Source organism: Rosa chinensis, chromosome 7 (assembly GCF_002994745.2).
Source record: "Rosa chinensis cultivar Old Blush chromosome 7, RchiOBHm-V2, whole genome shotgun sequence".
NCBI classification, from domain to species: domain Eukaryota; kingdom Viridiplantae; phylum Streptophyta; class Magnoliopsida; order Rosales; family Rosaceae; genus Rosa; species Rosa chinensis.
The window spans coordinates 51,474,684-51,537,282 of NC_037094.1; the positions used below are offsets into that span (position 1 = coordinate 51,474,684).

A 62,599-nucleotide genomic window follows, 5' to 3' on the forward strand; every position below is an offset into this window, starting at 1 on the left:
GGTGACATGAGAACTAGCGCCTATGGGCCTAGACGGAAACTAAGCGGTTTTTAATTTTTAAAATTATTTTAATGACATATAATTATATAAATAAAAATATTTAAAATTAGTCGGGTGGTGACATGAGAACTAGCGCCTATGGGCCTAGATGGAAACTAAGCGGTTTTTAATTTTTAATTTTTTAACTTATTTTAATGACATATAATTATATAAATAAAAATATTTAAAATCCAATAATTAATTGAAAATGGTCAAAATAATCCAAATAGAGAAAAACATGTTTAAGAATTTAAAAATCATACTTATTATTTTTCCAAAGCAAATTTCTCAAAATTTTCAACAGCTCGAATGAGGAAATCTCTTCATTTTCTATTGGTTTAAAAAAAAAAAAAGTAAAATTTTATCAGAACAATTGAGCCTTATGTTTTAATAAAAAAAAATTAATAATAATTGAGCCTTATCCTAATAGTTCATGTGCAATTAAAGACTTCAAATCAAGTTTCTCTCTCTCTAATGATCAATGTGTTTCTGGGCTTCGAGAGGAACAGATATAGATGCGGTCAATATATGCTTCTAGATATGAAATTTTCAGTTTTTGATGGAAAAGAAAAAAAAAAAACCAGCAGTGCTGTGCCCAGACTGCCAGACCGCCTAGCCCATCTAAGCACTCGCTGAAGCTTGGAACGATTTTTTGAGTCACCTAGCTCATAATCGGGGCAGTAAAAGTGCGCCTAGGCGCAACCCAGGGCGCCTTTTAGAACACTTCTTTGGGGTCATTCTCATCCAAAGGGGCGCCTTTTAGAACATTGCTTTGGGGTCATTCTCATCCAAAGGCCCAAGCAGATGTGAGAAAATCTTAAAAACATTGACTACATCATCAATTTCATCATCAAATATGAAGTTACCATTTATGTTCAGCGACTTGAACCTAGGTTTGTTCACAACAGCCTCTGCTAAAACGTCTTGCACTAGGCCTTCCAATTGAATTAGAGCTCAAATCAACCTCAATTAACTGACCATGACCCTTTGTCAATGCTTTGCTGACCAGAATTGCACCTTCATCCTTCAGTTCAATTCTCTGACAAGATTAATTTGGTGAGGAGTTGTTTTGCTGCTGGAAAATGCTTAAGATCTCAAAATGTTATACAAAAAACCTATACCAAATGAGGTGGCATGTGCCGCATCATCATCTTAATCCTAATAATTTCCCGCATGTCTTCCTATTTTATTCTTTTTCATTGAAAATAAAAATCGACAATTAAAGTTTTTATTTTACTAGAACACCTCAAGAGTCCTCCACAGTGAAGATGATCCGCCATAGCCATAGCCATGAAATCATGAATACAAGCAAAGACAAGGACAAAATTATAGACAAGAATCCTATAAAACTGTCAAAGAAGGGCAAATCATGCAAAAGCACTTGACTATTCATCCGGCCTCCAATCCAAAGCCAAGAATCCTTGCTACATCGGTATCTTCCGCACCCTTCCTCAAGTACCTTAATCAATAGTTGAAGAATCGAAGGTCGATGCTTCTAATATCTAAAGATGAGCGACATCTTAGTTAGATTACATGACTTGTTTCAGTTATGTTTAATTTTTTTTTTCTCTTCTAAAAAAAATGTTTAATTTTTAGGGCTAGGTATCTATAATCATCCACCTCTTTCTTGACATCTGTGAACTGTTAAATTTGCAGGGTTATATATTGCTTTGTTTGATCATCACGTCTTCAGTCTTCTTTTTAGATAAGGAAGTTACTTTAATGTTCTTTTACATTTTTAATTAGGTTAATTGAAAATGAATATTATTAGATAGATAATATGCTGCAAATTATTTAATTGAAGGTGATGACTGGACATATGCCACATAGGATGCCACATCCTTTGGTATTATTTTTTTGTATAATTTTTTTGTATATGTAGCGCTACTCTTTGCTGCTATACAGGAAACTATACACTAGTAGGATAATGTTCATAGACATCAGTCCCTAACTGATGTTAAAAAAAAAAATCCGATGTCTTAGTGGGCAATGTTAAAGATGGTGAAAACTCAGACATCGGTTGATAAATGATGTCTAGTCTAACACAAGACATCGGTTTAACGTTCAGAACCGATGTAAAAAATGTTATTATGGTCAATATTTTGGTGTGTTTAACTATTGTCAAACCTTCATATTTTTACATTAAATGCTTAATGAAATATAAGTCTAACAACACAATTATCCATTTTAGCATCGGTACTAATTTTAGAAACAATGTCTGATGATGTTTTACACATCGGTTCCCTTTAACTTTTGCTTATGGTTTATGAGATTTTTGCGTGTTTGCAACATAATATTCCACTATAAATTCAATCTGCATTCTTTAGTATAGTTTGAACTGATGTAATTACTCATTTTAACATCAGTTCCTAAATAAAAACGATGTCCAATACTATGTGGGACATCGGTTCCTTGGTTGATATCGATATCCATAGTAATACTAGACATCAGTTTTTGTTTAGTAACTGATGTATTTTCTCTTTCTTGACATCGATTCATGTTTTCGAACTGATGTATTTTCTCTCTGTTGACATCAGTTTTGGTTTTCAAACTGATGTACATTCTCTTTTCTGACATCAGTTTTTGTTTAATTACTGATGTACATTCTATTTCTTAACATCAGTTTTTGTTTAATTATTGATGTACATTCTCTTTTCTGACATCAGTTTCTGTTCAATCTTTCATCTTCCTTCCAAGCTATAATTGATAACAAAGTAAACACTGGCTAGTTCCCTAGTCAAAGTTGAGAAGATTCCCTGATAACAAAGTAACACGGGTAATCACATTAGCAACAAGCTCTCAGGCCAACTCAATACATTGCTAGGCTGATCAAATATGGAAAATCCTGTCCGCCTCTAGTATTTGATCGATCAAATCAAGGTCCCAATTTTTTTTAACAGTTAGTAACAACCTTCACTAATTTGTCTAAAAGGAATAGCCTTTCAGACTTTGTAATCATGTACTACTTCATGACCATGATTTCAACCTACTATAGGTCTAAGCAATTAAAATTTCACACCTTAGCCAACAAAGCAAATCACAACTTAAAATTTGAATCTGCAAGTAAAAAATAGGAGCCCATAACAGAAAAAGTAAAAAGAGATTGGGAACAGACCCAAGACACGGACTTTGAAGAATCAGAAATCGAACCCAGAAAGTTTTCTACTTTGTTGCTTGAGGAAGAGAGCAACCAAGAGTTTGAGGTTGTTCGATTGAAAACCCAGAAAATCATGGAGATGTTCATGAGAGATAGATCGATTGAAAACCCAGAAAGTTAAAGGGAAAATTTCGCAAACAGTACACCAAGTAAAGGCCACTAATAATTCTTATACATAAAGTTCCAAACCAAGCATTTCGGTACACGAAATCTGAAATTCGACCCACTATCAGTACACGACGTCAATGACGCCGTTAATTTGACACCAAAATGTCTATTATGCCCTCAGTTCTTTTTTTTTTAATAATTTTTTTTTCTGTTCTTTTTTTTTTCCTTCGTTTTTATCTCTTTCTTCTTCCTTCTTCCGGCTCCACGAAACCCACCTCTGTTCTTCAGTTTTCCTTTCTTTCTTTCTGATTTTTCTTCATCTATTCGATTCCTTCTTCCTCAGATCCCTCTCTCTCTCTCTCTTCTTGGTTCTCAGAAAAGGGAAAAGCAGCTTCCCTTCTCCATCTTCCAACCCAACACGACTAAGAAATCTCAATCACCAATCTCCAAATTTCCCTCAAAATTAAGCCAAAGCGGCGAAAGCCCAATTCATTTTAGGGATGAGGCTGAATTGGGGTGAGTCGATTTGGTGGAGTTGGGTGACTCAAAGCCTCAAACAATCAAACTCATCTCTCGATTCAAAACCCAGAAACTCACCTCAAATCCCCGAGGGTGGGTCGGTGATTGGAGGGTGGTTTGGTGACAATTGTGGCGACGGAGGGACAGGATTTGATCTTGTTTTTGGGGAGCTGGGTTTTGCGCGGACTGGTCAGTGCCGATGTAGGCGCACTTTTTGACTCCCACAGCATCGAGAATGTTGAGCAAGTCGTCGACGAAGGCATCCAGGTTGGTGTTGAGGTTGAAATCGAAGTAATCGGGGTTGACGCTTCCGGCGCAAACGAGGTCGTATAGAACGATGCGATAGTAAGGTTTGAAAAAAGGAAGAATGCGACCCTAGGCGGACTGGTCAGTGCCAAAGCCACGGGCCAGGACCAGGTACTGCTCGCCCGACCCGGTTACCCGGACATTTAGAGCTTCCAAGATTCTGGTGTTGCTGGGCATGTTTGGAGAGGGAGGTGAGGCTAATAGACTTAGTCATTTGTGTATGTGGGAAATGGGAATTATGGATTGGTTAATGGCTACTGCATGTGGTTGTAAGTTGTGAGAAAATTAATGGGGAATAGGTTATAGGTAGGCGAGTGATGAGTAGGTGTGTGCGTTTAGTTTGGTTTCTGGTGCTTGGAGAGTTTAGTATTTATAATTTTATATTGTTGAGGAAGTATCTGGGGAGAAGTAGATATTGCAGGACAAGATTTGATCTTGTTTTTGGGCGTGGTGGTGTTGCTGCCGCCGCCGTTGGAGGAGGAGGAGAGAGTGGATGCTGAAGTGGGTGAGCTCGGGCTTCTTCTCACATGAAAACAGAGGTGGGTTTCGTGGAGCCGGAAGAAGGAAGAAGAAAGAGAAAAAAACGAAGGGAAAAAAAAAAGAACATAAAAAAAATTATTAAAAAAAAAAAGAACTGAGGGCATAATGGACATTTTGGTGTCAAATTAACGGCGTCATTGACGTCGTGTACTGATAGTGGGTCGAGTTTCAGATTTCGTGTACCGAAATGCTTGGTTTGGAACTTTATGTATAAGAATTATTAGTGGCTTTTACTTGGTGTACTGTTTGCGAAATTTTCCCAAAGTAAAAACCTAGAAAACTTCTTACTGAGTTATAGTCGAGGAGAGCGAGGACCGTTGACGCTTCGACAGTCGAAGAGAGGGGCTGAGAGGGGGAGGCCCATGGAGAGAGAAAGGAGAGACGGCGACTGCAGCTACGGCTTCGGCTTCTTGACTCTCAGCAATTGGCAGATTCAGTGGATTTCAGAAGAGAGATGAGAAGGAGACGGAGAAGGATAAGGAGAGAGGTCGGAGGCGAAGAAGGAGGAAGAGGAGGTCGATTGCTGGACGGGTGTCGCAGTGGTTAGGGTTTGGGAATGAAAATTGACGAAGTGTGGGAAAACAGTCGATGTGAGTCGTGGGAAATCTGACCAAGTGTTGGGGGGGGGGGGTGGGAATGAAAATTTTGTTCCCCGCTTACAAAATTTTAGACTTAATAGTTTTCGCGTTTTTTAAAAATTTTGAATGAAAAGTATAGACATCAGTCAAATATAAGAAAGGATGTTAATTCTATGAATAGAAATCAGATTTTTAAGAACCGATGTTAGAAAAACAATTTACATCGGGTGAAATCTCAACTGATTTAAAAGACATGATGTCTATGAATATTATTCTAGTAGTGATAGCAGCAATTGATTTGACTATAATATCATTTTCAGCCAATCCCATAAAGAAATAGAGGGAGAGAAGGGGGGATAATGTTTAGAGAAAAAAAAAATTAATGGATAAATATACGAATGGACAAAAACACCTTTCAAAATTTCCCAATTGGCAGACGCCGTAACGGAACTAACGGCTCCAGGTATTATTGTTGGGTCGAAGTCAGGACCTCAGGTACCATTCTAGTATTTTTAAAACTTGAGGTGCCAAACTTTAGGGAGTCATTTTAATGAGGACTAGTTGAGGACTTTCAAATCAACGGTTTGGGAGACCCACTTTTCAATTACATTACGGTAAATCAACCATCAGATGTTTATGTATGCATCAGTGGATCTCTTCTAAAAATTTTCTTCCAAATTGCTAATCGTTAAGGTACCAAACTAGATCAAATTAATAGACGAACCAAAGTTATAAAATATGAACCGTTCATGTTCATAACTGATAGATCATGATTATAAATGTTTTGATGATTTTCAACTTGGGTTGAAAAATTACATAAATGATCTACACATTTCAAGGAAAACCTTCTTACAGAGAGAGAGCTTTCTCGACTGGGAATCAGACGAGATTAGGAGTTCCATCCAACGTACTCCCCATTTTCAAGTTTAAATTGAAGGCATTTAAAACTTCAAATCTCTGTTGACAATAAAAATTAATGAGTCTAAAAAAAGTCCTCCAAAAATAAAGAAGGGGAACGCGCTCCACGCGCCTAAACCCTAGAAAACTTTGTCTCTCCTTTTGCTGGTTCTTGTCCGGTTGTGATGCGGAGTGGGCGCAAGCTTCTGGCCTCACCGACGTGCGTCGAGTACGGTCGGACGGGATGTTGGTGTAGGTGGTTGGTTTGGCAATCGGAGTCTGGGGTTGAGAGGTTTGCGCTTGCCTGGGTTCCAGTTGAAAATGACGGAGGCACAGAAGGAGGGTTCGTGGCTGAAGGAGGTGACCGGTTGCGTGGCCAGCATTCACATCCGATCTGGAGTGTGGGTCAGTGGGTGGATCTAATCTGATCGTGTGGCAGTTGGCGTCGGTGAGAGGCGTGGTGCTGGGTTTCTGCAGGAGATGGTAGTTCCTAGTATCAGAATCTCGTGGTTTGGGGTTGTGGTCGTGGAAGGAACGATCTGCTGGATCTTTGCCGGAGATGGTGGGTCGACTGCAGGCAAGGTCTAAAAGAAGAGGCGGCGCGCCGGTCTGGGAGACGCGACGGCGATGGATGATCTGACTGTGCCCAAGTCGTATTGGGTTGGGATCAAGGTTTGGGCCTTCTGGGCAGTAGTTCGATGGTGGGCCTGTTCTGGGCCTAGTGTGGCTTGGGCCTGGGGTTTTACTCTAGGTCCAAGTTTGTCACTTTTGGCTGTTTTTTTTAATTTCTGTTTTACTTTTACTTGTTTTAGTTGGTTAGTGTTGTCTCGCCTATGGTGTGAATAAGTCCCTGCATGTATTTTGTAGGGCTAGTCGGGCTAAATGCCTGTGTGTGCACTCTAAGTGTCTTGTCTGGCTTAGCGAGGCGATGATCCATAATTAAATTGTCGCAGCCTCCTAGTGGGAGGATGAAACTCAGTATCGTCGGATTTTGTTTTCCGGCGGCAACATAGTGGGAAAACTGTGTTTTTGGTAATTATGCTTCGTTGTAGTCGAGTTATCTTTCCGGTTTGTCACCGCTCTGTTAAAGCAAATAGAGTAGCCAGTTGTGCACTCTTTGCTAATTGGTACTTATTAGAATACATTTATTATTTCGGGATGTTCTCTAGATGCTTATTGTAATTAGGGGTTTAGGCTTTATGTCCCCCTTTATATTCAACAGTTTTATTAATCAAGACTTAAGGACAGCTGCACCAGCTATTCTTAAAAAAAAAAAAAAAAAAATCGTCCAAAACTTTATAGTGGGATAATTTGCACAAAAATAAATATAAAGTCTCGTTTTCGACAACATTGCGCGCGAAGTGGCGACCTTTGGGCTTTGGTGATCATTGACCCACTCTGATCCGCAAACCCTAAAACCCGTAAAACCCAGAAACCTCTGAGCTCAAATCCACGCGCACTCACCTTCTCTCCTTCTGCAATCCTCAAATTCTTCGATATTTCGCTTCAAGTTCCTCTCTTTTTTTCAATTTTTGCGGCAACGAAACAGGCGAATCTCTGATCGAGCAATTGGTGGTTGAGAATGGTGTTCTGTAACAATTGTGGGAAAACCGTCCCTGGAACAGAAGATAGTGGTAGAATGTGAGTAATCTTCACTGATTTTTCCATAATCGTTATTGTTCTTATTGCTTCAACTGTTTTTGTGATTGTTGCTATTTGATTTTTGTAGATGGTGTGACTTATGCGGCAAGGTTTTAGTGTATGACATTTACTCTGAAGAACCCACTTTTTTCAAAGATGCCGCCGGCCAGGTATTGGGGTTTTCTTTGTAACCTCTCCTTATAATTGTTGTGTTTGTGTTTGATAATGAGTACTGATTACTGTTTTTGCAGAGCAAACTGGCTGGAAATTTCGTGAGGGGTTTCCAAAGTGAGGTCTCGGCTTCTCGTGAGAGGCTGATTGATAATGGTAATGCTGCCTTCGGCTTTTGCCTATGCAAAGTTTGACTTTTTCACTGCTTGTTTATGTGCTGTTAGCATAGGCTTACTTATTGGATGAGAGTGAGTTCGGGTTTTGCATTTACTTGTTTGAATCCGTTGTGGTTATGAATAAATGGTCATGATTTCTTTCTTTCCGCTAGCTTAAGGAAATCAGATTGGGATTGGGGGGTTTCATTGTGAACAATTTCTTGTCAAATCAACTTTATCACTGCTTTGTGGTTTCTTGTTATTTAGTACTCTTTATTGTGAATGCTTATTTACTTGCTGCTGTTGAGGAGTTAGTCAACTTCCACAAATAAGATGATTGATTAGCTTCCACTTTCGGTTTGAGAATTTCATAAATTTTATGAAGGCTGTCTAAAAACTAATGATCAAGGGTTACCGAAAATGAATATGTGCTGACTTATTAGTTTAACCATTACTTATTGTATTTGTTTGCAGCCAGATATGAATTAAGATGCCTGAGAAACGGTTTAGATATGGGGGATAATGAAGAAATTACCGACATAGCTTTGCGCTTCTACACGGTTTGTACACTTGTAATGAAGCTTCGTTGTTGTCAGTTATCAGTTATGCATATATGAACTACTGAATCTGTGAATTTGCTTTGCTTTGTAAAGATGGCGCTTGAGAGGAATTTCACAAGGGGCCGTAACACAGAGCGAGTACTGGCTGCATGTTTATACATTGCATGTCGGTAAGTAATGCCCCAAATACTATGTGTGATATGATAAGTTAAAAGAAAGGAGCGGCTAGTTGTGATAAAGTTGAAAATTGTTTATATGCCTATTGATTAGAGGAATTTCTAATGTTTTTTAAATATATGATGTATTATCTGTCCACTTTTCTTCAGTTATCGGCAGCAACCCTCTTTTCTTTACAATTGTATTATTAGTTTGTGTTATGATCAGCTGTAAACTATTCGTATAAATTATTTCTTAATCAATAACAGAACTTCAATCATGAAGATATCTAATATTGAACTTTAACTTGTCGTCTTGTAGATCAAAGAGGAAGCCATATCTTCTTATTGAGTTCTCAAACTTGTTGAAGATAGATGTGTGAGAAAGCTTTTTCTATGTTCTTTCCCTATCTTTTCCTTCTCAACTTACTCTGTTCTCCCCTGCTTCTCAGCAATGAATTCTGGATGATTTGGTTTTGATTATACCCATACCAATTTTATTTAATCTTGCTTTGTTATACTTTGAATTGCAGTTATACACTAGGTGCGGTATATATGCAACTGTGCAAAATTCTTTATCTTGATCAGTATCCATTCGCAAACAGACTTGTTGATCCTTCCATCTTTATTGCTAAATTTTCAGGGAGTAAGTGTCGTCTTTAGCACAGAATCTCTCTTTGTTAATGTATTATCCAAACTTACATGAAGTTGAATGCCAACTATATAATCTGGAGATAAACTTATCTTAAACAGGGGGACATAACAATTACAAATATGCTTCGCAGGTTTACCAGGAGGAAGGGATAAAGGAGTTATTCAAACTGCAGTGCGAATTATGACTAGCATGAAACGGAATTGGATGCAGGTGTTTTGTCCCTTCTCAGTTTTCTTTTGTGATGCTTTTATGAGTCATCTATAGTTGTCAAGTGTTAAGGAGGTTATATGTATCAGATGACAGGTTTTCAAATTCCCTTTTTTTTTTCCAGACAGGCAGAAAACCCAGTGGGTTATGTGGTGCTGCATTATATATATCTGCAATTTCACACGGTCTCAAGTGTTCCAAGTCAGATTTTGTAAGTCAGACTCGGTTCCTACTCTGCTGCTATTATGAAAATTTTGAATAAGGTGGTTTATTTGTCAGGAGAGGGTTACTATTTTAAGGTCTTACAATACCAGTTAGAATTCTTAGAATGGTTTTTTATTTTTGGATTTAGAGGCTTCTTTTCTTCTTGGTCCTATTAGAATATGTACGTGGGCTCTATTTCTTTTGTCAAATTGTTCTTGGAATGAGAATTAAGAATTTAGATGTTTTATGTTCATTTAGTTATTAGTATTCTGCTGTGATAATGAAATTTTTTATGAGTTGGTTTCTTTGTCATGAAACAGTTATTATATGCTCTGTTACCTGTTAGAAGTGGTAACATGCTGTTTATTACAGGCTTCTTATTTTGGTTTGATTTTCATTCTGTTATAATGTCTTTGGGTAATTTACAAAGTGGGAATGAATTGTTGGTGGCTTTGTAGTTTGTATATTGTGAACATCCGTTTGTCTTCTTAGTCTGAATCATTCCCTGCATCAAATTTTCTTTGGCATGATATTTAATTTTTTGAGCGGTTTATAATGATTCCCTTTTTCCAATTCTAAATGGTGTATGTTGTGTGTTATAATTTATCAGCTCAGGATTGCACTTGTCTGTGATTGTGATGCACCATTGATACTATTCTCTTTCCTGCCAAATTTTCTTTTGAATGGTATCTAGTCTTTCCAGCATTTTGTAATCATTCCCTTTTTCCATTGTAAATGGTGTATGTTGTATATTGTAATTTATCAGCTCAGGATTGCACATGTTTGTGATGCACCATTGATAACTGTTCGCTTTCCTGCCAGTATTCTTCGGAATGATATTTAATTATTCCAGCATTTTATAATCATTCCCTTTTTCTAAATGGTGCCTTTGGTATATGTAATTTATCAGGTCAGGATTGCACATGTTTGCGATGCAACGTTGACCAAGCGGCTGAGTGAATTTGAGAATACAGATTCTGGGAGCTTGACGGTATGTATAGTTATCTGAGGGTGTGTGTGTGTGTGTGTCTATATTGGGGAAAAGATGTGGCATTTTAATCCCAACAGTTCCATTTTGGCAATGTGACTGCAGTATACGAGTACGATATGCACATAAAGATTTGATATTGAAATTTATTCTGTCATTGTTATTTGAAACTTCCTCTCTTGTCTTGGCTTCCCTACTTTACATGTCCATCTGTCCATCTCTACATATCTTAAGACAAACAAACTATTGAATACTAATATGAACTTGACGTGTGTGGGAGGTTTGTCATTCTACTGGTTAAGAGCATGTATCCCTAAACACTCAAGGTCCCGAGTTCAAATCCCCTCCTCCAATACGATTGAATAATAAACATCCATTTAGACATGTCAACTCCTTTTTCCCCAATGAACTGAGGAGTTATTGTATGCCATTTTAAATAAGAAAAATTGTTGAATCTTATTTAGGTCTGAGATGCGGAGATTCTCTGTTGTATTAATTGTTTCTCTAAAGGATAAAGAATAGGTGGTTTAAATAATATGTATAGGCACGTTTAGTGAACTCTGATGTTAAATCCCCTGGTGAGTTGACTCTTTTTTTTTTTTGAAGATTCTCCTAGGCTAAAAGATTTGGATGATCCCTAAAATTTGACTCGTCTTATCTTTCTTTTGGGTTCTGATTTATAGCTCTGTTTTTTCTATTTTTTACAAAAAGGACTAATTTTTGGTGTTTGGTATGATATATAAAATTAACCAAATAAGGCTTCTAAAAAAATTAAGAACTTTAAATATACAGTAATGAGACAAAGTGGAATTTATATCTTCTCAAACTTTTATCAACTTTTCCACGTTATCTTACATTTAACAGGAAATTGAGGATCATGATTGCTGTATTATAGTGTTGGAACTTGGAGGCTTATGTGGATCTAACTGTCATACTATGTCTAACATTTTCTCATCATTTGTTTATGTTATGAGTATTGAACTCTTCTGTTTTTTTCCTTCATGAATCTGCTTGCTCTTTAGATTGAAGAGTTCCATCTGAAGGAAAGTGAGCTGGATGAATTATATGAGCAACCAAATAGGACAGTTAAAACGGATAGCAGAGATGACATTCTTTGTGAACACAAGGATAATGGAAAACCTTTTGCTCTTGGACTTTGTAAATTTTGTTATGATGATGTGAGTCCTCTTTGCATTTTTATAACGTTTTATACTTTTATATATGTACCATTTATAACATAGAACATGGAGTCTCTGATGAGTTGTGCAGTTCGTGACAATTTCAGGTGGACTTCATGGAGAATCTAATCCTCCAGCTTTCCAGCGTGCTGAGATAGAAAGAAGGAAAAAAGAGTCTGCTCAGGAGAATGCTAGTGACTCTGATGTTGATATTTTACCCTGCCAAAGCCTAGACAACAGTCAACAATCAAATGTAAATGTTAAATTTAATCCTTTTTTTTGCTGCTATCTGTGGTAATTTCAAGTAAGATTGCAATAAGATTAATTCTAGAGAAATGACCTTATACAATTCTTTATACAGTATATACAACTCTTTAGAGAATTTGGTAATCATAATTAAATACCTGACTGGCATAACCACAGATGGCTGATTGGAATACAATGGTTCTGTTTTCCTTTCTCTATTATATTAATAGACATGACTAATGAAGAGTGTTTGTTGCTCAAGTTTTTTTTTTATTTGTTCTGTTTTTGTGCTTGGTAATTTTAGTGTTTGTCTTCATATAGAAAATTAGAAAGTATGAATTAGCTGAAGTGGAATATGTAACAGAATAAACTAAATGTTTTCCTTTGGATAAAACCACTTCAATGAACTGTGTTTATGCAATTTTTAATGGAATACAAAGGCTTAGATGGGATAAGCTCGGCAACTGGTTCACTGGGTTTATGGCTGAGACATTTTTTCTCTGCTGGTGGTCTTCAGACCATTTTAACATTTGAACTTTGAAAGGCGAGGGACCTTTTTCTTAATTCCTGTCATTTTTGGGATAGGTGATATGAGGTGCTAGTCTACTCTGACTAGTGTTCCTACATGTATTCTGAAATCTGACTTTTGATAGAGATGCACCCCTCTTAGATTAAGGGTTAGCTGATTTCTCTTTGGAGGTTAGATGATTCAGATTTGGGATAGTTTTCGATTTCTGTTAATTCCTGTGGGACGCAAACAAAATTTTGTGAGTGTGATGTACTGCAGAGAAATCTTGAGATCTGGTTGGATTATAAGTAGCATAGCGTTTCTAATAGTTGGAAGTATTGTGTGTGATTTTTTCTAAAGTGCTTTCCTTTGCATGGGCTGCTCACTTGAAAGGAGGTTGGTGTTTTTTATTTATTGATGCTGTGTGTAAGCAGTCAGTGTAATTAATTGATGACCATTGATATATTGCTTTTTGCTTTTGAAATTGAAGGGTCTTGACTTGTCCCTGTTTGGTGTTTAGGTTATGCCGCTTTCTTGAGATGTTATTGTTGTGTAGGGCTTTTGCATGGTTTTGGAAAGATTCTATTTGACTGACTGCAGCATGTTTATTATAGGTCTCTGGAATTGTTGTGTAGGGCTTTTGCATGGGTTTTGGAAAGATTCTATTTGACTGACTGCATCATGTTTACTATAGATCTCTGGAAGTGTTGGACATCTCTATGAGGCCTTTTATTTTATATCACAGTAGATTTTAAGATGTTTTGTTTTCCAGAACTTCTCTTGCTTGTTGGTTCATAATGATTATTAGTCTACCTCTTACATTACGATTACTAAATTTGACTTACCAACAAAAAAAAAAATTTCTAATTCTTTCTCGCATTCCATTATGTTAGTTTGAAAGAGAACTGAACGGCTCAAGAGCTAGTGAAAATGGGCGATTACACTCTATGGAGAGTGTCGGTACGTTCTCTCTTTCTCTCTCTCTCTTGTAATATTCCAATAAATGGTTATATATATATATATATATATTTCTCTTCTTGCTGAAATACTTTGCTAATAAGTATGACATTTTAGGGGCTCCTACTGTGGATACAGCCGTTCATGTGGGCAATGAATCTTGTGATGAGTCTGACAACCTTTCAGATATTGATGATGTAGAGGTGCCCATTCATCAATCTAAACTGCAATTATAATGATTGTTGAAAATATCATGGTATATTTTGGCATTATAACAGCAATACATGACAGTGTAGAGCAAGTGGTAAAATATAAGCGGAGTGCCAAAATGACATCGTATATTTTTCTCTAGTATGTAGGATTTTCTTTGATTTTTTTGTTATTATTTGATCCCTATAGCAACTTTTAATAGAGGAAACTTTTAACTTTTAGGCTTGGTTGTTTCTTCTATTTTACTGATGGCAACTTTAACCGAGCTGATCTGGCATATTGAATAGTGGGACTGTATGGAAAATGTTATGAAAATATGTGCCTAAAATTAGAGAAAATATATGCTGAGAATCTTCTGGATGAGTTCTAAAAGGGCTGCTGATGCTTAGCATATATGGAGTTCAAAGAATGAATCGAGTGTTTTGGCTTTGCCTCATACCTCCGAGTTGGTTATACCTCTGACCTTCCCATGTACTGAATCATGATGCAGAGCAAAGCAAGGGTGGGCTAGGATATGTAAAAGCTTAATTTAGAAGAAAGAGAAGGTCTTTAGCTGCTGTAAATTTTAGAGAAATTAGGGAATAGAGTGCAAAGGGAGGAAAAAACAGAGACTAGGGTAGGAGAAGAGAAATCTACGGACCATGCCTTCAATAAAATTCAATTTTATTTCATTCCAATTTGCCTTTGCTGACTATAGGTAGACATTTTTATAGGCTTTAGAATCATTGAAGACCGAAAAACTCATTAAAGTCTTCATTAAGTAACATGAGACCCTTGGAGTACTTGAAGACTAGTTACTTATCTTAAGACTAATTGAACTCTTAAATACTCTTAATAACACTAACTCTTAGAACGACTCTTGATTTACTTATTTAATATCTATTATGATTTAGACTCTTAGACTACCATGGACACCTCACTTTGGAGTAAAACAGGGCTGGCTTAGTCTCAGGCATCCAAAGAGGGTCTGCTCTAACAAAGCTGTAGCTATTCCTTCAAGTAATCAATCCCTGGGAACTGCTAAGGTGATAATTAATTCTCATTAACCACCATATCCAATATCATACGTTGGGGGTGGTCGTGGAGTCATGGACTCATGGAACTGTGGTTTTGGTTGGGCTTTTTGGCTGCACAATGGACCTCTTGGCCTTATGACTGCTGGTCATGCCCAGGGCAGGCATCTTATTTGGCAATCCCCATATGGCTCATGGCTATATATGGTGCATCCACGTATAGCAGCTTTTTGACATGCTTAGGGTTGGTCAGTGATCTGTATGATTTAATAATGGTTGATTACTGATCGTTACGCTTAAATAATGGTTTGATTGGTAATTAAATATGAATAGTTTCCTTAACATCATCGTTTCCTTTTAGCTTATTCCCTTATTTTGTTACTTTTCTTACCTACCCTGATCCATCTCTAACGTCAACAAGTCTGCATTTCTGTGTTATTGAGATATCACAAATAACTTTTGTGATTACCACTTATTTGTTACTATTGTAGCTACCTTTATGATCACTCTGTTTTGGTGTATTTCATTGTTGTTTATTTGTATTTGTTAAACCACATTAATATTGCCAATTTCTATGTATTTGTAAATTGTACTTTAGTTGACTAATCTATATACATGAAATCTGCAGTCATATAAAATGTAAGCTAAGGTATTAAAGCCTGCATCAATTGCATTTGTGCTTCATTTGTCTTGTAGTTTTACTAAGATTTTTAAGCTCTTTGCAGGTTGATGAGTACCTCCTTGATGAAGAGGGGAAACATAACAAAACGATAATTTGGGAAGCACTGAACCGTGAATACATTGAGGTAATCAACTCATTTAGCATTTAGATATCATTTCCCTGACTTTCTCCAAGTAGCATGAATCCTATATATGATGTAAACAGATGTTGTGTATATTAGATATATCAACGTAGCGTCAAAAAAGTCATATACTTGTGGTGGTTATATTCATTTGCTAACTGGATGAACTAAACTGATCTAGCATTCAGGTGCCTAAAATGAACTTTCATCTGATATGTAGGAAAAAAAAAAAAAGATCTCTAGAAAGCTTATGAAGTAATTTTCATTTTATACTACTCCTTGCTGATATCAATTGATATGTAATGTATATGGTCAAGAGACGAGATACAAAGGTGATGGACAAGTAATCCGCGGTATCCACTTAAGGAAAGGCAACTAAAAGAAACAGAAAACAGGCCAGGAAACTATTCCTTATGTTTAGAACTTCTTTTATTCTTTCAACCTGCATACGCAAATAGATGCTAGTTTTGCACGCACCTAATTGTCTCTCCTCTTAGCTCTACATGAAGAAAATCTTAGGGAGTAATTGTTTCTGTGTTGACCACTCCAAACCTAAAGAAAGAAAAATATACCCCAACTCTCTGAAGTGAAGGAGCAATGTGCAACCATGAACTCCTTGGACTCATCCATTGCTTTATGTGAAACACATCCATGAGAAGATAATGAAGTATATAGCCCTTTTTTATGAAGCATCTCACTAGTGTTGCAACTTGCAAGAAATTTGAAGGCATGCTGAGATGCTTACAAACAGAACATATGCCTATATATGTACAATGTATTTCTAGAGACAATTATCTACCGACTTTATGTGGAGTAAAGCTTAGCTGTTTCATGCATGCTTTGCACACTGTACCTTTATTGGTTTTAGGGCGTCATCCCTTGTACTTATCCTACAATTACTAAATGGATTTTGAATTAGAACTAAGTCATCCAATAATGTTTACAGGAGCAAGCAGCTAAGGCTGCTAGGGGAACCGAATGTCCAGAATCTCAAGCTGCTGCAGCCAAAAAAAGAAAGGTCTTTTTTTTTAAAATTATTTTTTATGAATCTTTTAATATATGGATTGATTATGAAGTTTCAATGTAGAATAATGCTAGGTGAACCACCTTTTTGGATCACACCTGCATCCCACTTATGTAGCAGATGATGTGGCATTTGCCACATCATTTAATGAAATGTTCTGATAGATTGGGCCTTGTGCTATACATAAGCTGCCACATAAAGTGTGGTTCACCTAGAATTACTTTTCAATATATATGTTTATGGTTTACATTATATTATAATGAAATTTTATTTAAACAGTGGGCAAGAAAACTCACAACAACAAATTTGTTCTTCATAAATTTTCTAGGAAAGGCAACTAGCTCGAGCAGAGGAAGAGAAAAATTTTACTCCAGCTCAAACTGCTGCAGAAGCTGCTTACAGAACGCTAACTAAGAAGGTAATGATAATTGATAACGCTCATAATATTGATAAAGAGAGCTATAGTAATCATTTTAGTTTATATCTTTTTTCTACACTCAGGAATAAAACAATTGAAGTGGAATATCTAAATCCTGACCTTGAGAGTGTTTGATTTGTGAACTTACTATCTATTATTAGCTATTTATGTTAGTTCCTGATTTTAATTCCTTATTGTAGCCTGTTGTAGGTACTAGGGTAAGAATTGATTTCTATATTCTACCATATATTATAAGCTAGAAATTCTCTTGAGAATCAGGCATTGCGGGTAGAATCCCAAGAACAGTTATTGTACCGCTACCTGCTTTTAATGGATCTAAACATGCTTTTGGTGCAGAGACTAAGCTCAAAAATCAACTTCGATGTCCTGGAGGATATGTTTGAAACATCTGTATGTTTATCTCTCTGGCTTCTTTTTTTTTTTTTTTTTTCACTCATTCTGGATCAATTTTTTTCTTATCATCAAAAGTTCCATAATACCTATTTTCAGTTATATGGATGTGGTTTAACCTGTTTTCAGTTATATAATTTGGGTATAATCTGCATAGAGTTTATGCAAATAGGAATTACATTCACAAGGGATTGTCTTTGAATATCCTAGATTGCTGATACCTTGGGACAAAAAGTTACAAATTAAAGGATCCCAAATTAAATTACAATCATAAGGGATGATCCATGACACATTCCCTAACATCACTCCACAAATGTAATTGAATCCCCAAAGGAATGGGAGAATTTAGCTAAAATGTGGGATCCACTTGCATTCTGATTCACTTTCTTAGTAAACACAGGGAAGTCGTGTATTCTATAATTTAGAACTCCCTTATTTCCATACTCATTCCAGGTTAGTAGAAGTGGCCATCAGAGTGTAGGAAATTCCTACAGTCAATACAGATGGGTACTCAAGACCTAGTTCTGTGGAAGGGATTGTATAAGGAAAAAGAAAAATTTTAGGAGGCAATAAATATTCTACCAACCTAATCTCGGTGTATTTTTTGGAGAAAAGAGAGGAAAGGGGGGGGGGGGGGGGGGGGTGGTTTGGGCAGGCTATCTAAACTACATTTTTGAGATAGTTAAAGAAAGTCTATTTTATTAAGAAAAGAGAATGAAATATAGTGGCAAGCCAATTTAGGCAGGCAAAACCCGAGGGTTTCAATAGGCAAAAAGACGTCAATCATTTAGCTTTCAGATGTGATTTCTCAATGTGGATAACTATCCAGTATAGTTGGTTATTTCATTCTACCTTTTCAGATGTGTCTGTAATGCTCTGGTTGGTTAAATAAAGATTCTATATTAAATGTTCAAAGGTTTAGGCTCTAGGAATTGTGTTGATTAATGACGATGATAACCTAGTTCTCCTGCATATATAATTAGAGTGGTGCAAAGTTTAAAGAGTGGGTTTAGCGTGTCATTTTGCACAGTTTTTTGTTAGGCAGAACTATCTAGGGTTCATTACAAAGCAGTTTTCGGTGTCTCTGTGCATTGACAATATTAACGTTCGCACTTATGGTTATCCTGTTTTGGGGGAACTTACTGGGAGTGTTTGGGCGCTAGCAGGTCTGATTGTTTTGGATACCATCTCTTTTAGATGTCTCTAGTCCCTCTTGGGCACTGGTGCGAAAGTTACAGTTTGTTAATTTAAACAGAAATGGAAACTTCATTTTTGTTTATTTCTTGTTTTGTGAAACTTTCTTAATCTTATATAGGTTTGGTTCATACACATCTCAGTGTCTTCATATTTCTTTTAAGATTGACATCTGAATGTGTGTGCAATCTATCTACTGAAGTATGGTTTTGTTTGTCTCTTAACAGGAGACTGCAGGTGTCTCGAAGAAGACACGAATTGATTCACAATCTGATAATGATGAAGAGATGCCATACATGGAGAACCAAGAGTTTGAAAATAATGACGATTTTGGTCCAGAAACTGAATATGAGGAAAGAATTGAAGGCTCATATAACAACAGTTTCGATTTTGATAATGTTCATGAAGGATATGACAACGGTGAAGATTTTGGTTATGAGGATTACTAATGTAGCTTACAGACAAGGTAGTTGGCCATCTATGGGGAGCTAGTAGGAACAATTGTACAAACACAATTTTGTAGCCTCCCTTGGATAGTGGACAGCGTGGCTGTAGATTGGAACTCAACTAATACCTAATATCAGAAGATTTTCACCTCTTGGGTTAGAGGTAGGATAGTGTTCAGAATAGAGCATTTTTTAAATAATAATCTTCTAATATATTTGCTTGCTCCCTAGTGATGCTGTAAAGTCATACCATTGTGTGGAAAGTTGTAGTTGATTAACCCATATGAAGCAAGCGATTTCATTTCAGAATATCTAAATCTATGAGATGCACTGAATCTGAATGGTACATTGCATTGTATTCCTTCTAACTCTATAATTCTCCTGGGACTTTTTGATTCATTCTGCAGTTCATAAAGTTCTTAATACGATGTTGTAGTCCAGTCACTCTGATTCTTTAGTCATTTTTCTTGTATCAAACTGATTTAAGTTATCATAAAGATCCACGATCCATCACGACTATGTTCATAATATAATCCCACAAAGAAACTGAAATTGCAAAGACAATGCTGTTATTCAAGGATTGTACATATATAACATTCTAAAATGTATTACAAATAAATATGTAATTAAGGTTTAAATATACAACATGGTTTTCATAGCTTTCACCAAGTTTGGTTGGGCATGGATGTCCAAGCACAGTAAGCACAGACAAGCTTTTGAGAGATATACACATAAACAGCAAACGATAAGCTCATCAACATCAAATCCTTCCAGTCACCCTTTTGTTTTGGGCTCAAGTTCTCCTTCAAGTTCTTCCCCAGATTCACAAAATCAGCCAACAACCGCAACAATGACGGTTTTTCTTGCTTCTCATCTTTCTTCTTTTGTAGGTTTGATGATGTATCTATAGGCTCACGGCCATGGCAACTAGACAGAAGAATATGAGTTCTTGGGCAGCTGGTTCTGTTTCTGGGTTCAATTTGATTGGAACTGTTTTTGACTTGGAATGAAGGGCTTACAGAAACAGCAGAAAGCCATGGAAGGCAAATCAAGTTTTGATGAGTGGTTAAGTAGGGAGGTTGGAGGAGGGAATTGAACAAGATAGGTTTCTCCATGGAAGGGGAGATCTGGTGTTTAAACATTCACAGCTAAGAAAATATCTTCTCTCACTTTTGTTTGGCTTAGTTGTAACAAAGTGGAAGACATGTGTGCCTAACTTTGAACTATTGGAAATGGATAAAAGACTACGGCTCCACGCCTCCACGGCACACCAAATATGACGCATCTGAAAATAACTTTCAAGATATTTTTAGTTTGCCTTCCACCCTTATTGTGACGGGGAAACCTTCTAACCTGAGGGTTTAAGAGCGAGCTTAATGTGACTACACTAAAGTGAACAAACCAAGTCAACCACACCCATCTGGCAAATATTCACCAACTCATCAATTACTTTAACGTCTTACTTAGTTTCAGTTTTCGCTACAAGGCTCGGCTAGATAATTCCTTTTTGATAACAAATGTTGTAAACTGGAGTTACAACGGGTCAGGACACATGGGTCCAAAAACCGGGTCTGATCCATTTAACGGGGCTTAGCAACTTGCATAGTTTGAAGGCAGTAGCTTTCAAAGACCTAAAGATGATGTAATGCTACTGAACAATGTAGTTTGTTAGGATTGCTGATTGAGTTTTCAGTATATTTATGAAACGTTATCTGCCATCTAATCTACTGTGTGCTTCTAATGGATTTGCGGAAACATATTTATTATTCGAATGGCCTATATTCGTTTTGTAAGGATTATCCACTCCATGAGTGACCCCAAATTGTGGTGTGAATGTGATGTGATATTCTGTATAGTTCACTCATTCCTTTTCATCAAAACCTTCGGAGAATAAACAGCTATCCACATAGCTAGCTCCAAATCATAACTACTATCGGTCTGATCGATAAAAAAAAATGCTGATGACCAAACTCTCCATGTACTCTCACAAAGGTTTGACAACTCCTCCTCATCCTTCACCGGCAGTGCCGATTATTCCTTGGCCTATTCCGACATTAGTCAGAACAACCACAGAACAGAGCCGGATTCGAAGAGCAGCTGCAGTTTTTGCTGCGAAATCTGGTGGAGGATTTTCACTCAACTCGGTATAAGCATATGCTGTTTTTCATTTTATATTGTTATGTATAGTTCAATCATTTATATAATGGAATTATTTTTGTGCTCATTTTTTGGCATGTAGATCTTAAAAAGGTGTGAAACCTGCGAAGGCAAAGGTGCAATTGACTGTCAGGGTTGCAAGGTATGCTTTCACGACTTCATTTCACTTTCACCCTTTACGTGTACATTGTAAATAAGGAAGACAAAAAATGTAGAAAACAGGTGAGTAGTGACATGTTGAATGAGAGTAAATTAATTGGCCAAAAAAAAAACTGAAAGTGCTCAATTCTAAAAGTAATTGTTAGATACATTGATATCCCAGATGATAAGATGTGAGTTTGAAAATGCTAGATTATTATTTTTTGTTTTTCAAGGGGAATGAATAAAATTTAAAGATTTAGAAATCACTACAATCAAAATTTATAAGATTATTCTCTAATAGATCGACGGTTTTATTAAGTAAACAAGGTTGTAATTCAACATAATAGTTGAGCTAATAAATGAGCGACTTGAACATAATGCTACACGTACTATAGTGAAAAAGCCCTTTATAGGGTTACATTACGTAGTTACTCGAAATCATTTATTGTATTAAATTAAACGTTACTTTGATCATTCACCAAAAAAAGAAAAGGTTATTTTGACGTTGTTTCATGCAGGTCAACAGCTTAGGGTTTAGCTTGCCAACTTCTTCTCTCTTCGCGCTTTACGTATTCATCAAGAATCATATGGATGATTGTTGTTTGTTTCTCTTTTCAGGGTACAGGAAGGAATAAGAAAAATGGAAATATTTTTGAGCGCTGGAAGTAAGTCGACTTATGTTCTTACCTCACTAATACGAAAATTCAATTTTCTTTTCTTTAGAAGAGTATATATGTCATACAATTCATGAACATTTTACTAATGAGCTTTTGGTCATGGCGTGAATTTAGGTGTTTCGATTGCCAAGGATTTGGGATGAAGGGTTGCCCCAGCTGTGGGAAAGGAGGACTAACACCAGAACAAAGAGGAGAAAGATAAAAGAGTTCGATTGAGGAAAGAAAGTCACAAGCTAGTTTGAACTTTGTCCCAATGCCATATATATATGAACTTCAATTATAAGATGACCAATGGATCGATCCGTTGGAGAAAATCACCACCACTCAAAAGATTTTCCACCGCAACTTCGTAAATTTGGTTGCTTATAATAAGTTTTCAAAATAGAGAAAAAATTAATGACCACCCAAATGTTAGAGAAAGCCAGTGATCGATGATCAAGATTATGGGCTTACATTGATAGATGTTTCAAGGTTTGCACGTTTACTGATTTAGAATACAAAACGTGATAACCCATTGTCCAATTTTCAGCACGAAAGTTGATAATACAAAATGAATACTCTCAAAATAGGGATTTGTCCCTTCACCAAATGAACTAGACGATTGAAATCTATCGAGACAAAATTTTGCAAGAATTTATGATAAGTGGATATCACAAACACTAAGAACCTCAACTTAGATTGATTTTCTAACTCGAATCCCATATTCAGGGTCAAATTTGGCCCCGAACCGGATCAATCTCAAATCCGGATATGAAGAAAATGAGACACATCCTAATCATACATAGTGGCATCACAGTGATGGAGCCAGAACTTGTAATAAGAGGGGTCACAAATATAGTTTCAACTTTCAAGTTAGAGTTTCTATTTAACTGAAAAATTTATGCTCAATAAAGAATGAAAGAAAGAAAAGGGAGAAGAATATGAATTTCTTTACAAGTGTGACTTAAATCTATAACACATAGAGGTTTTACTGAAAAACTAGATAATCATAAAAAGCAAAAGCAACATGAAGAGTGTACATACATGTGCATTTGCAAGCATAATTAGCTATAATGAGCCACGCTCATTGTACCGCCAGGGGTACCAACGCCCACCATATGAGTGACTGGCGTAAAGACAGCTAGCCGGGTTACCGCCTGAGCCCCGGATCAACCCCAAAGCACCGCCGACGCGCCGCCACGCGCCGTGTCAAATTAGCATCAGAAGCTACTGAAACTGGGAACTGAAGCACATCAGTCCCACATCGAAAACAAGGAGAAGATCATCCTCTTCCTCACCTATAAAAGGTCCTCTCCTCTCTCCTCATTTATGACGCATTCAATACTTACCTACTGTTACTTTGTCAACATAAATACATTGACTAACTTAGGCATCGGAGAGTTGAAGACCGCCCAGCGCGGTCTCCCTCTGACGCCCATTGTATTTTACTTGACAGGTAACGGGAACCACTAACAACAGAAGTATCGATCCGCCCGCCGGATCAGCGTTAACTAAAGTCCAGCTACCGCTAGACTTTTAGACATTAACATTGGCGCCGTCTGTGGGAAACCTTGAACAAAAAGTCATCCCATCACAATTACCATGACTAACGCTAGCGGGGGAAATGTCGAGGAGCAGGCAGACCAGTCCGCCGTTCCCCAACCCGCCCACCCAGCGGTAAGCATCAACCGCGCACTATTTAGCACCCCGGTCAACCTGGCGGTGAAACAAATCCAAGCAGCAGCCGCCCCCCAGGTCAGGACCTCACCGCCTTGTATGAGCTGGCTCTGGCGGACCTCCACAAAGCAAACAGAGAGCGCGAGCAGGAACACAAGGAAAAGGCTGAGGCCCAAGAGCAGGTGGCCACGCTGATGACACGTTTCGACGAGCTAAAGCGGGCGCTGGACACAAACGCCAACCCAGCACGAAGTGAGCAGTCACGCAGCACCAGACACAGCCGGCCTACCGCTGGCATGGGACCCATTGTGCAAATGCAAGTACCGCTAAACCCACCTGAGCTGGCAGGAATGGGACCAACCCCTGTCCCCCAACTGTTGGAGCAGGAGGCGGAGTCATCGCTGCGCACCCACCCCTCGAGGACTAGAGCAGGGACTGAGGACAATCTACCCATTCCCGGGCGAGGGTCAGTTCCGCGGAGCGCCCGAGCAGGCCCCGCTGGCAACACAACCGCCCAAATTTTGGAAAGGATACAGCAGTTAGAACAGAGGCTAATCCTGGCGGAGGCAGGCACCCCGGCGCCAGCCCCAAACCCACTCTTCGCGTCCAGGCCAGGACCATTCACCGCTACAATTTTGCAAGCCGTCAGACCAGCGTTTGCAAAGACCCCAAAAATGTCACATTATAGCGGTAAGACCGATCCCTTCGTCCACATGGACACGTTCAAGAAGGTCACCAACAACAAGGGATTTGATGACGCCACCCTGTGCCACTTGTTCAGCGAAACGCTGGATAGTGAGGCAATGAGTTGGTTTTTCGAGTGTCCGCCAGGGTCCATCGGCTCATTCCAGGCGTTATCTCATGCTTTCCTCTCTCGATTCATCTTGTTGTCTGCCGGTCATCACAACACGAGCCAGTTGTTTGGCGTCCGGCAGGGAGAGGACGAATCATTGAAGGCATTCGTCACAAGATGGCGGGAGGCAGCATCTCAGTGCCGCGATCTCGACAAAACAATGGCTTCGGCGGCTTTCAGGCAGGGACTCCTCAAGGGACCATTCCTCTATCACCTCAACTACAATCATCCAAACGCGGCGTATGATCACCTTATGAGTGAGGCGGTCATTCATGCCCAGGCAGAGTTTATCACATATGGAGAAACCCCACCGCCACCAGCAACACCAACAAAATCATCTCAACCCTCCTCCAGCCATCAGGAGACAGCCAGCAAGGCCCCCACTGCACAGCCAGCTGACAAGAAGAGGGAGTGGCAACAGGGCAGTTATCAAAGCAAGAGGCAGAAAGACAACCACTACAAGGGCAACCGCCCATCCCATGGGGACAATCGCAACAAGCAGACGGAGTCCTCTCAGCGGTATGCGGTATTTACGGTCCTCACAGCCTCGTACGAGGAAATTTACAATCAGTGCAAGGATCAGATACCACCGCCACCCTCACCAAAATTCCCCAAAAAGGGCAAGCCAAGAAACACGGGCATGTGGTGCAAATACCACGAGGACAGCGGTCACAATACCAACAGTTGCAACGCTCTCAAAACGGCCATTGAGACCTTGTACCGTGACGGCAAGATGGATCAATTCAAGGTGCGCCAACCGCCACCTGTAATTGCCAACATTGAGCCACTGGGCCGCATCAACACCATCGATGGCGGGGCTCTAATCACCAACATGTCTCACAGGGCAAGAAAGCGTTACGCACGCGCCAATCACCCAAAGGAAGTCTGTAACATCCGCTACGAGAGATCCGCCAAACTCCCAAAGTCTGGTTGGGAGCCCATCACCTTCTCAGAGGAGGAGGAGCGCGGAGCACATCTACCCCATGACGACCCATTTCTGATCGATGCCATTCTCGACAGATGGTCAGTGGGAAGAATCCTGGTGGATAGCGGATCTGCTGTCAATGTCATATTCAGCGGTTGTTACAACAACCTTAAGCGGAACAAGAAACTACTACAAGACCATGAGCCATTGCTTAGCTTCTCCGGCGATATCACTCAACCGCTAGGTTCTGACTACATGCGGTTAACCATCGGCTCCAGTCCATGTATGGCGGAGGTACATACTGAATTTATAATTGTGGATTGTTTCAGTTCGTATAACGCCATCATAGGACGGCCGGCACTCAACAAGCTCAAATGCATCATCGCCGGATACATGCTTCTCATGAAGTTCCCCACACCCAACGGCACGGGCTGTGTCAAGGGAAGTCAGCAATTGGCAAGAGAGTGCTACTCAACCACCATTGCGCGGTCAACCCGCCGCCACGAAATCCTAACGGTAAGAAATCAGGCACCGCCACCAGATATCTTCGAGGATCCTAAGGATGAGGAGAAGAAATATGTGAAGAAGGAACCGGTCAATCCAGAAACATCGTTGAAGTCATCAGCATATCCGACGAGCATCCAGAGCGGACAGTCCGCATAGGAGCTCAGCTAGACCCAGAGGTGGCGGCAGAACTCACTCAATTCCTACGGGACAACGCCGCCGTCTTCGCATGGTCATATGCAGATATGCCAGGTATCTCTCCTGAAATCATCACACACAAGCTAACCATCAAGCCATCCTTCTATCCTATCAAGCAGAAGCGAAGGGCCTTTGACGAGGAGAAATACCGCGCCATAGAGGAGGAGGTCGCCAAGCTCCGGGGCATGGGATTCATCCGCCAGGTAGTCTATCCCCAGTGGATCTCCAACCTGGTCATGGTCAAGAAACCTAGCGGCAAGTGGCGGATGTGTGTCGACTTCAAAAATCTCAACAAGGCGTGCCCAAAGGACAGTTTCCCTCTACCACGCATTGATCAGCTGGTTGACGCAACGGCCGGGCATGAACTCCTCAGCATGATGGACGCTTTCTCCAGCTACAATCAGATCAAGATGCATCCCAGCGATCAGGAGTGTACCACCTTCACCACCGACAAAGGCCTGTACTGCTACAACGTTATGCCTTTCGGTCTGAAGAACGCCGGTGCAACTTATCAGCGGTTGATGAATGCTATGTTCGCTGAACATTTGGGCAAGATAATCGAAGTCTACGTGGACGACATGTTGGTCAAGAGTATAAAGGCCAGCGGACATGTGGCAAACCTCAAGATCATAGTTACCATCCTCCTGGCCTATGGCATGCGTCTCAACCCAGAAAAATGCTTCTTTGGCGTCACCGCCAGCAAATTTCTGGGTTATATCGTCAGTGAACGAGGAATCGAGGCTAACCCGGACAAGGTACAGGCCATACTCGACCTGGCGGACCCTGAGTATAAGGTACATGTCCAGTGCCTCCAAGGCAAGTTAACCGCCCTTTCTCGATTCATCTCCAGGCTCACTGACAGGTGTGCCCCATTTTTCAAACTCCTTAAAACAACTCACAAGAAAGTCATCAACTGGAACCCAGAATGTCAGACGGCATTTCAGGGCTTGAAGGATTACCTAGCGGCAGTCCCACTACTCTCTATCCCTGTGCAAGGAGAGACACTGTTCATATACCTAGCGGTATCGATATCAGCGGTGAGCTGCGCCATTGTCCGGCGGGAGGGACAGGACGAGCTCCCAGTTTTCTACGCCGGCAGAGGCATGAACGGGGCAGAAACAAGATATCCACCCTTGGAGCAGCTAGCTCTCGCACTCATCGTTGCCGCCAGGCGCCTCCGCCAATATTTTCAAGCGCACACAATCCATGTGCTAACTAATCAACCGCTGAGACAGGTGATGCAGAACCCTGAACATTCAGGGCGCCTCAGCAAGTGGGCCATCGAGCTCAGTGAATTTGACATAGATTACAAGCCAAGAGCCGCCATGAAGGGCCAGGCAGTAGCGGATTTCATCGCTGAACTTACCGAGCGTCAGCCGGAACCCAGTACTCAAACAAAGTCCACAACAGAAATGGTAGCCAGTGCAGAGGCAACTCCCCCACAGTCCGATTGGAACCTCCACGTGGACGGATCCTCCTGTGCCAAGGCCAGCGGTGCCGGAGTCATCTTAACCGGACCCGGGGGACTGAACGCAGAGTACGCGTTGAAATTCAACTTCAAAGCTTCAAACAATATGGCGGAGTACGAAGCGCTCATAGCCGGTCTACTCCTCGCCATTGACTCCGGAGCTGACAACGTCAACATATTCAGCGACTCCCAACTAGTCGTCAATCAGGTCAACGACAGCTTCCAAGCCAAGGACCAGCAGCTAGCGGCATATTTGGGGTACGTAAAGACGTTGCTAAAGAAGTTCAAATTTCACACAATCACACAAATCCCCAGGGAAAAGAACGCCAAGGCTGATTCACTGGCGAGACTGGCAACCGCCCAACCACATCAGAGTCCAGGGGACACAAGGGTGGAGTATCTTGACAAGCCAAGTATCACAAAGACCCTGGCGGAAATCTTCAACGTTCAGGTCAACCCCAGCTGGATGGACGAGATCATTACATATAAACGCAACGGAACGTTGCCAGAAGACAAGGTACAGGCAAGACAGCTCCAGCGAAGAGCAACCCGCTACAACATCCAGCACGGCAAGCTCTACCGCCAGGGGTTCACCCATCCTAACCTCCGCTGTCTAACCCCAGAGGAAGGAAGGGTTGTCCTAGCAGAAATCCATGGCGGGGAATGCGGAAACCACTCGGGCGCCAGATCCCTGGCCAACCGCACAATGCGACAAGGGTACTTCTGGCCCACACTTGGTGATGACGCCCGGCGGATTTCGAGGTCTTGCCTCAAATGCCAACAGTTTGCAGATCTCCCACACGCACCGGCGGAACCACTGTCAATCATCGTGGGCCCATGGATTCATTCCACGTGGGGCCTTGATCTGATGGGAAAATTCCAAACTGCCAAGGGTCAGTTCAAATACATCATTGTTGCCATCGATTACAACAGCAAGTGGATAGAGGCAGAGCCACTGACGGCAATAACTACCGCCAAGGTAATTCGCTTCCTTTGGAAGAATATCTACTGCCGCTACGGTGTCCCACACACAATCATTACAAACAACGGCACACAGTTCAACAATGACGAGCTCATCTCCTTCACCACCAACTTAGGCACCAAGTTGAGGTTTGCATCTATCGCCCACCCCCAGACCAACGGCCAGGTCGAAGCGGCAAATAAGATAATCAAAAAGTTGTTAAAAAAGAAGCTCGACAACGCCAAGGGTTTATGGGCGGAAAAGCTCCCAGAGGTTCTGTGGGCCATACGAACAACTCCAACCTCCGCCACCGGAGAAACTCCTTTTTGTATGATGTTCGGCACAGAGGCTGTCTTACCCATTGAAGTCACTCAACCTACCGCTAGAGTCGAAGGCTACTGCCCAGAGAACAACAGCGCCGGCGTCAACTTGGACAAGGACCTCCTAGAAGAGAAAAGACGCAGGGCCCACTTACACAATCTACAAAACAAACAACGGGTATCACGTTTCTACAACGCCAGAGTCAAGGCCCGAAACCTCCAGCTGGGGGACTCGGTAATGAAGGAAGTCATTCCGCCGCCGACAAAACTCCGCCCAACTTGGGAAGGCCCATACAAAATTGTGGAAGTCGTTAGCCCAGGCACCTTCTACTTAATGGACAAGGACGGCGTCACATCGGCCCGCCCTTGGAATACTGAACACCTTCGGTATTACTACAAATAGTCAGAACGCTACCCAGGAGCATCTTGACTTAGCTAAATTTTTTGTTCAAATATTTAGCTAAGGGAAGCTACCCAACGGGTACTACCCCGCTTTTGTACACTGATCAGTCAGCTATCAATGAAACGAGGAATTATTCAAACCATTGTTACCAAGTCTAGCACAGAGGCCAACTGGCAACGCCAACAATCGTCGGCGGACCTCGTCCGCCACGAAGTGCACTTGGACCAATTTTAATTCCTTTAATGTTTCATTGATCGACAAAAGAAAAATATAACTTAAAAACACTACATGGCAAACCAAGTCAGAAATTTATGTTACGCCCAAAAATTCTTTACAAACACATATGCCTCAGCGGCTACAAAAAAGCGGAAAGCGAAAAAAAAAAAAAAAAACTATGGAAGTCTCAGCTAGCTTCAGCGGTTGGCTTCGACCTCTGCGGCTTCAACAGGCGGCGGCGCGACCGATCGGCTCGCTTGATCGGACCCTCGAGCTGTCGGACTGGGGGTCTCTATGGTACCATCCACCCGGGTGTGTGCCTCCAGAAATCCGGCACGTGACACCTCCGACGGGGTCTGCTGGGGAGTCTGCTGGGACCCTTCCGGCGGATGTGGGCCACTTTCCCCGCTGCCCGAATGAGTACCCGCAGCTGGGGCAGGCACGACGTCTGTCTCCGGCGGGACACTCTCGGCTGCCGGCACGTCAGGCTGTGACGCCTTTGCAAAGTCAATGGCACCCTTCCGCTTCAACATGTCTATATTGGCCCGGGCCCCGGACTTCGCCGCTTTGGTCAGTGTCTTCTTAAATTCTGCCGACTGCTTGAACGCTTCGACAGCGGCGGCCGCAGCGGTACTCCCTTCAGCTCTCAGGCGGGTAACCTCACCCCCCAGCCGCTTCATTTCGGCCATCCTATCGGCAGACTCCCGCTGCACTATAATGAGTTTTTTGTCTTTAGCGGCTATCCGCTCCTGCAGCAATGCGATCTCCTGCTCCAACTGGGAGACGCGTTCATTCCTCTCCAAGTCCCGCCTGATGGCCGCATTAAGCTTGCCGCGGGCGTCCGGATAATCACACTCCACCTTGACCAGCCCCCGCTCAACCTCCGCCAGTCTCTCCTTTGCCTCCGCCAACTCCCTCTGGAGACCTCCGATTTCTTCCCGGAGCTCTCCCTCAATCCGGGGCTGCTTCGACGCCGCCACGAACATATCATGTAACCCCGCCGATATTTGGCCAAAGGCCGAGCTGAAGGGCGATTGGTCAATTGCCGTCGGGCGCGATATGCCCGCCAGACCGCCGAACCCCAGCCGCTCGCACAGATGGAACAGGAACTCCCGCTCCCCTTCTGTCATAAATGGTGCATACTCGGCGAACGAGTCTAGCTCACCGACGGCGGGCGCCTCTCCCTCCACCGCCACAGTCTTTGAGGGAGCCTGTCGGGCCTTCGTCTGACGACGGGACCCGATCACCACCTTGTCTCCCTCTTCCTCGTCAGGAGACTCAGCCGTCCGGCGCTTTCTCTCCAGCGCCCTCTGACTCCCAGCGACGGCCCTCGTCACCCTCACTGGCGGCTCCTCCCTTGGCACAGTGACATCTTCCGCCGGTTGCACAACCTTTTGAGGACCCCGCCTGTGAGCAGGCATCCGCTCCTTCTCTGGCCCGGCCGCAGCACTTCCCCTCTGATCCACGCCGACTGTCTGAGTCCCCGCCTGCACCGTAGGCAGACCATCCTCACCAAGGTGAGACTGGTGCGGCATCGGCATCACCACCGGAACATCGGACTGGCTCAGCGCCAATGTCTCCGGGTTCACCACGGTCTGCTGGGCCGCCAGCCCCTCGGCATACATGGCCTCCAAAAAATTGTCTATCTCCGCCCGATCCATTGCCTTCTCAAATGCGTCGCGACTCGATTTGTTGCCCGGCGGAGTTTCTAAAAAAAAAAAAAAAGCGACAGCCATCAGTCAAACAATTCAAAAGTATAGTACGATATGACAGGGTAGACTCCTCACCAATGGAGCGTGTTAGTCGCAGGTCGACCAGCAACTCCCAACCAGTCAGCAGGCGGAAATCAAGCAAGTTTCGGTTCCGCCAGCAACCCCTGATCCTCGCCACGCGACACTCTTTTTCGCGCGTTAGCGTGTACCGAAGTCCCGCTGCACAAAAAAAAAAAAAAAAAAAAAACACGTCGTTAGTAGGAGTACAAGTGCAAGCACGTCAACACGCCAAATACTTTCAGCGGAAACCGGACACCAACCTCGAATAGGTTGGAACTCAGACTTGATCCTAAATGTCGGCCCTTCCTCATTCGATCTGGCGTGGTACTCCCAACCGTCTGTAGCGACGCAGAAGGTCCCCGCCAGTAGGACATTGAGTCCCTTAGATTCTCAATTAGCTTGGGCGCTCCCTGCCGGCGACTCAAGTTCACTTGCCCTTTGCAGCCTCGGCGCTTCACATACACCAACTCGTAGAAGTAAAGCACTTCCGCCACAGTCGGCCCCTCGCACCCGGATAACCGCCAGAGGGAGTTCAGGGCCAACATTAACCGCCACATATTGGGGCAAATCTGACCAAACGCAAGGCCAAATTCGCACACCAATATCTGGAGGTTGGGCACCAGCGGGAATGTCAGTCCTTGACGGAATATCGCCTCGTGAACGGCAGCAAAACCCGCTGGGAGAATCGAGGCCTTTTCGTCCGCCCCCGGCGGGCGCAGCTTCACCGACCCCGGCAACCGAAACGTCTGTTTCATCCGGTTAACGGCAGCGGCGGTCATCCGCCCACCTGCCTCGTCGACGGCGGTGCCATCTGTGAGAAACCACGCTGATTCGGCATTCTGCCCCGCTACTTCCTCTTCGCCAGCAGAGCCGCTAGCAGCACTATTGCTTGCCAAGCGCTCGTCGCGCCTAGTTTTGGCGGTAGCGGCCTCACCCGCCCTAGAGCTCTCTGGACGCGAACCACGGCCCATAGCTACGTCCCAGAGGATGGTCTGAAGAGGCTCAACTTCTAGAGGTTCTGGCAGTGAGGTTCCTGCATGGGTAGACGGACGCAACGAATCAATAAAAATCCTATCCGCCGCGCTGAACGACACGTCAGACCCGGAATCCTCACTGCTCGAAATCTCTATAACGTTAGCCATCCCAAACCCTAAAACCCACATCAGTTAGCACAAATACAGATCTAACCTACTCTCGCATCAGATATAGCCAAAGGTATCAACAACAAAACCCAGAAAACTCCAAAGTGCAAAACAGACGCACTCAACCCAGATTCGGCTATCTATTCCTTAACCACCAACGCTTAGCCAACCATAATCCAACCCCCCAAAGAAATCCCATTCACACCTCAAAACACACCCAGCAAAACCAGCAGTCATCTCAGAAAGGCAAAAGCAGCAAAACCCAGAAATAAACAGACCCACTAAAACAAAAAACAGAAGGGGGAATCCAGGTACCAACCTCAGTGGCGCAATCTTCTGCACGGTTGTGCACGGTGACGGTCGACGTCTCTCTGGAAACGGTATACCCACGCTCCGGCAAGCTCTCTCTTCGGTCTCGGACAAACAGAACTCGAAGACGTCGACTAGGTTTTCAAATTTTCGCGCAGTGGCAAATCTCCCAAGGTTCCCCCCCCCCCCCACCCTTTTTATCTCGGCATCAACGCATCCTAAGCCGTTCGCTCCATAACGGCATCACGTACCAGCCGTACACGTGTCATCAATCTCCACTCACTCTCCGGAGTACCCGAGGCGTTACCTCGGTTATGAAACCCACAATTAATATCATTAAAAGCTAGAAGATGGACAGGCTTAGGAGACAAGCCTACGCACGCTAACCCGCTATAGGTTCGACACGTGTTAAACAGTTGGGATGACTTCGTAAGGAACCGCCTGAAGTCTCCGCTGAGCGAAACCCCTCCAGCGGAACTTCTCCCTCGTCATTTCTCGAGACCAAGTCTCCGCTGAGCGAAACCCCGCCAGCGGATCTTCACTTGTCATCCGCCAAGTGACGGAGTCTCCGTTGAGCGAAACCCCGCCAGCGGATCTTCACTTGTCATCCAAGTGACGGAGTCTCCGCTGAGCGAAACCCCGCCAGCGGATCTTCACTTGTCATCCAAGTGACGGAGTCTCCGCTGAGCGAAACCCCGCCAGCGGATCTTCACTTGTCATCCGCCAAGTGACGGAGTCTCCGCTGAGCGAAACCCCGCCAGCGGATCTTCACTTGTCATCCGCCAAGTGATGGAGTCTCCGCTGAGCGAAACCCCGCCAGCGGATCTTCACTTGTCATCCTCCAAGTGACGGAGTCTCCGCTGAGCGAAACCCCGCCAGCGGATCTTCACTTGTCATCTGCCAAGTCACGAAGTCTCCGCTGAGCGAAACCCCGCCAGCGGATCTTCACTTGTCATCTGCCAAGTGACGGAGTCTCCACAGAGCGAAACCCCGCCAGCGGAACTTCTTTTGTCACCATCCAAGTCTCCAACGGAACTTCTCTCGTCATTCCGTAAACGGGGCGTCCTCCGCTACACAGCACACCGCTAGCGAACCCCCTTTCTCATCTGACAAACTGCGTACTTTATTCAGCGCAATACCGCTCAATAAAATACCACCAAGCACGTCTACTTGACGCTGCTTCCTGCTACATCTAGCGGGGGGACTTCCGCCAGCGGTGGATCCCGAGGCCACGCCTCTCTGACAACGCCGCCACGCGGAGTTACGGTCAGAATGTCCCTACGGGACACGGGGACTAGTCAACAGTCTACGACAGCCCTGATCAGGTACGTTGACCCCCGTCACTTGGGTGCTAAGATTGGGCTCGCAACCAAACACCCTCTGCTCCGTGCAGCGCTGCTCCGTGCAGCTCCCCCTCAACAAACAATAATAGCGACCATCCGGAGGTCCATCTTAGCCGGGGAGTGGGGGACTCCCTGGGGGCCTAGCAGGGGCCCACCCGAAAGGGCACAAAGCGTTTGCTCAGTAAATCCATGGTTGACGACGCACTGACGCTAATTATGCTTCTGCAAAGTCTAGCGGGAGAAACACTTCAAACCGCCGATCAACTCCCCAACCAAGATTGCCCTCCTTGACTGGGGATTTGGGGGACTTGTACATACATGTGCATTTGCAAGTATAATTAGCTATAATGAGCCACGCTCATTGTACCGCCAGGGGTACCAACGCCCACCATATGAGTGACTGGCGTAAAGACAGCTAGCCGGGTTACCGCCTGAGCCCCGGATCAACCCCAAAGCACCGCCGACGCGCCGCCACGCGCCGTGTCAAATTAGCATCAGAAGCTACTGAAACTGGGAACTGAAGCACATCAGTCCCACATCGAAAACAAGGAGAAGATCATCATCTTCCTCACCTATAAAAGGTCCTCTCCTCTCTCCTCATTTATGACGCATTCAATACTTACCTACTGTTACTTTGTCAACATAAATACATTGACTAACTTAGGCATCGGAGAGTTGAAGACCGCCCAGCGCGGTCTCCCTCTGACGCCCATTGTATTTTACTTGACAGGTAACGGGAACCACTAACAACAGAAGTATCGATCCGCCCGCCGGATCAGCGTTAACTAAAGTCCAGCTACCGCTAGACTTTTAGACATTAACAAAGAGTTAGAGGGGTCAACAAGAATTTACAAGCATGTTACACAAAAAAAAAAAAGTAAGATATTTATAACAGAAAAACTAAGGTCAATGAGGTCATTGGACCCTCCTCGACTCTATCTAGTTACGCTCTTGACATCACATTGCTTCACCCAGAGCTGTTAGCCAACAACACATATCCCATCTAACATCAGTGCTACTAAGAGAGTACTAACACGAGTCAAAGATGCCAGCTGTCCACTAAGAAAGAAATATGACAACCGAGTCATCTAACTAGTATAAGAGCAACTCCAACCATGGAATCAAAAGCCAAAATGGTTCCCCCATGCAATCAAAATCCACCTTCTCCAACAATAGCCAAGATAGAGTCATTTTGGCTTTTGAGCCAAAAGGGGAGTCAAAATGACTACAATGTGTAGTCGAACGAAAGTCATATGTGGTGAGGCATGAATTGATGTGGGTCCCAGCAGCATGTGATGAATTTATAAAATGATTTTAGTTTTTGACTAAAGATGGTTGGAGATGCAAAATATGAATGAATAGGGATGACACTAGGGTGCCAAATTCTGCAAATGACTTTGGCTTTTGACTCCATTGTTGGAGATGCACTAAGTAAAAAAATCCATCAAAATTGTATTTTGTTCACTAATTTTCCTTTCTACCTTTCGTGTACTTTCTCAAGTATCTAAACATCCTAAGGGGATTCCCATTGTAATATCTTTGATATAAAAAACAAAGTTACAATTGTAAAAAATAAAAATAAAAAATAGCAAATTACCAAAATCTACAAAACCATCTCTATTTTTTCCATGTGCAAAGCCCAAGACGCCTATTTCCCATGCGATAGGTTGGAAGGCCCAAGCGGACAATTAGAGCCCATGCGGGTATTCTTTTTATTTTTATATTAGATGAGAATTGACGAAAATATCCTAACTAGGTAATATCTATGAAGATTGACATACCAGAGAGTGGGTCGACGCAAGATGGAGAGATAGAGACCAAGATCCAGATCTAGATCCAAATAAAGAGAGATCGAGATTGAAATCTAGATAAATCAAGACCAACAAACTTAAAGTTCGTTAGTCATACATGGAGTTTGGTCAGAAATTTCAATTGGTGGAAGTATGTGGTTTTGCTTTTCAATTTCTTGGTTCCATTTGTATCAATTTCTCCATGGATTGTACTACATGTAAATACTTTTTGAATTTTTGTACTTGTATTATTCAAATTTGTTTTGGAATTGTGAAGATCTTAATTTCCTTTACCGATCAGACCTTAATAGCTATTACTACTATAGCTGATTAGAAGTGAATGTATTTAAAATCCTTTAAATCATATTCGGAGGTAGAAGCAGCAGGGGCTGCATGCTTTTGATTTGATTCTTTCGTTTGTTTTCACACTTTCATTAGAGTTGATTTATAGAAATGGTAAATAAAATGATACCAAGAAAGTGTTTCTTGCTCTCTATTAGTAAATTTTAGCGAATTCACTTTTGTTTGTCTGATGATTTGAACATGATTTGCCGAGGCTTTATTCTAATAACGTTGTTTGTTACTAAATATGAAATTTGCTATTGATTGTCATTAAAATTTTATAGCATTATGTGTTATGGATTGTGAGCCTTTATGTTATTGACTTTCAATAGTATTATTTGCTACTAACCATCAATAACATCACTTGCTATTTTACTGACTATAAGTTGCATATTTGTTATGATTATCAGCAACAATTGCACAAATCTTATCTTGTTAAAAAATAAATACAACACACAACTATTGTTTTGCTTGTTTTGAGAAAGCAATTCGTGTATTGACTCTTAAATACGCAATATCATTATTTGCCACTGAACCTTAGTAGCATTATACTATTGAACCTCAGTAGGATTATTACTGAACTGCAGTAGCATTTCTACTAAACTTCAGTAGTATTATTTTCTATTGAATCTCAGTAGTATTATTTGTTATTAAGTGTCAAGAGTTATTTTGCAGTGCTGTTTGCATATCTTTTATCACTAACAATTTTCTTGTTATGTTTTTTAACAGGCTTTCCCGTTTTAGATTGAGAAGACAATAACATCATTATTTGGTATGTCTTCAATGACTATTTATCATTGAGATCAATAACATCGAGATACTCATTGCGAAAGAAGTGTGGCTGCAGAGATGTTTTTGGGTTGCTATATATGGATGACTTGTAATTATTTAAGTCAGATTTGTAATACCTTACTTGCCTTGTTATGGGTTTGTACCAAGCTGTGAATAGTTCATGGTTTTTGTAAGATTGGATAATGGTTTGGCGAACAATGACATGTATAGTACTAGGAATCTTTTAAGGGTTAATTCGGTAATTATAAGCTCTCAAAGCCTGTTTGAAGACACAGTGACAGTTACATAATATATTATTAGAAACTTTGATATTTATTCTAGCGTGTCTTATACATGCATTGGCCGCATGGTACATATTTAAATTTTTCGTCATCATGGATCTTTGACCGCGAGACTTTATCTTATTAGTAAATAGCCCTAAAAAAAATAAGTAAAAAATTTGACAATTAGTAGTTCTATTCAAATCTCCTCATTTAGCATTTGGACCTCCTTAAATTTTTGTACAATTTGAAACTCCATTTTACCCCTAGGCATATATTAAAAAAAAAAACCAAAAAAACAAAAAACCCACAATTTTCGATCACACCAACAACGACCACAACTTCAAATTGCTGTCCACTCCATATGGTGCAAAGCCTACTTTTTATCACCCCAATCAGAATTGAATGAAGAGAGAAAGAACTACATAGAGGGGAGAGAAAGAACTATATCAAGAACTATATTGATTGATAATCTATTCAATAGGGGAAGAAACAAAACCAAAAGAAAAAATTCTTTAAATTTAAAGAATAATCTCCCAGTAAAGGAAGAGTATTCAATAAGTTCATGACCAGACTGCAGAAGCAATCCTATCTTATGAAACACCGTCAGAAACAAAGATTTGAGGCGACATGAAACTGCATGTAAATCATCGACCCCAAAAGAATTTGTAAGCCAAAAAAAACATAGTTGAGAAGTCCAACTTTATTTGACATTTTTATTTTAGCCCAAAATGATGAAGATTCATCGAACACTCAGTTGGGTATTCATAATTATGATGTTATCAGAATCCTATTTTTTTTTAACTACTTCAACATCAGTAGTTACCTTAGAAAGAATGGAAATATAAAAAACAAACTTCAACTATACCTAGTAATTTCAAATTGCTTGAAGAAGAGAAGAAGAACAAAACAATCAACGTCGTCAGATAAGATAAAACTGACGAGAGGTGGGTTGTTTTTATTTTTGTTAATAATCGCGGATGATAATCTGAAAACAGAGAACGTGTGAAAGAGGAAGGAAAAAAAAGGTAAAATAGAAAGTTTGTGACAGAAAAAATAATGGGAGGTCTAAATGAGGTTTGAATAGAACCACTCTTTAACAATTTCACAGCCAAAACAATTAAAAAAAGGGTCCATATTCCGTGATAGTGGGCTGGTATGGATAGTCGGGGTTGCGCCTGCATTGGCCCAGAAAATGGCCATTAACTTTATCCCAAAGCCCAAAAAAGACCTATATAAAACTAAAACGCACCGAGGAAAAACCCTATCGTCGAAGCAGTAGTTGCTCTTGCGCCTCCGTAGCTCTCTGTTTCAGACCTTCGCCGAGTCTCCTCTCGTTCATTCATCATGGGGTAAATCTCCGCCTCCCTCCTCCATTTTCACTCTTTTCTCCCCGAAACTATTTTATATATAGAATTTCTTGTGTATAAATCTACATAATCTCAGTACTATTCTAAAGCTGAAGTAGAATATGTGAATTCTTTCGCCTTTTGCTTCATTGTTTGTGGAATACAAGTTTATGGATCTTAGTACCTAGTGGGTTTATTCCTCGATGCGGTTTCTGATTTGCAAGCAAAGCAAAATCGATGTTTTGGCACCAGGTTGTGGCTAAGATTGCAATGTTTCCTATCTTTCCGGGAGAATGTCTCTCTCTTTTTGTGACCTTTGTTTGCAACGAAAGGTTTTAAATTCCTAAAAAGACATGTGAGCTGTTGTTGAATTGATGATATTATACTGTCCGAGAAAACTAGATTTAAGGTTGAGATGGGCGTGTATGTGTTAATGTATGTCGTGGTTACTTTAATTCAAAAAAAAACTGTGCAGTTAGGAACTAATGAAAACTTGATTATTTGATTGCCTGCCTATTATTCATATGTGTTTGTGTTAATTGATTTATTGAGTGTTTGTATAAGTTATTTATAAGCAATTTATGTGTTACTACAAGGACCTAATAAGACTTATGTATCAATGTATGTTCTTAATTTCTGCGATAAATAATTGGCTTACTCTGGGTAACAAAATTTACTCAGGAAGACACGTGGTATGGGAGCTGCCCGCAAGCTGAAGGACCACCGTAGAAGGCAAAGGTGGGCTGACAAGTCATACAAGAAGTCTCATCTTGGAAATGAGTGGAAGAAGCCATTTGCTGGATCTTCCCATGCTAAAGGCATTGTTCTTGAAAAAATGTAAGGAAAATCACTTTCATTTTATTTTATTTTATTTACATTTTAAGGTGTTTATGTTCCTTTGAGGTATGCTTCAACGATAGATTCTAACTATGTATGGTAATTTGTTTCAGTGGTATTGAAGCTAAGCAGCCTAACTCTGCCATTAGGAAATGTGCTCGAGTTCAGCTCATTAAGAATGGAAAGAAGATTGCTGCTTTTGTGCCAAATGATGGTTGCCTGAACTACATTGAAGAGAATGTAAGTACAGTGTAGAAAAAGTATTACCAGAGTTGAGGCTCTCATGTTTGTTTATTGCCAAGTGGTTTAGCTATTTGTTTTGGTTGTACTGATTGTTGTGGCCAATTGCAGGACGAGGTGCTTATTGCTGGATTCGGTCGGAAAGGGCATGCTGTCGGTGATATTCCTGGAGTTAGGTTCAAGGTTGTGAAGGTTTCAGGCGTGTCACTTCTGGCTCTCTTTAAGGAGAAGAAGGAAAAGCCAAGATCTTAAATTTTCTATTAGAATTGTTATCTGTTGTGCTGCTAAAACATTATGATTTAGAGACAATTTTGTCAGCATTCGATGGTCATTTTGTTTGCCCTTTTACCTAATCAGATTCTTATGTTTTATTGATGGAAGTTTATGTGGCTAAATATGATTGTTTTTATTTTCTCAATCATAATTTATACTGTTCTACTGTTTACATTCTCTTCTAGTTTGGTTGATTATTGCATTGAATGCAGCACTCTTTTGTCATGCATGCTTGTACTGAAGCTGCTCTTGGTGTTGTATTGGTATTTCAAATTCATGCTTTTGTTCAAATGTTTAATTTGAACCTGGTGTTGTTTGCTTTGCCTATTTCTAATTCCAATCCATATTTCCCGTCATATTTCGGGTGATTACCAGATTTCATGAAAAAGTGATATGATTACCATAGCAAAACAATGTTAACCAAAGTTTACCCTCTCGAGGAAGTGCACCCCAAGAGGCAAAGGCTAAGGCATGGTTTTGCCTCCCAATTATACACTATTAACCAATCTTGCCTATTAATTATGCCTTCCAATTTTTCCCTTTCCGCCAAAAAAATGCAAGGCCAATAATTTTTTTTTGAGCAAAAAAAAAAAAATGCCCCACAATTCACAATTTTAATCCTATGCCTTTATTGGATTCTAAATGAGACTTTTGGTCACTCTCCTTGCGCCACGTGTAGTTATGATTTTATTTTTAAATTTTTGATAAAATTTTCAATTGACTTCCTTCCAACACATGTCATTATGCTATCTTCTAAAACTCAAAATTAGTTTTCTTAATAATATCATTCCCTATCAAAAGCATGTTTCATAGTTTCCCTTTTTTCTCTATTTGCAATAAATAGGTTGTCAGCAAAATTTCGTCATAACAGTGAGGAAGAAGAAGAATGACACTGCAAGTGAAGCAACTAATGTTCCACTAGTGACCATGTATGAGATCGAATGTTCTGACCAACCCTGATGACATGGTTCAGGACCATGTACTGTACTAGATGTGGACAAATTATGAGAGTCAGGAGGCAAGAATCTCATGAATTACTATTTTTTCGAGCGTCCAGTGTTCCCATACGAAATGGAATTTAAGAAGCACAATAAAAAAATGTCAACTACCAATTGAGGCAATTCTTACTAGACCATGGAAACAAAGGGATTGAAGACATCACATACGTAACTTCTTAAACTAATGATCCTCTAAAGCAATAGAAGTTGAAATAGGTTCCTCCAGAACAACGGGGAAGTTTGACGTTGATGAAAAAAGCCCTGAAACTTTCGACTTAAAACCCGCTAAAAAGATTGATAGGCATTATTGACCAAAAAAAAAAAAAAAAAGATTGATAGGCTATAGGTAGGGATGAGTCCCTTTTCTTATCTGGCTTAGGTGTAGGAGCTTTAAGGCACTCTAGCCACTTTAGGTATTTATTTTTTGCATTACAATTTTTCGAACTGAAAAGATCATTTGCACTTTTTTCCATAGCTAGAAAAAATTCATTACCAATTGACTTGAAAAATTGAGACCGGATTAGTTGTCTAATGATATTTCTCTCCAAAATGCTCTGTCTCTCCTTATGTCTCTCTTCTCAAAATGCTCTATACAATTTTGTTGGGAAGGTTCTAAAGAGAATTATTAAAATGAGGATTTTATGAGAACTTTCTAATCAACGTTTATGAGACTCACTTTTCAATTACATTTCGAGCCGTTAGATATGCAAATATGCATGAGTAGATCATTTTTGAATTTTTTTTCTTTTTCAAATTGCTAATATCGTTAAGGTATTAAACTAGATCAAATCAATAGATGAACCAAATCTGTCAAACCTAAACATTTCATATTCATAAATGATAAATCACGTTTTGGCATTATGATAAAAGAGGTCATTATGGGGTTGGAAGTGGTTATCATGTTGCTAGGATTGAGGATGGTAGGACTGAGCGTGCTTCTAGCTCTTTGGGCACATATGGTATTCATGCAAGCTACTAGAAGGTCATATGGGGAGCCAATATACCCCCTAAGGTACGGGTCTTCATATGGAGGCTTTTGAAGGGTATTTTACCAACAAGATGTGCACTCTCCCAAAAGGTTAGCCTCTCTGATGTTAATTGTGTTTATTGCCATCAATCTTGTGAGGATGGGCTACACTTATTTAGAGATTGTGATGTGACCACTTGTTTTTGGGTACATACTACTATGGGTTTACAAGCTAAGAATGTGGCTGCGTTAAATGTGGTGGATTGGATACTGAATGTTATTGACATTCTCAATGGAAGCCAATGGTGTGCTTTCTTCATGGCTCTTTGGGTACTGTGGTCTTAACGCAATAATGTTTTGTGGAACTTGTGCAGCAAATGCAGCCCAATGGGCTAGTAAATTCCTTGAGGAGTACTACCAGCAGTTACATATCAATGGGGGGGGGGGGGGGGGGGGGGGGGGGGGGGGGGGGGGGGGTGGGGGGTGGAATCTCGGCGGGAGAAGACAAAATGGCAGAATCCTCTAAGTGGGAGATAGCTACCAGGCTGACTTTGGTGATGGAGGAGTGGGGGTAGTAATACGTGATGAACATGGTGTCTGTTTGGCAGCTCTAGCACGCTACTTCCCACATGCTTCTTCCGCTTTGCACATGGAAGCAGAAGCATGTAGCGCAGGGCTTCTATTAGCTATCCACCAGAACATGACTACTCTTGTTTTTAAGGGTGATTGCTCCCTTGTGGTTACTGCTCTACAACATGATGTGGAAGATCGATATGAAATTGGGCGCATTATGGATGATTGTAAGTCATATTTGACATATTTTCAATCTTTTCAGATTAGACACATCTTCCGTGAAGCTAATGGTGCTACAAATAGATTGGCACACTTTGCTAGTTTTAATTATCTTTCTGATGTTTGGTTAGATGAGTCTCCTGTTATTATTCGGGATGTACTCTACGAGGACTTTTGTACTGATGCTCGAGGTCAAGGTGTTACGTCCCACTCGACGCACTCTAATTCTAATATAATAAGTCAGGCGTGGGGATGAGCCTCCCAGCTTGGCTGGGTTCCAAACCCCTTTAAAAAAAAAAATGATAAATCACGTTTATTCGCCTTAATGATTTTCAATTTGATTGAAAATTTACAGAAATGATCTACACATGAATCTTTAAACATCTAATAGTTGATTTATCAAAATATAATTGAAAAATGGTTCTCACAACTGTTTGATTGAAAAATCTTCATGAAATTCTCATTTTAACTATCCTCGTTAGATTCTCACCCCTATTTTGGCTAGGTCTTAAAATAAGTGGGTCTTTGACCGGAAAATAGAAAACTCAAGAGGTTGGGTTTTGACAATAAGAGGACTGGTTCCTTATATATAGACACCCCTTTCTCGTAGTCCCCTTTATCAATACAGGCGTAGTGATAGTGTGAGACTAATTTCTGTGTGAAGTAGGTCCTAGTAGCCCAGAATGAAGACCAAGCAAGAGAAGGAGGACCTTGTATCGGGTACATTCACATGGAAAATCAACGACTTCTCCAAGCTCAAGGACGACAAGCTTTACTCTCAGGATTTCATCATTGCCGGTCTTAAATGGTACCCCCCTTAAACCCTATATATATTTTAGTCATATTTTTACGGAGTAATAGCTTCATATGACCGCCGATGATGGGTTCAGGCCACAGTGGCTGTTGCATGTCGCAACAGGAGAAGCCCACTTCAGTGAATTTCTGCTTTTAAGGAAACAACATGATATAGTTTAGGTTCTGCATTTCTTATAATTTTACAGTCATTATATATGTTGCATATGTTTTTCCCATTCTGGGTAAAAATGGGTAGCTAATTTGATACGAAATATTGTTCATTGAACCATAATATGCTCAGCACTAGCCCATAAGCCAAATAGGGGCTGCTTCTAATTTTAACATGTGCTTTGTGACATGTGTGATTACTTTCTTACTAGCTTTCTTTGGCTTGATGGTCAGGCGGATTATTATAAATCCAAAGGGGAATGAGGTAAATCTCGTCAAGCACTTGTCAATTTATCTGGGTGTTGATGTCACTTCAAAATGGCCATCTGGGTGGTCTAAGTATGCCTACTTCAGCTTGACAGTCGTTAATCAATTTGACGGCAAGAAGTCAGTGTCGGTGCCTATGACCGGTATATGTGATATCTTCTACTGTTTATGTTCTGTTTTTCTCTGTATGGCAAAGGCTTACTCATCAAAATCAAGTCTTGATACATACACCTGTTGTTTTAGTTTTCTTTTTATGTAGCTCACTCACCAAAGAATTGTCTGGAGACAATTTTTTTTCTTTCAGTTTCTTGTCCTGAAAGTGAACTAAATTAGGTTGACACTGTACTTAAATTGTCTTTACTTGCTAGGTCAAACTTTCACTTCCTGTAGGCTCTAAACTTATGACTTTTAGACCCAAAAAGCCCCTTATCATTGTGTGTTAAGGGCTACCATTGCACTCTGAATTCTTTTCTTTTCTATTTTTTTTTTTTTTTTGAAATATCCAACTTGTTTGGCTAAAGGCACTGGTGACTTGCTAATAATTTTCAGAAGTTATATTTATTGAAAAATGTATTGCATGTTAAATAGCCATAATGTTATGAATTGGAATGGTGTCTTATGAGCTTTTAATTGCAACTGTTAGGAGGATGTAATAAAAATGAAACTGGTGCACTCTTACATAAACTTCTATGCTGATTGGTTAACTGTCATTCGTCAACTTTGAAATGCAGGTCGTTTATTATTGTTTTGGGTATTACCTGGTGATGCACTTTTTCATTATGAATTATTCTTTTGTATTCCTTGATGTTTTGGTTCACAGGAACTGTCCGACAGGAGTTCAACAAAGACCAGAATGAGTGGGGCGTTAAACCATTCATGCGTCTCAGTGATCTTTATGATCACAGTGCAGGTTATCTTGTGAATGATATATGCATTATTCAAGCCAAGGTTGATGTGCCAGTTATGTTTGATGTGCCAAGTATGGTTGATGTGCCAATTAAGATTGAGAGTCAAGGAGACGATCTTTATGCAATTAGGGAGTCCTTGGAGATACTGCAGGAACCTTCAAATGTGAATTCTGTCCAATATCCAGCCTCTTCAGCAGCGCCTGAGGCACCACGCTCTGAAATGTTGCCTATCTTCCAAGGTACATTAGCACTAGGTTCTGAACAAGTTGGCCTCAAACTTAATCATGGTAGATGTGCTGTACCTTCTCTAGTCAAGGAACATGGAGAAGTCCTCACCATCCCTACGGGAGAGCTTATAAATTTTAGGGGACTTGGACTAATAGAGAAAGCTTTTGTTCCCCTATTAGAGGAAGTCTGTTTGTGGTACCCTTCATTGATTGAGAGCCAACACAACAAAAGTCGAATGTTTACTGAATGTGCATTCACAGCTTTGGGTCGGCTCCTGCATTTTCTGCAGACAACAAAGGTCAAGGATATGACCGAAGATGCCTGTGGTCAGCTTCGACTTTTCTGGGAGGAGCTTGAAACCTTCAAATTTGGCTTGGCTTGGCTGGAGCCTCAGGTGCAGTCTGCTTTTGACAAGAAGAAGTTTGTGGAAAGGGCAGGGAGAGTGAAAAGACTGAAGGAGGATGTGGAATGCTTGCAGAATGAAACGAAGAGGCGGAAGGCTATGCTGACTGTTACTGAGTTAGATCTTCAGCTAGCAAAGAGAGACTTGGCAAAGGCGGAAGAAGGTTTCAATGAGATTGAAATGGATTGTAAGCTTGGTTATGGGAGGTGTTAGCCTTACTGTACAATTTTGTTTTTGGATGCGTATCAGCTGCAGGATAGTTATGTGCAGTATAGAAGTTTAAAGTTTGTACAACTAGGACTTACGCAGGACAGGTATTGGAAAGCTTCTCGTGGTATGGGCATTATCTCCTTCCAGATTGATATTTCTACATGCAGGATTCAACACTTCAAAGATTTGTTTCAATTTATGCTTTCGTATATTTGTGGTCCTGTATTGGGCTATCTTGCCTTTTCTTTTGTTGGAGTCCAAGTCTGTGACACTGCGGAAGTAATTTAAACTGTTCAATAGGAAGACTTGCAATACAGCGATGCATTCTGCCTCTACTATATCACTTGTGCATGGGATTTTTTCTTCTGTGAGTCTGTCAGCACCAACATAACATACTTTTTATGACATTTATGTTTTTACATTTGTGAGTCTTTCGTTCCTTACATATATCAGCGAATTTTCATGAGAACAAGGAATTTGTTTGACCTACTTTTTCACTTTAACCCTCTGGCCCAACCAGACCAATTGGATGGGGAGGGCCTTGAAAGTGGGAAGTCGGACTCTGAACGTTGTTTGTTCTGTACAGTAGCAAAGTCAGAAGTCAGAACAAGGAATTTGTTTGTTATGTTAATTCTCTGATCTGCTCTTTGTACTTCTTTTGAGTTCATAGCAGGATAACCCGCGCGATGCTACGGGTTTAGTGTATTTTCTAAAACTGGTATTCTAAGTAAATATTTAGATATTTACATTTTAGCTTCTGTGCTAACCAGGCTATAAGTATTTACATTTCTCAAGATATTGTTTTTTTTTTAGGAAAAGATAACTTCATTCATTTATTCATGGTCAGAAGGCACGTACATCAAATGTTGTCTTACACCAAAATCATAAATGGTATAAGCTACCAAACAAATGACCGGTGACCCTCACTGCTAATACATGCGCTCACTTATTGAGCCTACATACAAGGGATCAAATCCTCACTACAAGCCTCTCTTGGAAAAGTAAACCTAGTAGCCTAGAGACCTCAATTGGTGTACAACTAGAGAGAACTAAGAAGCATATAGTAAAGACGCAATTTCAAGTACTAGGCAAGGAGACCCGGGACTCAAAAGCTTCCCTTTGCCCTTATCTCGAGAATCCTATGTCGTTACTACTCTAGAGGATTTGCTAGAGGCATGAAAGTGCGTAGTTCCCTAACAAAATTAGAGAGTAATACTAACCTAGGGTTCCCATAACAAAGAGAAGACAAAAGTAAAGTAACTTAACAAAAACACAAGGCAGGGCCCAAAAAGAACCCCAACCAAGCTTCAGCCCAAAAAAAGCCCACAGCCAGTGCCCAAACCCAGGAGGTCAGACCAGAAGGTGGACCGTACCCAGCCCTCCAGGCCCAAGCCGCAGACTGCCTCGCCGCGCTTCCACCTCCACCTCCCAACCAGTGGCGTCGGACCTGCAACACGACCCATCACCGCCCGACCAACGGGGAGTGACCGCGATCCCGATCCGCACCAAACCACCTTTGCCTGAGTCAAAACCAACGTCCGATCACCGTCATCAGCCAACCAACCAAAACATTCAAACCCAGCCAGCCGATCGCTGACCACCACCAGACGTCGCCCCCGCCCTTGCAAGGACTCATGCCCACTCCGATCCCATCCCATTACCACGACACATCCACCACCTACAACCGGGAGAGAGGCGATAGAACATCCACCGATCTCAACCTCTGAGTCGGAAGCATGTCTCCGAACTAAACTACCCGTCCGGCCACCCCCAAAGTGCACCGGCTAGGCCAAAGGCCGTCACAGACGCCGGAGCGCAGCTGGACAGGCATCTACGCAGCCAACATCGTTCTAGAGAGAGGGGTTCCTCTAGGCGTTCTAGAGAGAGAATATTTTTTGTAGTAGAGTTTTATTATTGACCTAATATTTCTCAAGATATTGTTATTATAACCAACACTTTTTTATATGCTGTTTACAGAAAGGGAGCTTCTAATCATACCTCCAAAATTGATATTTAGACCTCTCACTTTTTCCAAGAAATAGTTGATTTTGTCAACTCATGTCAAATTACCAATAAAGACACAAATAAGGGGAAAAAAAAAAATTCTCTTCTTGTCTCTACGAACAGTAATAGTCTTCATCTTGGGAAAAATTTTCTCCTCCAATGTAACTCTAAAATATATATCGCCAAATGTTATTTAACGTTGAAGTCAAAATTTTCTGAATTTGACTTTGTCTTCATAAAGTGATAGACTTCCTTGCTTCACATAGCTGACAATTTACAAGATCTATCACTGCGCTATAAAAAAAATAAAAAATAAAAGGAGAGAAAATGGGAAATACAAAGACACCTCAGTTGATGAAACCCTACTCATTCTGAATGCAATCAAACATGTGAACGAGCGGCGACAAAAAGCAGTACTCCAGCATGTTTATATGACAAACACAGCAATGGGTAGTTGTCCACAGGATCTTCGCGCACATCATCAGTGCAGAGCAATTTTATGTGGAACTATTCTATAAATATGATAAAAAATTCAACCATCTAATATAAATCTGTGGAGAATGCACTAGACTCATGGTTGATTATTATAATTTCCTCCACTATCCCATGCATATCTAAAACAAAAAGACGATGCATGTTAATTCAAGCTGCTATGGAAACAAGTAGGAGAGAATCAGTTTAGGGACAAGGACACCTAAATGCAATGAAAATAATACTTGGAAAACATATTTATACGAGATGATGAGCAAACATGGATTGTTGCCTACGCTAACCAAGAATCGACAATTCATTGAAAAAATGCTAGCACTTCTGTTACTCGTATATGGAAGATGAACTTCCAAAAAAAAAAAAAAAATTGCTGCAATTCCAAATCTTCAAAAATTGAAGGAGATCCACCTACTGATTTTCGAAACTAAGTATGAATAGAATCTAAAAAAAGAAAAAATATCTTTTATTGATTTTATTGGACGATGGGCATTATAGGAAAATTAGAGAGGTGTAGATAGCAAATTGGTTATTTGTAAAAGTAAGTTGTTGGTTTATTAAGTAGGGAGGTCTAAATGTCAAATTTGGAGGTATGAATAGAAGCTCCCTTACAACAATTGTTTGTATATATTACATTTCTAGACTCAACCAACAATGTTAAATTAGGTCTTCGGAGCTGTCTTTGGTTGGTTCATATCCTGCTAACGTTTGCCACGTCTGCTGATCACTGTGAATCACAACATAGGATTAATAATTTAAGGTTGCGTTTGGCAACCATGATAGGATTGGATTAAGATACATGATTATATTAGATTAGTATAAGATTGGATTTGTTATCCTCCTTGCACGTGTTTGGTATTATAGGATTAGAGCCAGAATGGATAAAGATGCAAAAAGTGAGAGAAAAAAGAAGAAGCAAGGTTCGAGACCCAAAGAAAGATGAACATAGGTAATTTCTTCTTCTCCGATCGCTCTAGAGAGAACTCTTCAACCGTACTCAACTTTTCCTCTTCATTGGGCTTCGATGTCTTTGATTTCTTGCCTTTCAACCCGAAACACCACACCACCACCACCAGCTACATTAACACGGCCAATCCCACACCGATCTAGCTAGGCTCAATGACCGTCGACGGCTTCTTCCGCGACGTCTACAACAGCAGCGCCTCCGCCGAGGCCGAAGACGGTGGAGGAGGTCTGGTAGGAAATTGTGTTCGGGAAAGGAGTGTAAATGAGGTGCCTCCGGCCGGCGCAGTGGAAGAGAACGAGGGAGGATGGATGTACAGCTCGCATTGCCACCGCCGGAGATGGAGAGATTGAGTGGAGGGATATTCGGGTTCGATCAGATCGCACTGAGGATGATATAAGGGCTGGGGTTTGTATTTTGATTGAAGAGGATGGTGGTCATTTCGTCAAGGTCCAAGGATGGTTCTAGTTATAATCTTGTACTGTTGTGCATATCCCACCTCTCCAACAGGAGTTGATATCCTACTCTGACAAGATATAAATATCCAATCTCAGAATAATCTGAACCACCAAACAGTAGCTTGGATATATTTTTGTCCTATCCAATTATTAATCCATGCAAACAAACGTGGCCTAATAGTCATTCATCGAAGAATGTAACAATCAGAGTCCAAAAAGATCCATGATATAAAACAGAACCTAATGTGTGATGTTGAACAGGAGACGATCATAGTATAGAAAGACATAACTCTCAGTTGATGCACTAAGAAACAGCCATTAGACACTTTGAATTACTAAAAAAAAATTCATAGACAAACATATCATTGATACGAAGCAGGGATCAATTGTATGATGCATCAGTCATCACATACAGAGCTTTTGATACAATCTCAGACCCAGGTAAAGAATCATAGGCATACCTCTCAAAAACTGAAATGGAAAATCTCTACAAAAGGTTTGACATTTAGTAAAACTATTCTTTGAATATCTAAAATCGTAGACTGACAAATGAAGCAGGCATCGATTGGATGATGCATCAATCATCATAAACAGAGCCTAATATGAGGGCACACAATCACAGAGACAGGTTAACAATCACAGAGGCAGAATAAGAATAAAATAGAACGCACAATCAAATAAGGGGCAGAATATGAGATTAATACAAATAGTAAAAATAGAAATGTACATAATTTAAATAGTGTGTGTGTATATATATCAAATAAGAAGCAGAATCTACAATATATGTATATATTGAAGATTGATATGTTCGATACCTGATGCTGCCTACTTGAATTTGGAGATAAACTAGTATCTAAAGAATATACTCGGTTCCTTTCTCCAATTAAATGCCCTGGACAAAGAAAAAAGAACAAAACAAGATAAATGCAGAAATCAAACACCCCTACATGGAAGAGTAGTTATGATATGTATAACTTCGTATCTCACAGTTAGAAGAGAGAAAATTGAAATCGACAGAAAGAGAGAGTCACATTTGACAAAAAAAGGAGTCACATTTGTTTCAACCATGATCTTGAAGCAAAATCTAGATTACCCACAGAGTAGTCTTTAGGTCTCCTTTGAAGATCATTAACAGTGGGGATGTGATCCATATGAGTGTTGGATCATAATTCATATACATATTTGTGCCCTAAAATATAGAAATTACTTGTTCTAAAGTCTAATTTAATGTTGACTAATCCAATTCAATTATTTCCCTAATCTTGTACTTTTACTTAACCTTTGTATTTATTTATATATATTTATATTGTTTTTCTTATCATTCTAGGAAATGATGGAGAAGCATGGAAATGCACCAAAAAGTCAACCTTAGCACATTTTCTTACTCCGGCTTGGAGAAAGGGAGCTAGACAAGGAAGGAGGGGGGCATCTTGATCAAACAAACTCCAAATGAGTTGAAAATTTTCAGATATATTCTAGACATCCTAAGGATCATTTCTTATGAAGAGTGAAAGAGCTAGTTCGAAGTGTAAGGCCTTCAAAAGATCGGTCCAAGTTTCTGACTAAAAGACGAAAACGGCAAAGCCGGACCTATACGGATTCCGGCAGCATTTCCGGCCAAACCACAGTGAACTAAGCTCTGAATTCTACTAGGATGATCTACACTTATCAAGGGACATTTGGTATGAAGAAGTCGAAGGCCAATTCCGAAGTCTCGGTGGAGATTCAATTGAAGGAAGCTTCAGAAGCAGAAAACAAAGTCAAAATATGGCAGTTTGGCCTAGAACCTTCTTTGAACGGATTTCTTGCCATTTTTGGAAGGTCTATGTCTCTATGAGGCTGAAATTATCAAGGAGAGCCCTAGAAGAATCCTACAAGATTATGGCAAGATTAGTCCATCATACTATCCTTTGGACAATAGGCATCCCTATGCACCTTCTCTCCTTTGGTTGTCACATTGACTTTGGTGACCCAAAACTACCCCAACACTCTTCATTTTCTTGTTTCCCATGCACAATAAAGAGAGCAGCTGCTCTTTTGTTCTCTTAAGTCATCTTTTCTACTCTACACTCTAATAACTCATCATTACTTCCCTCTTTTTACTCCATCTCTTCCATACTCTTTTACCTTGTTTTTAGGATCTATTACCACTCTCATACTCCATCTCCATGCTTCTTACAATGCTTGAGCTGCTCTCTTTTGCTTTCATTCATCATTTTACTCCTCTCTCTCTTCTCTATATAAGCATCCCTTCAACACACTCTTAAGGCATCACCTATTCCACCCCATTACATCTTTTCTCTCTCTTCATCTCCTTCACAAAACCTCCATCTCCATCTCCACCTCCCAAAATCCAAACCCATAATATCCATACTCCTCAACCTTCACCACCACCACAATTACTCCATCACTACCACTCAAAGTTGGCCAAATGAGCATCATATCTTCATCACCATTCCATTCATCATCACCATCAAGAAGCTTATCATCCATCCATTCCACCATCAAGGAGGATTCAAGGAGCATTGAAGGAGGAAAACAAATGAGGAGCTAGCCATTGATTTGTCAAGCTTCAACTAGTTCATTCTTTCCTTAACTCTTTGATTTACCTTGATGTACTTTATAGATTTGATGCTAATTTGTATGATTATGAGTGAGTAGTTACTTTGTTAGGGTTAGGGTTGAAAGCCCTAGCCAAACTTGTATGAATTGTTGTTTAAATTTACATTTAATGTTATTTGTGATTTTCATCTTCATATGCTAATTCAAGAAGTGAATGCATTCATTCAAACTTAACTAATTTGAATGTGTACGTTGTGTTTGTCATCTCATGAAAAAAATGTTTAGGGAGTAGTTAACCTTGAGCATTGATAGCATGATAGCATCCTCTATGTGCATATGAAGGTTGTGAGTTAAAATCACCTAGATTTAGGATTGGTTTGCTTACATGATTATCTAAACTCAAACTTTATTGCATATAGGAACAATGAATTGAGACTTAACTGGTAATAGGAATTGTTCTTAGGTAGTTAACTCTAGACTTATCCAGTTGGAATTGATAACATTAAAGGAGTTTAAGCCTTTGTAGTCTTATCCAGATGCAAAGAGGGTAATTGGGAACTTAGAATAGCATTACTTATATTTGAACTTCAATACTTGCAAGGGAGGTTAGTGGTAGACAATCCAACTGACAGGACCCGCCCCGGATTTCACCCTGAAATCCGATGAGGCCCTGCGGGGCCCACCTTAGAAGAAATTCTACCAAAAATTTGACAGAACTTCCCCTAAAAATGGACAACCCAAAACCTGTAGAAAAACAATTACACTTCTAAATCATCCATCCTTATTCTCCTGGAGCCACCCTGCTCCCTATATCACAACATCTCTCATATCACCAAACAATTCTGAAACTTAAGAATATTAATCTCATAGGTTATCAGAGCAATCTAATATACAGGCGAACAAGAGAATAGAAAGCAAGATAAATGACCGATGCTTTTATAATGCGGAAGCTATGACAGCTATGCCTCAACCCCAAGTACGCTCGACCTCAAGCTAAACTGGCCTGCAAACTGGGCATTTAAAACCGAAGGGCCCAGGGGAAAACATTTAAAATCCGTTAGAGTGAGTGGACGAAAAATAAGTAATTTCAAATGAATAAGTAAAACTTAATGCTTTCCCAAGTTATTCTCTAAAACCTCGCATGCAGTAACAATCTTGAAAACACTCTTAATCATCCTCTTTACTGAAATCTCAATCACATAACAAGAACATCTTGAAACCTCTTAAAATCTCATCCTCAATCCTTATAAAAACATCCTTTTCATGAGGCTCGTTTGATGACTAGAAAGGACTGCTGTCTAGTCATCTCATGCCATCTAGGAGGGACTGCCACCCAGATGACGCATCAGAAGGGACTGCCAACCGGAATAGGAGGCGGTGGATAGATGGGACTGCCAACTAGCCACATGCAGTAGACGGGACTGCCGACTAACCACAGGTAATAGACGGGACTGCCGACCAACTACCTCATGTCATCTGGAAGGAACTGCCAACCAGGTGACGCATCGGATGGGACTGCCAACCGAGCTGTAGTCTGGAAGGGACTGCCAACCAGACCATTACCTAGAAGGGACTGCCAACTAGGTAAGATACGCATGCGCCAAAACTGGCCTCCTTAATAAACTGAATAGCCTCCTCAAGAAACTGAAAATAACCTCTTTCAATTACTTGCTTTCGGAAAGAAACTCGGTATTACTTCAATAAATCAAGAATAATTCACCGAAAGCATAACTCAGGATTAACTCACTAAATCAAACCTCAATATCTCAATAAATCCTCGAAAGCATAAAATCAAATACTCTGTAAATCAATAAATGCTTTCGGAAGAAAACTCAATCTAACTTCAAAGCTGATAAGTACGGAGCTCAAAGCTCAATAAATCTCGATAAATCAATCATGCTCAAATATTCGATGAAACATTCGTACTCGTGAATCCTCATAAAAACCGATATTCGAAATCCAAAATTCTCATAATATTTTCTGAATCAGTCACTTCCCGAAAATCATTCCTCAATTCAATAACTCATGAATGACTATCTCAAAAATCTACTAAAAGCCCTCGGGAAGGAAATTTCAATACTAATCTCGTAATCTATAAATAAATCTCGATAAACTAAATCTCAAATATTCAAAACATAATTAAATCTCAATTGGAAGAAAATAATAATAATATTGCATGCGGAATTAATTTAAAAACAAATGTCCACTCACAATACTGTTTAGGCGACCATGCATACGAGTTCCTTCGTCGAGCAATAGCTCGGTACGTCGCCCTGTATACAATTATTTTCCGTGAATAACTATTCAACAATTAAATACGATTCTCAAAATCAAATCCTCATAATTACATCTCCACTTCTCCTCGGATGCAACCCAAATTATACCACTAATACCATTTCGTTAATTTAAAGGTTCCAAGGCAGAACCGAGAGATATCCGACGGCCGGATTCTCGTAATTCGATAATCGAAACCCTAAACTTCAAAAATTCATAATTAAATCCAAGCTTCTCCAAAATTCACCAAATTTCATATACAAGCTCTACAATATTTATAGGATTTAATGGGCTAAAAACTGGAATTAAAACACAGCCCAACACGCCTCCACGCGCCACCAACAGTGGCAGCACGTGGGCCCCACGCGCCGGCGGCAACCACCTCAGATGGCCACCAAAATTTGGCAGCACCCTCTACTCAACAAACCCAACCTCTTTCTCAACTACAACAAGTTCCAATTTTACCTGGAAGAGCTCCAATTAGGCCGGTGAAATTTTTCCCGAAAACTCCAAGAACCCTAGAAATTGAAATTGTTAATTCGACCTCTACACTGCAAATTGAAATCAAAGACCTTAGGGGAAATGATCTATGTCAAAAACCGAACCTTCGACGCCAATTTGGTGGCCGGAGACTGCCGGAATCGGAAAATATCGACGCTGCCTCAAAAATGCTACAGTGACCGTCATCTTCTTCTCGTTGCTGCACCTTCCACAGTTCATATTAAGCTACGAAACGAACCCAGAAATCAAGAGAAGGAAGAGAGCTTTCCAACAACATCTTACACGTCAAAATCCGTCGCCGGATGGAGGAGTTATGGCCGGAAAAAGGTGACGAGGTCGGAGAGGAAGAGAGAGTCGGGGAGAGAGAAAGGAGACGGCTCGGTAAGTTTCCGAAAATGGAAACTTACCACAGTAACTCGTCCTATTTATAGAAACTTACCATGAACAGTAACTTTACCATTTCGCTTATAACTTTTGCATACGAACTCCGATTTTTACGTACCACATATGCACGCGCTCGGTTTAACGTCCTTTACAACTTTCATGAAGGAAATTTTCTCAAATTTTGACCTGAACAAAAAGTCAACTTTTAGGGCCCCCTAAAAGCATTGAAATGACAGTAAAAGTGAAAGTAAAAGTTGTTTACCGTCCAAATGACTAGTAAACCGGTGAATTCGGGTTCGGGACGTCACACCAACTCCTAACTTCATCCATTATATTACTAGTTTCGTTTAGAGTAGTTTATGTTACACTTGAGCATTTAATTTAATTTGGTTCACCACTCTATCAAACAAATAATCTCACTACCACCACAATGCACATACTCACCATGAGCCTAGATTTCTTGTGAATTTAGGTTTGTGATTGTACATTTGTATGTTCTAGCTCTCCTTAGGTTAACACCCTAGCTAGTGAAAGGAATCCAATCCTCGTGGGTTCGACGAACTTTCTTAAATCCCTATACTATTACTTGTTCCCTTTATACTTGAGGGTAACTATTTGGCTAACAAGTTTTTGGCGCCGTTGCAGGGGATTGGAGTACAATCCGATTCCCAGCTCGGTTTGCCTTCGGGGAAGCTAGAAATTTTACTTTTATTTTGTGTTTCAACTTGTGTCTTTATCTTTTATTTGTTTTGTTAGTTTTTGTGGTTGTCACCTTATTTTTGAAATAGTGGTAAGTATTTTGGGTAAGTAAATTAGTAAATTGTGGTAAGAAAAGGGTAAATTGTGAGCTTGTTGAAAATAAAAAAGAATTAATCTTGCCTATTTGCTATTTGCTTATTACTTATTGCAATTTCGCTTTCTAGTTGCAAAATTAAATATTTGGTACTTAGATTTATTTCTTCTAGATTAGAAGTTGGTTGAAATTTGTAAAAATTTAAAGTAAATTAGATTAGGAATTTTATCTTTGTAACGTCGAGCTTACTCGCTTTATTGGAAAATGAGGGCAAAATCGTCTTTTCGCATCCGAATGAACAGTGATGAGGAATGAACAGTTAACAATGAAGGTTACTGAAATAGCTAGGGGTGGGCATTTTGTACCGAAAATGCGGTTACCGACCCGAACCGCACCCAAAAAACGGTTCGGCAACCGCATCAAACTAAAACGTAGTTGTTTTATGATCACATCGCACCGAGACATATAAAAGCGGTTCGGTTGCGGTTTGGGGTCATAAAGCGCCCAATTTAAACCGACCCACACCAAGTTTATTTTAATTACATTTTATTTATTTATTATTTCTCTATTGATGGAAATGTTGGTTTTCAATATATAAGAAATCCATTTTGATTAGGTTTTCAGTTTGTAATAAGTTGTTATGTTTGCTTGATCATTGATATATATATATATATATATATATATATATATATCTGTGTGTGTGTAATAAGTTGCTATGGTCTTTCTGCAAGTTGCTTGATATTTGGGTGATATTTGCCGATTTGTGTGGACTCTAAATGCATTCAAAATTTGTTTATGCCTTATTGCAATTGTTAGGTAAAAATAAGCCTGATTTTGGCCCTTTTTTCTAGTTGAAATTAATAAATCGCTCCAAACCGAAGCCGACCTGCACCTCACCGAAAAATGGTGTAACTGAAATAATCAGTTCAGCCTTTTTGTAATGCGGTTGCGGTTTAATATATAGGCCAACCTAAAAAAGCGGTTTGGTTGCGGTTTGAGCCTCAAACTGAACGGAACCGCACCCCTAGAAATAGCAATGAAGGTTGCTTACATGTAATGCAGGGTTCATTCAAAAATACATAGATGTTCAAATTATTTACATTATTAGAAATTGAGAATCAGACCCTTTACAGAGGAAAAGCTCATTCCTTGATAAAAAACTCTAAACCCTAAACCATTCGAAGCAGAGTAATTATTCTCTCTCACAATCTGAAGCTGCAATCAGTGGAGGAGCTTATGCCTCACGGGCACAAAAATTGCAAAAAGATGCGAGAATAATTAGAGAGATAGCACATGACCTACAACCACCTTCAAGCAGTTTACTTCTTCGATCTACTACTCTTGCTGTGTTGTAAGGAGAGGGTGAGTTTGGAGAGGGGCTTTTGTTGTTGGTGACTAAAACAGTCACAACAGAGTGACACCATTCCTAGTTTGAAATATTGAATTGAATGTACACAAGTTTTAAAGTGACTGAAATAGTCACAACAGAGTGACACAACTTGCAACCCTTTAACAGATTCCTAGTTTGAAATATTGAATTGAATGTACACAAGTTTTAAAGTGACTCAAATAGTAATAGTAATAGTATTAATAATTCTACTTTTTCTTTTCTTGTTAATAGACCTTTAAAACTGAAAGCATAGTACACTAAAAGCAAAACTGATTTTAATTTATGTTATGGTCCCTGGAACATGAAGCAAAGCTCCGCCACTCTGAAATGCAAGTTCAATGTTATTTTTCTAATCATATTGTTTACATTAATATCAGGATTGAAGATTGCATCAAGTGTTGATAATGCATTTAATCATGACAGTGATAGTATGCTTTTCATTTCAATATTGTCATGCTTACTGTTGAACTCATTTTTCCATCAAGCTGATGATTAGTTGACCCCTGTTTTCAAATAAATTCATCTAAAAGCTTTTTTTGTTATTATTTTTTTATTTTTAAGCGGAAGAACATATTACTTTCTTTAATCAAGAATACAAACTGGAAAATAAAAGATAAAATGAAACATTAATAATGGGGATTTAGAGATAGGATCTTTGCTGGGTAGGGTAAAGGAATGCCCTTTTGTCTATCAAGGCCCTTAATTTTTCTTGCAGTCTTGGATCTTCTTGGACATGGCTATCGATCAAATTGAATATCAAAGAGAAGCTTATAAATAATGAAGATACTATTCGGCATTAGCATGGTTATGAAGGAAAATTATCATAATTTTTCCTTGATTTATCTTAATTTTAGCAAACAGCTAAAAATCAGGATAGAAAATATATAATTAGTAGTGATAAAATTCCTAATAAATAATGAAGTGTTTTAGGGAAACGATATTTAAGAGAGAATTGCTGTGTGTTCTCATTGATAATAGGGACATCTTTATATAGAGGATTACAATGCATAGAATCTGAATTGTACAATGAAAGGTAAACATACAATGAATGAATATCTCTAAGATATTCTTCGAGATTCTCTCTAATTAAAACCCTATTACAACTAGGTCAAGTAACCTAGAGTTTAGGCCAGACAAATAGGGATTTACTTGAACACTCCCCTTTGTGTCTCCCAAACGTGGTGCTCCTCTCGTTGCCTCATTAAAAACCTTGCCGAGTAACAAAAACCCAGTGGAACAAAAATAACCTCGGTCGAAGGGGAAAAAGAGCACAACACACCCTTCACGTTTCGAGACCATACATGTAGACACCTCCCCCTGATGTCTACATCTCCCCCTGACGACTACGGTCATTGGAGTTCGGATAACTTCCGCAAACGATGCTACCAACATGTTTCTCGAAAGTGGAATTTAGGCAATAACTTAATGAGCAAGTCTGCCATACTGTCCTTAGATCGAACCTAGTTCACTTTGATCTTGAGGAGAGTTTGTTATTGCTGATTACACTTGGTGTGGTCGCTTTTGATGTAGCCTTGCTTCAAAATAAGTAGCATTATCCTATATGCTCGTAGGCTAATCTGTGGTAGACTTCAAACCATAATTGTTCGAACATGCGTAACTATGGATCCAATCCATATGCATTCACGAATCATTTTGTGAGGAGCAATAATCTCTGCATTGTTTGAAAATATAGCAACTAGGGTCTATTTCTATAGACCTCCAAGATATCACGGTCTTTACTCATGGTGAACACTTAACCAGTATGGGAATTACCTTTGTATGGGTCAGAGAGATACCCAATATCAGCAAAACCTTCCAAAACACATGTCGTTTTGGGATGGGGATGTTGGACGCAGGCCAGTGTTGGCGGCGATCCTGGTGTGTGATGGGTCCGAATCCATCATCTCTTTATAAGGATAGAACAAGCCCATATCAATCGTACATCTCAAGTACCGAAAGATATCTTTTACACCAATCCAATGACGTCGCGTTGGCGCAAAGTTATATCTAGCTAACAAGTTCATTGCAAATGAGATGTCCGGTCTTGTGCATTTAGCTAAGTACAATAATGCGCCTATTGTACTTAAGTAAGGTACTCTTGCCTCTAACACATCTTCGTCATCATCCTTTGAACGAAGAAAATCATTTTCAGGATCAAGACTACGGACAATCATGGGGGCGCTTAAAGGTTTGACCTTGTCAAAATGCCTAAGCATCTATCAACACGATGCTCAAGTTCCAAACCAAGACATATCGTGTTCTCCCAAAATCCTTTATCTCAAACTCGGATTTCAAGTGTTCAGCAGTTTCCCTTAACTCTTTAAGGGCTTCTAATGAAGATCATGTCCAACATGAACCGCGATAGAATCCGAAACATGTTATGGAAATGCGTGGGCATATCCCTTCCCAATCAAGTAGTCATCTTAGTGAGCATTTCAAACTTATTGCAAATGCGCTTCGTGGCCACTTGACTTGGGTAAATGAAGTTCACCATGAACCTTCATGTATATTCCGTATCTAGATCACCATAGAGATACTTAGTGACCACATTTGTAAGCTGCATGATTAGTTATTCGAAAACTACCAAACTGACAGGGTAGTGGAGTGCAATGACATCCATTATGAGAGAATATGTCTCATTGTAGTCGATTCCAGGGAGTTTTATGAGAAGCCTTGCGCCACAAGGCAAGATTACCATATCTTTTTCTCACTATGCTTTCTAACGAAGACCCACTAATCAACAAGTTTTATGTTAGGAGGTGTTGGCATCATTAGCTCAAAAACCCTCCTCTTCGTTAGATAATCTAACTTAATCTGGATCGCATCTTTCCATTTAGGCCAAATTTCTCTACGTTGGCATTCATTCATCAACAAAGCGTGGTTCGATATCATCGGGCTCAACAAACTCATGCGCAACAAAATGTGCGACTACATCATCAATTATGATGGAGTTTCTATCCCACGTCTTATGTACACTAGTGTAATTTTCATAGAGCTCTATATTCTCAGGAATAGGTTTTGACGTTGAGGCGTCCCCTAACAGTAACCTTAATCCAGAAGATACTCATGAGATGGATTTTGAGTGTCGATGATCAAAGGATTGGAATGTGCCAAAGATCCAAAGTATCCTTCGAACTCACGGGCCTCCCACGCATCATAGCTGGGGCCATGGCCTATAAATCCAGAGTGCTATTCTCTTTGACGTTGGCACCATGTCTATCTCTGTGTAGGGTGGCGCTACGTCCTCTCGTAGGGATGTTCTTCCTTGCAGGCTTATTTGCAGCATATTTGTGTGATCTCATCACTTTAACGGGGATCGAGATAAGATATAGTGGGGACAGACTACGACAATTCCTGTCGTTCCTGTTGAACATTTGTGTTCTTGTCTCCCCCTAACGACGGGAAGACTGTCTCATAAAAGTGACATCCTCAAATTTAGCGTTAAGGCGATCGCCATGCAGGGGCATTAAGTGGCGAACGATTGTTGGAGTCTCAAATCTAACTAAGTTGCCCATTCGTCTGTAAGGACCCATTATAGAGCGCTGTGCCAGCACATAAAGGGCTCACTCAAATGTGTGTAAGTGCAAAATACTTGTACTCAGTCACTAGCTGTAACGCAGATATACATTGAGTGGCGGTAGGTCGTAGACTAATTAGCATAGCTGCATGGGATATTGCATCACCTCAAGCGGATATAAGGAGATTGGTGCGCATTACCAATGTCCAGACTACCATCGTAGTCATTTCCACGAGATCATTTAGGTGTGTTCATGGGAATATGATGTCCAAAATCAGTCCCAATGCAATAACCATCAAAAGTCTTCGATGTAAACTCTCTAGCAATGTCAAATCCAATTGACTGAATATGACGATCCGGGGAGTGAGCCAGTTGTCATATGGTATGTGCTAGGAGTGTAGCATAAGCAGCATTACAAGTGGACAATGGCACAACACGTGACTAGTGTGTTTGCGCGTCAACCAACATAATGAGATATTTAAACGTCCGCAAGTTGGTTGAACTAGTCCACAGAATCCCTACGGATTCTATGTAAGAACAGAATGAATATTGTCATATCCTTTGCATAGGACAGTCTCAGTCCTAATTGTCCTAAGGAACGGGCTTTGTAAATTGAGCAATAGGCCTTAGAAGCAACCAACGAAGATTGTGGTTGGGCCTGAGCATCTGAAACGCTATTTGAAGCCAGTTGGTGATTGCAAAAACACCTGGGGCGCCATCACCATGATGTACGCCATCCATGTCGTTTATGGATAAAGACTGTGCCAGCCCTAGGCTGGTGGTGGACGGAAGCGGAGCCCTAGGCAGCAGCGTCGGTCACACATAATCCAGGAATCAACTTTGATTCATGCTTCGTTTTGCTCGAAAGAAAAGATGTCCATGTGAAGTTTTTAGTAGACGGATCATCATATCATGACCAGGATCACCTATCCTGTCGTGACAAAGCAATATGTGTCTAAATCCAAGAGATCTTCTCTCATAACTTCATTGGATTAATAGCTCGAATAGTGACATAGAGTCCACTAGAGAGACACATAAACTTCTCTAAGAGGCGCATTTGTTCTCAATCGTTAGAGATATTGTAAAGGAACTCATTTCCGTTCTCTACATGCGTTTTCGCATGGAATCTGTTGGCTATTTATAGGTGCAATTTGCCCTAGGAGCGTAGAGAGTTTCTATGACAGTAATCAAGGTGCCATTTGGCAAGTGGAACTTGAGCTATTCCATGTCCTTGAATTAATATTGATGACCCAGCCATCGTAGTCACAAAGTAATATGCTTAGAAATAAAATGGAGTCATAATGAAAAGAACTC

At 40.5% G+C, this 62,599-nt stretch overlaps 4 protein-coding genes across 5 annotated transcripts; all 4 read left to right on the forward strand.

Annotated features, from left to right (window-relative positions):
* The first annotated feature begins 7,434 nt into the window (after positions 1 to 7,434).
* Positions 7,435 to 19,951, forward strand: LOC112178833 (transcription factor IIIB 70 kDa subunit). Of its 2 annotated transcripts, XM_024317070.2 has the most exons (20): positions 7,435 to 7,785; positions 7,874 to 7,955; positions 8,037 to 8,112; positions 8,586 to 8,671; positions 8,765 to 8,841; positions 9,149 to 9,205; positions 9,360 to 9,370; positions 9,470 to 9,472; positions 9,612 to 9,691; positions 9,813 to 9,899; positions 10,803 to 10,883; positions 11,903 to 12,058; positions 12,150 to 12,311; positions 13,706 to 13,772; positions 13,887 to 13,972; positions 15,718 to 15,798; positions 16,742 to 16,813; positions 17,148 to 17,237; positions 17,595 to 17,648; positions 19,070 to 19,951. In XM_024317070.2, exons 1-20 carry the CDS (start codon positions 7,727 to 7,729, stop codon positions 19,289 to 19,291), a joined length of 1,689 nt encoding a protein of 562 aa, XP_024172838.1. In that variant the 5' UTR covers positions 7,435 to 7,726; the 3' UTR covers positions 19,292 to 19,951. The 2 variants fall into 2 exon arrangements, with proteins under 2 accessions (XP_024172838.1, XP_024172837.1); XM_024317069.2 differs by having other exon boundaries at positions 7,439 to 7,785; positions 9,360 to 9,472.
* Positions 19,952 to 21,060: 1,109 nt separating this feature from the next.
* Positions 21,061 to 22,666, forward strand: LOC112179940 (protein PHOTOSYSTEM I ASSEMBLY 2, chloroplastic). The gene is made up of 4 exons (XM_024318431.2): positions 21,061 to 21,432; positions 21,528 to 21,587; positions 22,205 to 22,251; positions 22,378 to 22,666. Exons 1-4 carry the CDS (start codon positions 21,244 to 21,246, stop codon positions 22,463 to 22,465), a joined length of 384 nt encoding a protein of 127 aa, XP_024174199.1. The 5' UTR covers positions 21,061 to 21,243; the 3' UTR covers positions 22,466 to 22,666.
* A 16,047-nt stretch (positions 22,667 to 38,713) lies between these two features.
* On the forward strand, positions 38,714 to 40,371 carry LOC112178872 (40S ribosomal protein S23). The gene is made up of 4 exons (XM_024317124.2): positions 38,714 to 38,869; positions 39,548 to 39,703; positions 39,817 to 39,943; positions 40,055 to 40,371. The coding sequence occupies exons 1-4, from the start codon at positions 38,865 to 38,867 to the stop codon at positions 40,193 to 40,195; spliced, it is 429 nt and encodes a 142-aa protein (XP_024172892.1). The 5' UTR covers positions 38,714 to 38,864; the 3' UTR covers positions 40,196 to 40,371.
* A 3,249-nt stretch (positions 40,372 to 43,620) lies between these two features.
* On the forward strand, positions 43,621 to 46,416 carry LOC112179606 (MATH domain and coiled-coil domain-containing protein At3g58370). Its single transcript, XM_024318069.2, has 3 exons — positions 43,621 to 43,781; positions 44,171 to 44,346; positions 45,024 to 46,416. Exons 1-3 carry the CDS (start codon positions 43,657 to 43,659, stop codon positions 45,953 to 45,955), a joined length of 1,233 nt encoding a protein of 410 aa, XP_024173837.1. The 5' UTR covers positions 43,621 to 43,656; the 3' UTR covers positions 45,956 to 46,416.
* Positions 46,417 to 62,599: the final 16,183 nt, after the last annotated feature.

Bases quoted from the DNA above. Each gene is read 5' to 3' on its own strand.
- LOC112179940 (XM_024318431.2), top strand. From the start codon at position 21,244: ATGCTGATGACCAAACTCTCCATGTACTCTCACAAAGGTTTGACAACT. The intron at 21,433-21,527 runs GTATAAGCATAT...TTTGGCATGTAG, and splicing joins GAGGATTTTCACTCAACTCG to ATCTTAAAAAGGTGTGAAAC. The intron at 22,252-22,377 runs GTAAGTCGACTT...GCGTGAATTTAG, and splicing joins AATATTTTTGAGCGCTGGAA to GTGTTTCGATTGCCAAGGAT.
- LOC112178872 (XM_024317124.2), top strand. The intron at 39,704-39,816 runs GTAAGGAAAATC...AATTTGTTTCAG, and splicing joins GGCATTGTTCTTGAAAAAAT to TGGTATTGAAGCTAAGCAGC. The intron at 39,944-40,054 runs GTAAGTACAGTG...GGCCAATTGCAG, and splicing joins TGAACTACATTGAAGAGAAT to GACGAGGTGCTTATTGCTGG.
- LOC112178833 (XM_024317069.2), top strand. From the start codon at position 7,727: ATGGTGTTCTGTAACAATTGTGGGAAAACCGTCCCTGGAACAGAAGAT. The intron at 17,238-17,594 runs GTAATGATAATT...CTTTTGGTGCAG, and splicing joins ACAGAACGCTAACTAAGAAG to AGACTAAGCTCAAAAATCAA. The intron at 17,649-19,069 runs GTATGTTTATCT...GTCTCTTAACAG, and splicing joins AGGATATGTTTGAAACATCT to GAGACTGCAGGTGTCTCGAA.
- LOC112179606 (XM_024318069.2), top strand. From the start codon at position 43,657: ATGAAGACCAAGCAAGAGAAGGAGGACCTTGTATCGGGTACATTCACA. The intron at 43,782-44,170 runs GTACCCCCCTTA...CTTGATGGTCAG, and splicing joins ATCATTGCCGGTCTTAAATG to GCGGATTATTATAAATCCAA. The intron at 44,347-45,023 runs GTATATGTGATA...TTTGGTTCACAG, and splicing joins AGTGTCGGTGCCTATGACCG to GAACTGTCCGACAGGAGTTC.